General features: G+C 37.9%; 3 protein-coding genes across 10 annotated transcripts; 1 reads left to right on the top strand and 2 right to left on the bottom strand.

Annotated features, from left to right (window-relative positions):
- The first annotated feature begins 16718 nt into the window (after window positions 1-16718).
- PER1 (1-cysteine peroxiredoxin 1) lies at window positions 16719-18035 on the top strand. The gene is made up of 4 exons (XM_028212207.2): window positions 16719-16975; window positions 17084-17232; window positions 17368-17538; window positions 17651-18035. Exons 1-4 carry the CDS (start codon window positions 16858-16860, stop codon window positions 17897-17899), a joined length of 687 nt encoding a protein of 228 aa, XP_028068008.1. The 5' UTR covers window positions 16719-16857; the 3' UTR covers window positions 17900-18035.
- Window positions 18036-19412: 1377 nt separating this feature from the next.
- Window positions 19413-43761, bottom strand: LOC114270654 (calmodulin-binding transcription activator 1). 8 transcript variants are annotated; one of them, XM_082877295.1, is made up of 15 exons: window positions 43232-43568; window positions 42197-42316; window positions 41141-41201; window positions 40885-41000; window positions 40355-40443; window positions 39084-39129; window positions 38376-38490; window positions 38196-38312; window positions 36820-36942; window positions 36674-36756; window positions 23578-23949; window positions 22766-23463; window positions 21986-22565; window positions 21196-21504; window positions 19413-19915 (listed from the first exon to the last, which is right to left on the bottom strand). In XM_082877295.1, exons 3-15 carry the CDS (start codon window positions 41145-41147, stop codon window positions 19853-19855), a joined length of 2718 nt encoding a protein of 905 aa, XP_082733421.1. In that variant the 5' UTR covers window positions 41148-41201; window positions 42197-42316; window positions 43232-43568; the 3' UTR covers window positions 19413-19852. The 8 variants fall into 8 exon arrangements, with proteins under 8 accessions (XP_082733421.1, XP_082733417.1, XP_082733419.1 ...); XM_082877291.1 differs by lacking the exon at window positions 41141-41201 and having other exon boundaries at window positions 43232-43761; XM_082877293.1 differs by having other exon boundaries at window positions 36674-36942.
- A 16785-nt stretch (window positions 43762-60546) lies between these two features.
- Window positions 60547-69319, bottom strand: LOC145794939 (uncharacterized). The gene is made up of 3 exons (XM_082877333.1): window positions 69292-69319; window positions 68681-69078; window positions 60547-60669 (listed from the first exon to the last, which is right to left on the bottom strand). The coding sequence occupies exons 1-3, from the start codon at window positions 69317-69319 to the stop codon at window positions 60547-60549; spliced, it is 549 nt and encodes a 182-aa protein (XP_082733459.1).
- Window positions 69320-72089: the final 2770 nt, after the last annotated feature.

The following is a 72089-nucleotide window of genomic DNA, read 5'->3' as shown; positions in this document are numbered from 1 at the left end:
AGAAAGCGTCGGCGACGACTCGTCAAAACTGCTGAGATGGGTCGCCCGAAGCCTGTTGCTCAAGATCTCCTAGCTGACCTTTCCACGGATGTTGACGCTCAACCGACGCAAACCATGCCCCCACCAAAGCCAAAAAGAATCAAAAAAGCTCAGCCCAAGGCCAAAGCTACTGAGGTTGAGGCTGAGGATGCTCTGCCCATCTCTAAACTGGCTGAGAGTAAGAAGACTTCTTCTGCTTCTGCAAAAAGGTCTGCTGAAAACCCACCCTCTAAGTCCACACAGACAAAAAAACCAAGATCGGCCTCAGCTACTACCTCGGGGTCCAAGAAACCGGATGTCCCTTGGGCTCTCAAAATTACTTTGGAAGACAGGCCAATTATGTCCAGTGAAAGTGCCGACGACATAAAAGTCGTCGTTGCCCTCAGCATGGCGTTGCTTCTTCCGGGTGACCTCGAGCGAAATGCTGAGTACAGTGAGTACGAGAATTACGCTCTAATGCTCCAGCACTCCGTTCAAGTAAGTGTTCCTGCTTGGAATTTTCTACTTTCTTTCTGTTTCATACTTAAAATATTTTCTAACACTTCTGTTTTCTTTCAGGCCATTCAGCATGCCCATTCGTTTTCAATGCAAGCTTTTGAAAACAGGACAAAGTTGGTTGATCTGAGGAGAGAGGTTTCTGCCCTTAAAAAGGAAAACAAATCTCTTGAATTAAAGATGAAAAAACTGGAAGACCAGGCTGAGGCTGCCACCAAAGCCCAAACCCTTGCCGAGGAAAAGGCTGAATCTGCCGAGGCTATTAGAAAGGTTGCTGAAACCGAGAAGAGAGAGGCCGAGGACAAAAAGGCCCAGGCGGAAAAGGAACTTCAAGATGCTTTATCTACTAAAGATGCCGAAATCAAGGCGGCTGACGAAAAGGCCTACGCCCAGGATATGGCCGACGTTACTGAGGAGTATAAACTTCAAGTCAGGCAGGCATGCAACAGGGGCTTCTCCCTTGGTTGGATGTCCCTGATAAAGAAACTTGATCTTCCTGCAGACTCACCCGTCCGCAATGCCGATGTTATTCCTCTGCCGTTCCCCCCTCCTCCTCCATCAAGTCAACCTGGAGGAGAATCTGAATCTGAGTCCGAGGATGTCGATGAGGAAGAGGATAAAGCTTTGGTCAGAAAACCAAAGGATGCTGATGGGGCTAAGTCCCCTCCTCAGAATGAGCAAGTCCTTGACTTGACTCAAGATGAAGAAGGTGATGTGGTTATCCCTGAAGCTGTTCCTGACACTGTTCCAGCCGACATCCCTTCCGAGGTTAAGACTGTCGAACAAACTCTTCAGGAAATTGACGCCGAAATAGCGGCAGAGAAGGAGGCCGAGGTTGTATCTGATCTCCAAATCCAACAATCTGGAGGAGAAGACCCTTAGCTTTATGTTCTTCTTTTACTTACTTGTATTTTGTTTTTTCCTTTATCTTTTTCTGAACAATGTAAGCTTTTGCGTGGCCGACGTGCCTCCCAATTTTGTAAATGTTAACTCAGCTTTCCTTTTCTTAACGCTTGAATCTTTCTTTTCTTTGATTGCTTCTGCGTGGTTTCTATACTTAGAATATTTTGCATGATTTACATACTTCTTTTCTTGCTTATGCAATCTTCTCGGGGTTACATATCTCGAGTGTAATAACTACAAGTTTTACTTCGGCAAGATACTGACCTGCAATCTTTTCATAAGTTTCAATAAGTGTAAAACATATACTATTAAATGTCAACTTTGCAAACTTTTTCTTAAGTTTCAATAAGTATTTTCAACAAGTACTTTGCAAACAGTGATCTCGGTCTATCCTACTTGTAAATTGCTACAAATTTCAACAAGTGTTTAAACAATATACTTAGATTTTACCTCAACCTGTAAATTGCTGCAAATTTCAACAGATGATCACATGTTGGCTTAACGTTATCTTGTAAATTGCTACAAATTTCAACAAGTGTTAAGCATCTTCTTTGGTTGGACCAACCTGTAGATTGCTATAAGTGTGCAAACTATAACCTCGGTTTCACTTCGACTTGTAAATTGCTACAAATTTCAACAAGTGAAGAGAAATAGTAATCTCGGCTTAACTTCGACTTGTAAATTGCTACAAATTTCAGCAAGTGAAGATAAGGAATCAGCTTAATTCCAACTTGTAAATTGCTACAAATTTCAACAAGTGAATTAAGAAATAATCTCAGCTTAACTTCGACTTGTAAATTGCTACAAATTTCAACAAGTGAAGATAAGGAATCAGCTTAATTCCAAATTGTAAATTGCTACAAATTTCAACAAGTAGATTAAGGAATAATCTCGGCTTAACTTCGACTTGTAAATTGCTACAAATTTCAACAAGTGAAGATAAGGAATCAGCTTAATTCCAACTTGTAAATTGCTACAAATTTCAACAAGTTAATTAAGGAATAATCTCTGTCTTCCCTCTGCCCCCAATGTGAACCTGAGTTCTACTTGGGTTCTCATTATTCATGTCTCAAAAAACACCAATATGTAATTTTATCAATCATATGTGTTTTAAAGAAAAAGGAAAAAGATTTTATTGATGACATCGGCCAAAAATTCTACACATCTAATGATAGAAGAATTTCAAATTACAAGTATTCCAAGGTCTTGGTAGTGCTTTGCCCTCGTTATCTTTAAGCCGATAAGCTCCATTGCCTAATACCGAAGTAATTCTGTAGGGTCCTTCCCAGTTTGGGCCAAGCTTGCCCTCTCTGGGATCTTTCTTGTTGCCGACGACTTTTCTTAGGACTAGGTCGCCGATTTGAAAATCTCTTGGATTGACTTTCTTGTTGTAAGCTCTAGCAAGCTGTTGCTGGTATACTGCGAGCTGAATTGCAGCTTTCTCTCTTCGTTCTTCCAAAAGATCCAGATTTCGGGCTAAGATTATATCATTGGTGCCATTCTCTACTCCCTGGGATGCCGATCTCCAATGGGATGACTGCTTCTGTGCCATAAGCCATGGCAAAGGGGGATTCCCCTGTTGATCTCCTCGGCGTAGTCTGATATGCCCAAAGTACGTTGGGCAATTCGTCTACCCACTTTTCTTTTGCTGTCTGCAGCCTCTTCTTTATTCCATCCAAGATTACTTTGTTGGATGCTTCTGCTTACCCATTACTTTGGGGAAAACTTGGTGTTGAAAAGTAATTCTTGATCTTGAATTTCGCACAAAAGTTCTTGATGAGTTTGCTGTCAAACTCTGTTCCGTTGTCGGCAACTATTGCTCTTGGAATCCCAAATCTAGTGATGATGTTTCTCCATATAAAGTTCTTGACGTCCACATCTCGAATTTTGGCAAGAGGTTCTGCCTCTATCCATTTTGTAAAGTAATCTGTTGCCACCAGCAAGTATTTTCTCTGCCCAGTTTCCTGGGGAAGTTTCCCAATCAGATCCATGCCCCATTGGGCAAATGGCCAAGGGCTGGACACTGGGTTTAGGTTAGCAGCTGGCTGATGTATCAAAGGTGCAAACTTTTGGCATTGTTCACACTTCTTTACGTAGGCTTCAGCATCCTTCTGTATGTAGGGCCACCAATACTCCTGGGTAATGGCCCTGTGGGCTAATGATCTGCCCTCAGCATGGCTTCCACAAATTCCTTCATGAATTTCATACAGAAAATCTTCAACCTGTAAAGGGTGTACGCACCTTAAAAGTGGTCCAGTGAAGGACCTTCTGTAGAGGTGTCCATCTTCTGTCAGACAGAATCTTGCTGATTTCAGTTTGACTTTGTGTGCCTCCTTACGATCTTCTGGCAGCTTTCCTTCTTTCAGGAATGCAATAATTGCATCCATCTAGCTTGGCCCCATGTCCACACACATTGCTTGTTGCTCTGTGTTCTCTGGTTCTATGCTCGGGCCCGACATATAGTCGATCATAATTGTCCTTGTTTTTCCAGTCTACATTGAACTTGCCAGGTTAGCTAACGCGCCGACGTGGGTGTTGTCATCTCGGCTAACTTGGAGTAGTCGGCAGTTCTGAAATAGGGCTGCCAATCTGATGACCTCTTTTGCATATGCCGACATCCTTTCATCCCTGGCTGCAAATTCACCTGTAGACTGGTTAACAATAAGTTGTGAATCACAAAAAACTATTACCTCATTTGCTTCTGCTGCTGCTGCTGCCAGTTTTAGCCCTGCAATTAATGCTTTGTATTCCGCTTCGTTGTTTGAGGCCTTGAACCCCAAACGGATGGACTGTTCTATTGTTTCTCCATCTGGAGATATTAGCAATGCTCTTGCCCCCGCTCCTTGTCGATTTGAACTTCCATCGACGAACAGTCTGAATGAATCGCCGATGTAGATGCTGCAGGGTCTGAGTTTTTCCTTCATTTGTTCTTTTGCCCTAGGCTGGGATTCTTTTTGCTTGCTGGGACAATGCTCATCCTGGCTCAACGGAGCCTGATGTTCGATGGTTTCGGGTGTGAATTCTGCCACGAAGTCGGCCAAAACTTGGCCTTTAATTGCTGTTCGTGGCCTGAACTCCAGGTCATACTGGCCCAGGGCTACTGCCCATTTTGCTATCCTTCCTGTTAAGTCTCCTTGTTGCGACAAGGACTTCAGTGGGTGCTCTGTTAGGACCACAATCTTGTGCGCCTGAAAGTAATGGTTCAACTTCTTTGAAGCCATTACTAAGGCTAGCATTAATTTCTCCAGTGGTAGATACCTTGTTTCTACATCGGCCAGGGTTTTACTAACATAATAAATAGCCTTTTGCTCCCCTTTTTCTTCTCAGATTAGTACTGCACTTACTGCGTGTTCTGAAACTGCCAAGTATAAAAACAGTTCTTCCCCGGTTCTGGGTTGGAGAGAACCGGAGTTGTAGTCAAGTACTTCTTTAGGTCGGTTAAAGCGGCTTCGCATTCTTCTGTCCACAGAAAGTCTGTGGCTTTTTTCACCAGGTTGAAGAAGGGTTTGTATTTATCTGAGTTTCTGCTGATGAATCTGTTTAGGGCTGCGACCCTTCCAGTAAGCATCTGAACCTGTTTTGCCGACGTTGGGCTCTGCAGCTCTAGGATGGCCTTGATTTGGTCTGGGCTGGCCTCAATGCCCTTTCTCTTTACCAGATACCCTAAAAACTTACCTTATCCAACTCCAAACGCGCACATAGATGCGTTGAGTCGGAGCCGGTATGTTTTGAGTATATCAAAGACCTCTTTTATGTCGGCAAGATGACCCTTAGATTCCTTGGTCTTCACGACCATGTCATCGATGTAGACTTCTACTGTTTTGCCAATCAGGTGTTTGAACATTTTTGTTACTAACCTTTGGTAAGTTGCTCCAGCGTTTTTCAACCCAAAAGGCATTACCTTGTAACAGTACAGGCTTTTAGGGGTGATGAACGCGGTTTTCTCCTCGTCTGGAGGGTACATGGCAATCTGGTGGTACCCCCTGTATGCATCCAGAAAACTTATCCTTTCATGCCCTGAAGTAGCGTCTACGAGCTGGTCAATCTTGGGCAGGGGAAAGCTGTCTTTGGGGTAGGCTTTGTTGAGGCTGGTAAAGTCTACACAAACCCTCCATTTGCCGTTCTTCTTCTTTACCACTACTGTGTTGGATAGCCAAGTTGGGTAGTGAACTTCTCGGATGGCCCTGGCTTCCAGAAGTCTATCTACTTCTTCTTCTACTGCTTCGACGTGTATCAACGTCGGTCTTCTGGCTCGTTAAATCACAGGTTTTGCCGACCTGTCGACATTCAGTCTGTGGCAAGTGACCTCGGGGTCAATTCCAAGCATCTCGTAAGGTGTCCATGCAAACACCTCAATGTTGGCTCTCAAAAAATCTTCCAATTCTCTTTCTTCTTCTTCGGCTAAGCCTGAGCCGAGAAGAAAGAAGCGTTCTTCGTCGCCCTCCTGGACAAGGATTTTCTTTAGTGTTTCTTCACTCTTTTCGGTTAGCTCCTTGTCGACATCTTCTAGGACCTCCATGTCCTCGTCTTCAATCTCTGCCTCTTTTGGATTTCGAATGCTGCAAGTGGTCTTCATTGCTGCCATGGAGCAAGTTTTTGCCTGCAGTTGATCTCCTCTAACTTCTTCAATCCCATGCTCTGTTGGGAATCGTAGTAGTTGATGCAGTGTTGAGGGAACTGCCCCCATTGCATGCAACCATGGCCTTCCCAAGATGATGTTATATGGTGAGGGTGTGTCAATCACCATAAATTCTGTCTTGATCTTTTTAGTACCAGCTTGTACTTCCACGCTTGCTGCGCCCAGTGGCCATGTCGGTGTTCCATTGAAGCCGACCATAGGGTTACTGGATTATTCCAGGTCGTCAGGATGAAGGCCCAGCTCCTTGTAACATCTGACATACATGATGTCACAAGAGCTGCCTTGATCTATCAGGATGCGTTTCACTTGGCATTCCCCAACCTGGAGGGATACAACCAAGGCATCATTATGTGGATGTTGGACCAACTCCAGGTCGGCTTTAGTGAAAGTTATCATCGGTCCTTGGCATTTTTCAGGCCGAGGTCTTTTGTATCCGACCTGGTTCACGTGCTGCAGGTGTTTTACTCTTTGGGTTTCTCCCCAAATGTCGCTTTCGTTCACCTTTGAGTGGATTACATTAACCACCCGTGGTCCTCCTGCCTATGGTTGCTGTGCTGGGGGAGGCGGTGCTGCTGGTGCTTGAGGCAATCTTGCCTGTTCTTCTCTCGTCCTGGCCTCATCAACAAGGTCCCTCAGATGGCCTTGCCTTACTAGGTCTACTAAGTGTGCTTTTAAGGCTCTGCAACCCTGAGTTGGGTGTCCTTCTTCATTATGGTAAGCACAGCGCCTACCAATGTTTCTTCCCATAAATTCCCCTAGTGCTCTTGCCGGTGCCCTGAAATAGGGTTGATTTCGTATTTGGTCCAGGACTTTATGGATAGGGATTCAGAACACCGTCGTCACTGCCTGTTTACCCTTCAATTCTGTTTCTTGTTTGGTCGGCCCGTTGGTACCTCGGCCTCGCTTCGGCGAGCCATTTCCCTTCTCTTGTTTTATCTCTTTGTTTCCCGACGTATCTTCCTTGGCTCTAGCGTACTTCTCGATTCTCGCTATGAGTTCCTCCATGCTTTTTGGCAATGTTTTTGCCAAAGACTTCGGTAGTGGGCAGTCATCTTTCACGCCATTCTTGAAAGACACGACCACCACTTCTTGGTTGCATTCGGGTATTCGATTGAACACCTCGTAGTACCTCTTCGCGTAGGCCCTAAGGCCTTCTTCCTTGGTGATTCTTAAAGCCATCAAGGCGTCGACCCTCAAGGGCTGTAATTTGTTCGTTACAAACCTGGCCACAAACATCTCAGCCAGGCCTTCCCATGTCTTTACGCTTCCCTTCGGCAGTTTATGGAACCAATCAGATGCAATTTCCCCAAATGATGAGGGAAATACTTTGCAGAGCAACGGCTCGTTCCCACTGTATAATGCCATTGAGTTCAGGTATAGTCCAACATGAAAGTTGGGATCTGACTTACCATCATAAATTTGGAACCTTGGCATACTGAATCTCTTTGGTGCTTCAAATTTGTCCAGTTCCACCGAGAACGGTGTTCTCGGCTTAACTGGGGATGTCACCTCGACTTCAACATTCTGCTGCCTCCTTTTGAGGTAATCCCTCAAGTCTTCCTTAGTCCTACCTGGAGCTCGGCTATCTCTGGACTTCAATCTTTTTGGCACACTACTTTCGGCCTCGTGGTGGGCCCGTTTCGATCTTTCTCCATGGGTTGTGTCAAAGCAGAGTGCCTACCCTTGAACATGTCGATGTTCTTTATGCCCTGGATCCTTCATTCGATGTGTCCTTCGGGACTCTTCTTGCCTCGGCTCCTCTCGTCCGATTTCCCTGGAAGGTCGGTGTGAGTGCCTTCCACTCCTGGTATGCTGAGGGGCTTCAAGGATTGCTTTCCTTCCTCCCTTCTGGGTGTTAATTGCCGGCATTGGGGTATCTTGCAGCGGGTATGGTGGCTGCATAACATTGTTTTGCATCATGAAGTTGACCACTGACTGTAGGTCTGCCAACTTGTTTGCCAAGTCTTTTACTTCCTCATCTCTCCGTAGGCATCTATCCCTCCATACCTGAAGGTTATCTTCGTTATAATACTTGCTTTGGTCTGTTCGCTTCGAAGTACCGCCCTCCTGGCCGACGTCTTTCTCTCCGTGACCCTGGTCATGATTTTCTGTACTGTGGTTGTCTCTTCAACGTCAAGATCAATTGGTCTGCCACTCCTAGCAGGAGTGTCGCCCCCAATGTTTTCCCTCTGTCCGTCACTGGTCATCTATTCTTCTAAGATTCCCACAGACGGCGCCAAATTGTGTGGGTGATTTTCTGACCACACTGCCCACCTAGTAATCAGCTGGAGAGCACCGGCAGAATAGATGGCTTCAGTGAACCTGCGACAGAAAGAAAAGGCTCCGACGGTGGCTCTTCCACCCGGGGGCACTCCGACGATCAAGTCAGTATATCTCTCAAAGATAATCAAGTGCTAAACTCACAAGTTTGAGTATAAAACTGCGTACCTTAGACCCACGGGGGTGCCTCTCTTTTATAGTTTACTTAATCGAAGTCCTACTAGAAGCCTGACTTCTATGGACTCCAATTTAGTACTTACTTTGGATTCCTCAAGAAATAAAGATAAACTCCCTAAGAGCTTTATCGTTATCTTAGCAGAAGTCTTCTCTTTTCTCTAGGACTCTTGTCCATATCCAAGTTGAGTTCCCTCTTCATTCTAGAACTCTTGTCCCTTATCCGCTTATCTCGGATTCCGATATCTTCGGAGGCAATCTCGGCCTAGCCGAGATGACCTTGGCCTAACGACCAAGACACATGGCACCTCGGCTGACACGTCGGCGTCACCTTGCCACGTGTTGGTACTCAGAAAATATATCCCCACAATTTTTAAAAGTAACACCCACGTGTCATTTTTATTTAAGATTGAAAGGTAAATTTCATATTTGATATTTATATGAGGTGACACTGCTTTGAGATTCGAATTATGCATTCCTATATTTTTAGTTAATAGTAAGAAATTTGAAATATATATATATATATATATATATATTTGATAAAAAATAACATCCAAATAATATACATTGACGTGTATTTGAGATTCAATTTTTTTTTTTTTTGATAAATAAGAAATTGAAATAATCTACAAGTAGGAGTGTGAAGCAGAGTCGTTGGTTTTATAAAAGGGAAGAGGAACCCGATTTTGTTCTCTCACTAAAACAGCCAACATTGATCATGCGCATGCAATTACACCATTCCTTCTTCTTCTTCTCCAATGGATTCACCCTCCAAGAAATCCTCTCAATTCTTCAAATTTCTTGATTTGAATGCCCCATTCCCATATGAATTGGAATTGGAATTGAATACTCCTCCTCCTCTTAGCTTTCCTTCTTCTTCGTCACCTTCTCTGATCAACAAGAGTCTTCAATCCAATGTGAAGGAAAACAACAAGTCCTGTCATGATCACCCACCATCGGAATTAATGCCGCATTCTAAAGAATTGGCACAGAACAACAACAACAACAACAACATCATCATGACTTGCAAGAACTCTGATGACTAACACCTTCCAGATTTTCAAATTTTAAGGGACAATCCCTTGTAAAAATAAATGGGGGCAAAATTACACCGGAGATCTTTAATTTGTCCTTGTATCTATTTGGTCTCTACAATTTCATTTGTATCAATTTTGATTTTAAAATTTTCATGTTGTATCAATTTAGTTCAATTGATAACACTTCTCTAAAAATTAGATCAAAATCAAGGACCCAAATGGTTCGCTCATTATTCCTAAAGTGATTAAGATGTTAGTGTCCAATTTAAAAATGGTCTATTTTGTTTTGAATTGACCATTTTATCTTTGATTTTTGTCAAAATTCTTAACAAATGTTAACAATTGAATTAAATTGGAACAACAGAAAAAATTGGAGGACAATATCTATACTATTATCTATGTGAACACATGATTTGGTGTCTAATAGTGTGGTGGTTTTTCCTTCTGTCACGTGGCAAATTTTCCTATCCTAAAATAAAAAAATATTATTCAAAGGTGTGAGCAAGATTTAAACCAAAGACCTTAAGTTTCATTAAGAACACTCTTATCATTTAGACAACATATATATTATGATATTAATTTCTTTATTATTTGGTTTTATGCTTATCTGAATTGCACACGTATTGCGTGTGCCACCCACTTGTACACATATATCTATACATATACTAGCATAAAACATGTGCTATTTACAGAAGAGTCAAAATTTTATTTATAAATTAAAAATAATAAAGCCTTTTAAGGTGTATATATATTGCACAATCTTGATTTATATTTCTTTTTGTTTTTTATATTTTATTAAAATATTTAAATTTGAAAGAGAAAAAGAGATGTGATTTAGTTGTGGTGTGAATTTAAGGTAGAGTTAGTAGATTTTGATTATGATAGAGATTTAATGTAGTAATTTTTAGTAGTAAAATATACATCAAAAATAGGCATTATCTTGTTGGGTGGTCTAAATTTTGAACCTTTATGCAATAAGAATTTTTTTTTTCTTTTCTTAAGTGAACATTGGGTGACATGGTAAATAGTCTAATGATTATGATTTTTTTTATATTTATTACATTTTTGATAATCAAATAGTTATGCTTGAGATATAGTCAAATATCTGATCCAATTGATCATGACCACATATACCAATTAATTTATCTAATATTTATAAATTTTTTACCATCTAAACAAATTGGTGTTTTTATTTTTTTATTTTTCTATTTGTAGTAGAATGAGATAAATATTTTAATGTTCAATTTTTTTTTTAAAGTTTAACAAATAGTTATGATTAAGTTACAGTCAAAATGTGTAACCCAATTGGATTATGCCCCATGTTTTCAATTTTAAATTTTTTAATTTAGCCAATAGATATAATTGAATTGTAATGATGTCTAATCCCATTAAATTGTGTTACTTATATCAATAAGATAGTTGTTTTTAATTTTTAAATTTAGCAAACATGATTAAAGGATGATTCAATAGAAACCAAATTGATACTATTAGTTGATTAGTTTTTTCCCATAAGGAGTCTCAAGTGTTTTCCCGAAAGAAAATATGATTAAGAAAAATATCTTAATACAAAACTAATCATTCAATAAAAAGAGTCATAATATCTCATACTTAAGCTAAACAATATAAATAATATCTAACAACTGACTTTCGCCGATCCAAATATATATATATATATATATATAGATATATGAATAATTATTCAAACTAAATATTTATAGTTTTTATACCACACAATTTATTAATAAAGTTCTCACATAAACAATAAAATAGACAAAAGTGAGAATAAAAACAATACAAAATAAATAAATAAATAAATTAAAGGATAGAAAAAACATATATCACTTTAATAATTGCAATCAATCATTGAAATGAAGTTTTAAGATATCATATATAATTAATAATTAGATCAATATAGGCTAAAAATGTAGATGTATAGTAGTAGTTATACAAAATATTATAGGACAACAGATACATTTGAGAAACAAGCATAATATATATATATATATATATATATTATAGTGAGTTAAATGACGTGATTGATAATTGTAATATGCATTAATTATTCAATAAAAATTCTTTTCAAGTACTATCACAAATTACATGCAAAGATCTATAAATCTAGAGCAATTACATGAAAGTTTATAGACCTAAGTAGATTTTATGTAAAACTATTCGGAAATGAGCCGTAACTCGAATCCAATAGCTCGAATTGGCTCGAAAGAGGGAGAGAAGAGAGGAAGAAGAGAGGAGGAAGAACAGAGGAGAAAGAGGGAGAGAGGATCGTCGCTGCTCGCCTCGCCACCGCCACCGCCACCGCCGTCGCCTCGCTGCCGCCGATCGTCGCAACACCAGCGATCGCAGCCTCTGCCCGCCCCCCGGCCCCCGCTTCCAGCCCCAAATGTTGGGCCCCCTCCAGTCCCTCCCCCTCCAGTCTCTCCTCCTTCCTCCTCCTCCCCTCCTCCTCCTCCTCCTCCCTCCCCTGCTTTTGGTTCTGCTTCACCTTCATCTAAAAAACGAGGCCGTTTTTGAATTCGAGCCATTTCAAGCCGCTCGGTTTCGAGCTACCTATCACTGCCGATATAGACCGTATGTAAATTTATATGAATTTGAACATGTTGCTTAAAAAGATCTATCATTAAAATATATAATAGAATAAAGATGAAAAAAATTACATGAAATTTTATGGCTTTAAATAGATTTCAATTAAAAAAATGATTAATGGATTACTTGTAAAACTCTATATATATTAAAACCTTCCCTAGAGAGGAAAAATAAATAAATTATTGGAGTTAGGAGATATAAAATATTAATATCTTAAAGAAATTTTTATGATCACCACTGCGTTCAAAAGAAAAAAAGAGAGGATGTTGTTGGGGGTTTGTTTCCAATGTTTGGTTTTGTTGGTGGATGTTCAAATTTTTATGGAAACTTAATTTAAAGATAATGCATTTTGAAGGTTTAGTGTTTAAATTCAAATTTAATTTTTGGATAAAGATAAGGAGCTAAAGATATCATAAAAAATTTAAATTTAGAAATTTTGGATTGAGATTTTAGATTGACACCCATAAAGATATTATCTGACTTTATTTTTTATTTTTATATATATAACTGTTGGGAATAAAAGTTGTGGGATTTGTGGGTTATTTTTTTTTTTAAAAAAATTTGAATTTACCTGATATAGTGTTAGACATATAAGTTTCTATATACATATCTACACCTAAAACTCTAAGGAAAGATATTATTTGATTTTTTTTTACTATCTTTTATATAACAATTGGGGAAGAGAGTAAATAGTGAGAGGAGAGTTGAAGGGAGGTGCCACATATTTATTTATTAATTTTAAAATTATGAGAATTTAGGAATAAATATTTAGAAGTTTTTGACAAAACAACTACATTTGGTTATTTAGATAGTATATATAGATAGATAGATGTTTTTTAAGCATATATATGTTTATCCATTTATCAGTAGATTCAGCAGAGCATGTGATGGCAAGCATGTCAAGCTGGTTTGTTCAAATTTCACTATAGGTATGATCATTAATATTATATTGATATAACCAATAAATAAATTAGATGAGATAAAATGAAATAATATCAAGATTAATAATAAACCGATCAAAGGAGTTCAATTTTCTTACCATTCAAATCCACTACTAGGGTAGTAGATTTCATTTTCTAATGTGATCATGGATATGCTTTACATATACAAAGATATTTCAAAATTTAAAGATTTTAGTTCAATTTTTTGCAGTGCTAGTCATCTTATCTATACTATCTATTCTATTATTAAAAGGGAACACCAATTTTGGTGTCACGAAGCTTAGCTTAGAATTTTTTTTTTTCTATTTTTCTTAAAATGACCATAACTTCTTAAATAATCTATTATTTTAAACTTATGTCAATTCGTAATTAAGGGTCAAATTGTATATTACTAACTCACTAAATAACTTCCACTAACTCACTAAATAACTTCTACTTTTTCACTTTCCACATTTCACAAACTGCTGTGCAGTTCCATATTTCACCAACTTCTCTCTTCTTTTTTCTTTTAAATTTATAACTATCTGCTGTGTAAATTCTACATTTCACCATCTTCATTCTATTCAAAAACTTTTTCTTTTTCTTTTCTTTTTGGAGAAAGACTATTCAAGTATTTAAGAATTTTTTTCTTTCTTTCTTTTTATTTTTTTAATTTTTTTTTTTTTTTGTGTGAAGGAAAACTATTCAAGAACATTGCAATCTTATAGTTTTGTTCAAAATATATATCTACTGCTCATCTTACGCACTAAGTGTAATATTGTTAATTATAATTTTTATTTTCTTCGTTAAAAAGTTTCATTATGTAATCAGGTTTTTTGGAGAAAAAAAAAAAAGCAAAGTATTAAAAGTTTGCTTGTTTGTTTTCTTAATTTTGCATGTGTGTTGTGCGCGTGTTGTTTAAAATAATCAATGTTCTTAAAACTTTTATTATGTTATCAGGTTCTGTAACTTTTTTTTGGGGGGGTGGGGTGGGGGGTTGGGGTTCTTTAATCTTAAATTTGTGTGTGTTTAAAAAAAAAAAGTATTCTTAAATTTTCCATTATGTTATCAAGTTCTTTGGGAAAAAAAAAAGTGCAGAATAAGAAATAAAATTTATTTATTTATTTTTTGTGCTTTTTGTAAAGAGAGAATTCATTGTTCTTAATTTTTTTTTTTAAAAAACAAACAATTTAAAAATATATATATTTTATTATTGTAAAACGAAAATCCATATGGTACCAAATGCAGCAGAAGGGCGTGAGAGGAGCAATGACTCACAATGTCGTCCAAGATTTTGTCCACTTTCTTTAAAACAAAGCATATTTTTCCCTTTCTTTTTCAATCTCTTATGCATATAATTACCCTATTTAAACCCATTTGCACCATTTTCTTTCTCTCAAATTTTTTTTTAACTGAAACTTTTTTCTCTCTCAATTTTCTTTTTATTTTATGTATTATTTGAGTTCTAGCGTTGGTTTTTTTTTTTTTTAAATGAAACAGTTTTTTCATTTTTTTCTCACAATTCTATAACTAAATCTTTTTTTTCCTCATATTTTATTTTATTTTTTTATTATGATATATCAATTGTGATCAATCAATTCTCCACGTTTTTTTCCGTTCTTTATCTCAACTTTTTTTTGATTGAATTTTTTTTTCTCTTTCTCAAATTATTTTAATTTTATTGATGGATTATTGTAGAGTTCCCCCCCCCCCCCAATATAGAGTTAAGTATGCTTTATTTTCGCCCAGAGTTTCTCTCTCAAATTTTCTTTTTATTTTATTTTATCTTTTTATTATGATATATCAATTATGATGAATCAATTCTTCATTGTTTTGTCCAATTTTTTCTCTCAATTTTTTTTATTGAAACTTTTTTCTTTCTCAATTTCTTTTTATTTTATTTATTTATTATGATATATCAATTGTGATGAATCAATTCTCCACTGTGTTTTCCAATTCTTTCTGTAAATTTTTTTGGACTCATACTCTAAAAAATATAAAAATTAAAAAAGAAAAATAAGATACCTTGGCAAATTATGTACAAATGTAGTTTTAAATTTTATTAAGCAAATAAATTTATAAATTTATGTTGTTTTTTTTTTCTCAAAAACACACACACAAATTTAAGAATAAAGAAAAACCCAAAAAAGAAATTTGTTACCTTTTAATAATAGAATAGACAACAGATAGATAAAGAGGACACCAAAAGTTATTAAAATTAAAAATAGATATATATTTTTTTCATGATCTTTCTCATAACATTATTTGAATTGTTCTTAAAAGAAATTAGAAAACAAAACTTACAAATATACTTGAAGAAAAATTACAATTATTTTGATTTTATAATTTTTTTTTAGTTGCATAAATATGTGCAACATTGTTACAAGGTAATTTACTTATAGGTTTGGATATATAACAAAAGTTATATACTTTATTTTTTGTCAATTCCATCTTATTTTTTGTAGTTTGATATTGTCATATATGTATGTCCATCAAAACAATTTGAACAGAATATTGAACGTGACGTTTGATTTAGACTATGATGATCTATGTCAAAATGTAAGTTTTGAATTTTCGAATTTCCTTTATAAAAAATTTTCACAATATTTACATTTTGGGTCTTTATACATAATAACTCAATTAGAAAACCAAAGTTATTATTATGCACTATTAATTAAAGAACGTATGTGAACAATTTTGGCTCACTTTAAGAATGTAAAATTGTAATTTAATCAATGTACATTATTAGCAAACTAATTTTTACATATATCTTATATATTTTTTGCAGCAATTGCAGGATCTTCAGCCTCATGTTACCAAATTAAGATTTAATATGAATTTTTGTTGTAATTTTTTTTTAGTTAAGATTAGTAAATATTGTATTTTTTTTAAAGATTTGTACATCTTTTAATGTACGTGTATTTTATTTATCAAATACGTTAATATTAAATGTTACTTTGTACATAATTATTCATATGATTTATATGTATATTATTAAAAAAAATAATATCAAAATCATATTATACTTTTCAACGAGTTTGCACACGCATCGCGTGTGCCCGGCCACTAGTTATATATGTGAGTACATGACTTGATGTTTAATAGTGTGGTGGCTTCTCCTTCTGCCACGTGGGAAATTTTCCTATCCTAAAATAAAAAAAATATATTATTTAAATGCGTTAGCAAGATTTGAACCTAAGATCTTGGGTTTCATTAAGAATACTCTTACAAATTTAGACAACATACATATTATAATATTAATTTCTTTATTATTTATTTTTATACTCATTTATCTAACCCACTAATTGATATAATTGAAACTACAAGGAATTACGAATATAATTTATATATATAAAAAATAAAAAATAAAAACTCATGAGGTGGTCGTGTAATTTTTCTTAATTAAATGCAAATATTTAAATTAAAAATTAAAAATTAAAAATCTATAAATTTATATTTAAGGCCCTATATCATCCATTTATTATAAAATAAAATAAAAATAAAGACACGAAAGTTGAAAATGGTAGAGAGATGGGCAAGAATAACCCCAGCCGAATAGATTCACAGGCGTTACGGAAGATTGATTTGTAATTAATCAATAATCACTAACACCAAGTGGCAAGCCCCACTAGCCACGACCCATGCCACGTTCTCAAATGCACACCTCTTTAAATCCTCCCCAAAACCACCCAATCAACTCCATCAAACTCTCTCTCAAACACACACAAAAAGAAAGAAAGAAAGAAAGAAAGAAAAGAGGAAACAAGAAATGCCGGGGCTGACAATCGGAGACACTATTCCAGACCTTGAAGTTGAAACCACACATGGAAAGATGAGGCTCTATGACTATATTGGAGATGGCTGGGTCATTCTCTTCTCTCACCCTGGTATAAAATTTCCACTTGTTTGTTGTTGTTGTTGTGTTATTGTTGGACGCGTTGATTATTATATTATTATATGTGTTTTTGATGTGTGGGGGTTTTTTGGGTGCTCAGGTGATTTCTCCCCGGTCTGCACCACGGAACTTGCTGCGATGGCGGCTTATGCTGATAAGTTTGCTGAGAGAGGAGTGAAGCTTTTGGGCTTGTCTTGTGATGATATGAATTCTCACAAGGAGTGGATCAAGGACATTGAGGCCTACATCGTCAGCTTCAGCTACCCTCTCTCTCTCTCTCTCTCTCTCGTGGCTTTGTTTCATTTCATGGGCATTTTTCCGTGCATTCCTGATTTGTGCTTTTTTTTTTTTTTCTTTTTTGGTTCCCTATGTGGTGTGGTGTAGTGTGGTGTGGGTGTATGCATGCAGAATGGGCAGAAGGTGAAATACCCGATCATAGCAGACCCAAACAGAGAGCTCATAAAGAAACTGAACATGGTAGACCCTGACGAGAAAGACAGTCAAGGAAACCCAGTCCCATCTCGTGCTCTCCACGTCATAGGCCCTGACAAGAAGGTGGTTTTCTTTTCTTTGTTTAATTGCTATTTATTATTTGTTGTTTCTGAATGGTAGTAGTAGTAGTAATAATAATAAGTGGTTGGTTGGGTGGTTGTTTTTTTTGGTATAGATTAAGTTGAGCTTTCTGTACCCAGCAAGCACGGGGCGTAACCTGGATGAAGTGTTGAGGGTGGTGGACTCGCTGCACAAGGCATCAAAGCACAAAGTGGCCACACCAGTGAACTGGAAGCCAGGAGAGCCAGTGGTGATATCATCTCCAAACATGTCCAACGAGGAGGCCAAACAAATGTTCCCTCAGGGTTACGACTCTACTGACCTTCCATCCAAGAAAGATTACCTCCGTTTCACCAATGTCTAGAACACCATCCATCATCATCCCATAACGAAAGTTGATCCATATATGGACGCTTGTAAAATAGTATATAAGTACTGATATGAAGTTTAATGTTCTTTTTTTTTATTTTTTTTATTTTAATAGTAGATCGAAATGTCATATGGAGAGCAGTGTGTGAAATTCTCTCGTGTGGCTAAGAAACATCCCATCTAAATGCTTTTGTAAATATTTCTTTATTATCTTTATGGAACAACATTAAACTATAGCTTGATATGGAATTGGGTGCCCATCAAATCCCCTCTCTTCAATCCCATCAAAGGATTGCAGTTGTAATTTGATCAGGATCAAGGTTAAGGCATAACAACTAGTTTATAGGTTGTAAGAAACTAGCTAATCAAAAGACTAGGTCAATTATCCGGGGTGGCCAATCCCGCAAAAAATGTCGCAACTTTACATGGTTGAATCATCCAAGATTTAAATTTTAAAAGATTTAAATTAGAGGACCCTGAAACCAATCTCTCTCCCCTTCAGCCCAAATATCACAAAGAGCATTCACCGCTGCATTTATCGTATATTTTAGTTAGATTTTTACGTAACACACTACATATAGGTTTCAATATATAAATAATGGAATCAACATTCATCAAATCATTACACCAAGTCCAGAAAAATCTTCTACAATTAACTACAAATCATCACCTAACAACATATAATGGCAAGAATCCTTGTATTGATCAAGGTTAAGGCATAACAACTAGTTTATAGGTTGTAAGAAACTAGCTAATCAAAAGACTAGGTCAATTATCCGGGGTGGCCAATCCCGCAAAAAATGTCGCAACTTTACATGGTTGAATCATCCAAGATTTAAATTTTAAAAGATTTAAATTAGAGGACCCTGAAACCAATCTCTCTCCCCTTCAGCCCAAATATCACAAAGAGCATTCACCGCTGCATTTATCGTATATTTTAGTTAGATTTTTACGTAACACACTACATATAGGTTTCAATATATAAATAATGGAATCAACATTCATCAAATCATTACACCAAGTCCAGAAAAATCTTCTACAATTAACTACAAATCATCACCTAACAACATATAATGGCAAGAATCCTTGTATTGATCAAGGTTAAGGCATAACAACTAGTTTATAGGTTGTAAGAAACTAGCTAATCAAAAGACTAGGTCAATTATCCGGGGTGGCCAATCCCGCAAAAAATGTCGCAACTTTACATGGTTGAATCATCCAAGATTTAAATTTTAAAAGATTTAAATTAGAGGACCCTGAAACCAATCTCTCTCCCCTTCAGCCCAAATATCACAAAGAGCATTCACCGCTGCATTTATCGTATATTTTAGTTAGATTTTTACGTAACACACTACATATAGGTTTCAATATATAAATAATGGAATCAACATTCATCAAATCATTACACCAAGTCCAGAAAAATCTTCTACAATTAACTACAAATCATCACCTAACAACATATAATGGCAAGAATCCTTGTATTACGCAACATTGGAAACCTTCCGAAGTAAATGAAAATGCTGACAATTGGATTTGCCATATATATATATATATATATATATATACCGTTTTACAGATGATAATATACTTCCAAACACAATTTGTTACCACCCAAAAACTATATTAGCATTCCTTACAAATCATAGCCACTTCAACGTTCCCAAATTTATCAAACAACCGCTCCTACTTTCAGCTTACATAATTTAAAATGACAATGACTGCAATTGTACCACCAGAAGAAGAAGAAGAAGAAGAAGAAGAAGAAAACACAAAATGTACATCCCCAGTTTCTCTTTTACATATTGCAGATGACAATACCTCAGAAGTAAGACATGTTAGACAATACTTACAAGTCAATACCCAGCACGATTGATTTTTCTTCCCAGACTGTAACCAAAATCTTTTTTACACATTTTTTTGTCAATCTACTACAAATGCTGAAACATCATCATCTGTCGATTTCTTTCTGTACCTTCAACTTGTCAGATTCACTGGCCACTTCGTTGCTCAACTGTAATCGGTTTAGGATACCAAAAAAAAGTCCAAATTTAAGATCAGCACATGGATTTGAAAAATAATTTACTAGGTTAAAGCGATTGTTGAGGACAACCTAATATCAAGTTAATTGAGAGAGGATAATTCAACGACAAAACCTACATATCTTTTGAGTATATATACCAACAGTCCAACTAAATCGGTATGTCATTGTTCAACCTGAGCCCACAACAACACAACAAGCATTTCTTCCAATTACTAGGGTCTACATAATATGTGCATATGAAGGTATGTGCCAAATATATGCCTTGACATAGTGGTGGAATGAAAATAGGAGGGGTGAAACAGTAAAAACAAAACTACTCTCTCTCTCATCAAAGATTTTGTGCGGTTTCCTCCCTACAAGTGAAAATCAAAGGAACATTCATATTCAATAAAGAAGGACACTTAAACCCACTTGCTTTTTTTTTTTTCTTTAATATGTTTCCTACCCAGTTGCTGTTGCTGGTAGGCCAAGTGTAACTATGGAGTTAGGGGGATGTTCCCCTAAAACTTTCTTAGTAAAAGCGGTTGGGTTTTAGAGTGATAAGAGGGGTATCAGGAGACCTAGGCACATATTTATTTGCAAGAGATAAAAAGAAACAAAAAAAAAAAAATTTGAAGCCCCAAAATGATAAAGGAATCTACATTAAGGTCCTCCCTCTAACAATAAACAAAACAAAATAAAACTCACAGCCCACACAAAGACTTCAATCATCCTTTGTCAGAAATTTCAATCCTGTAGGGTGAGGTATCAAGCTTGTTAAAACAAATATATTGTTAGATAAAAAATTATTTAGGTTATCTTAATATCATCATAAAGCCACATAAGACATCATAGAATGAAAGTTATCTCATGCAGGTACAAGCAACACTGAATTTTCCTAATATTTAACCAGCAGTTTTGTATCCCCAATGATTATTACTTCTTGTAGGAGGTCAAGAAGTCATGTTCTGCGTTAACAACTCCGCTTAGAGAAAGCCTTTCATGATTTTCTGTTGGAAAATATTTCAATCCCATCAGTTTAGTGTGAAGATGAACCCCAATGGTCTCCATTTATTTAAGCAACCATTCCTATTTATTTATTTATTTTAACTTAATTTGTTCTTCCTAAAAAACAGATTTTCCTACCAAAAAAAAGAGAAAAACAAGAAGCAACTCAAAAATTAATGAATATGGCAGCAGGAAAAAATCAACTACAACCATAAGTTTTTTAATGAAACATACCAACTTTTGCAGCTAAGAAGGTAACTTGCCTTAAAATTCTCAAATTTTGTAACCAGCCTCGAGTACTGATCACATGCTTCTGGGTGGCGAACCATGGATTGGACCCTTGCCAGAGCTTTCACAACTCCTGCAACTTTTTGTTTCCGACCAATTCGTAAAAATTCGTACTCATCATTCTTCTTAGTCTCAGGCACCACATTTTCAATTGTATTTTCCCTCCGAAATCCTCGCAAGCCGTGTCCTTTCCGCCTCCAGCGCAGTATTGCCTTTTCAACTATGCCAACAGACCAAATGAATTTTTTATATTGCTTACGGACTTGATGTCCTCTCACATGCGCCTGAAAGCAATCAGCATAGCAAACAAATAAGCACAACACATCAAACTAAACCAACACACATCTGAGACATACTCCATCAGATGTATTATAAAGGGAGGTAACCAATGAAACTCGGCAGTGCAGATTGATATGGTAAATGGATCTGAACCTAACCACAAAATGTAAAAATAGTATTGACAATAGAAATTCATGTAATAGACAGTAGTTTGAAAGAAATGCAAAACAGAAGTTCACAGTAACCACTTCAAAATGGCAAAAGCTCAAATTCAAAAATGGGTTGGAAAAGCACAAACAAACCAGAAATATCAGCTACATTAAATTAAAGCACAGAATTTTTGAATCATATAAAACATGGAACTCTTCGCAATCACATACACAAGTTGTCGAATAGTGCAAGATAAACAAAAAGTATAGGAATCTAATACATCTTGAAAAACTACAATACACAGAAGCACAAAGAAACAATGTGACAGAAATTTACCTGAATTTTCATAATACGGTTCCGTATCTTCAAAAATTCTTTCCTCCCCTTCCAGCCACGGTACTTCTGCTGGATCTTTATAGCAGCAGAATGCAAATAATCATCAAAATGACTCACCTTCTGGACCTTGTTCAGAGAACCAAGTGCAACAAGGTCAAGTGAAGCTTCAGATATGTCATCGCTGCTCTTAGTTAGTTGCCTATGACGGAATGAACGGGCTCTAAAAGCAGCTTGAAGTAGGGCAGCTGCATGAGCAGATTTTCTAACAGCGGCAAGAGACCTTCTCAAGGAATGTTTCTCATCAATTGCCCTATCTGGTGAAAAAATATTTTGAGCTGCACTCTCCATTGCATTTTCTGCTGCCATACCAGCAGCAACACTGTTTGTAGAATTGTCTCTGAGAGTCAACGAAAGAAGATGACTGGTCAGATCTGCTTCTGCCAAATATCCAGCAATTCCCTTGTGGCCTCTACTAGATGCCAAATCAGCAGCAGTTTGTCCGCCAGGAAATGCTGGTGTTGGATCATCTACGGCACCCGCAGCAGCGCCCAATCTAATAAGTGCAACAACTGTTTCCTCTCTGGTTAAAACCCAAAAAAATATAATTAGCAAAGCAAATTAATAACACAATTCAATTAGCAGAAAAAATAGTGCCAACAACCCAATATGCAAAAATACAAACTGTACACAAGTACAACCAAATATGACTTGAGAATGATTCACTGATACTATAAATATCATGCAACTTAGAAATTTAAAAATTCATGATGGTAAGCTGACCTCCCATAGTATGATGCCCAGTGAAGTGCTGTCCTTCCTCGCGCATCTCTGAAATTTGGACTGACACCGGCAGCTACTATCAGGCCCACGGCCCACTCATAACCAAGAGTGGCTGCCAAGTGAATAACACCTTGCCCTTCATTGTCCAGAATATGCGGTCCTTTAACTTCATGTACTTTACAGATTAGCCATTCATAAAGTCTGTTCTTCAGCAAATTCTGAATCAATATATCTGAAGGGCTAACATTATATCCTTCAAACATCATAACAGCATGCTCAATCCTTTTCCAATCATTTTGTATATCAATTTTAAATGAATTCAGATCCTTTTCCAGCTTACATTTATCACATTCAACCATGGAGCAATCAAACCTGTTCTTCCCTGAGCCAGCATATAGCATTTTTGCTAGTTGTATTTGAAAACGCATTTCATCTTCTGGTGCACTTTTAGCATTTGCAGAAGATGCAACTTCTGACAGTTTTTCAAGATATTTAAACTCGCGCACCTCACTGCAGGCCAACCTATTACTGCATGTTATATAGAACGGAACACGCCCAGGAGCATGAAAAGGAACTTGACATCGAATAACACTATCAGTCAGAACTTCAGCAGCAACCTCGATTTCACCAAACATACAGCACCACTTAAGACTACCAGAATGCTTCTTGTCCCCCAGAAATGTACCAGTGATTAAAACCTGAGGAAAAGTAGTCATTATGAACCATCATCATTCAGCATCTATAACTCAAGCATCACGCATTTACATAACATTTTTGAGTTGAATGAAAATCACTTGTTCAAAAATGCGTACCTTTGTTTCAATTCCCGAATAGGCCCAATCTGGAGCAAAATCACAGATACTAAATAGTTGCTCTTGAGAAAGAGAAGGACCCAGTGAATCAATATCCAACTGCATTTGACGCGACAAACTGGATACTTCCTTGTCATCATTTTCTGTATCAAGTGTATTCCAATAATTGCCAGAGTCAGAAGCCATCAAAGAATCGTCACAATCTCCACCCATTTCTTTGTCCATCCATCTACCAAAACTGTCAAGTTTCTTTAGCTCCCCAGCTTCCACATTATTTGCTCCTGCTACTTGAGCATCAACTTTGGGAGTGGAAGTGCCTATTGCCTGAGAACCAGAGTGATTCTGATACTGGGGCTGATTAAAATCATGCTCCTGTGACAATAAAACATAGTATTAGTGTCACCTGGTCTGCCCTTTAAATACAAGATGATGATAGACACACCACATAAATATAGAGCAACCACGGTGGGCCATCTTACTACCTTACACAATAGACAGACTTAAGATAAAGTTCAGGCCCATAGAGCAGACCAGTGAAAGATCAACAAAACAAATGGCCTAGTATAGTTAGCAATTCCATGACACATGCAGTACTGGGCTTCTGCAGAACCTATTTACTGCAGCCAAAAATACAATTCTGAATATTTCCCCCACAACTTCCTGTCTCCTTCCTCCCCTTCTCCCAGCTTGCCCTTCCAAGATCAATAACCTTTTATTGCATGAGATATGTTCTTTGCAACGAGGAAAGTTCATGCATGGTTTTCTTTTTAATTTTAGTGACAATAAATATGCTTTTTTTCATCTTTTTTAGGCCACAGCTAGGTTTCCATTCAAAACCAATGAGCTTGTTTGAATGCTAACTTGTGATGTAATTTGAAAAAACAAGAACAATTTGTCAAGTACTTGGTTCAAATTTCCTGAACTCTGAGGTTTACTGTTTGCTTTTTTATGGATTATTACACTCAAGTCCATAAATGATGAATTATTCATACCAAGTTCATTAAATGTAAAAAATTTCTTCTGAAGTGTTTAGAAAGAAACCTATTTTTAAATTGATCTAAAACACGGGCAAAAAGCATTTTTCACCTTGTCCATCGCTCCACCGCTGCCACCATGTCCTCCTTCCCCCTCCTCCAGCCTGCCCCTCCAAGATCAATTACCTTCTTTTGAATGAGCATATGTTCTTTGCAATGAGATTCAAGCATGGTTTATCTTGACCTCTTCTTTAAAATTTTAAGAAAAAAATTCTCTTGTTGTCTTTTGTATTTGAAGATAGAGGGTATACCAATTGGGCGTGTTCAACAATGATTTGTCATACATGCAGCCAAGGTAATTATCCGAATAAAATAAGAAGAAACAGAAATTTTATTGCCAATAAAAAAGAAACTATTTTGGATTAAGATAATCTAAATAATGGTCTCACGTCTGCTGTTCACAATTCAAAGTTGTCTCTAAGCCACATGTATGTGTGAACTGAGAATAAAAAAAAGGAGAGAGCGAGAGAGGGGCTGTGGTGGTGAAAGGGGAGGAAGGGGGTGGCAGCAATGGTTGCATTGAAAAAATATATATTTTTGCCCATGGTTTTGGCCTATGAAGCACGGATACTTCAAAAAGGGTGATGTATCCGTATCGGATACTTATCGGATACCGATACTCCTCGGATACTCGCGGATACTTCTTAAAAGTATCAGATACTTCTTAATTAATTTTTTATTAATTTTGAAGTATCGGATACTCGAAGTTATATATTACTTACAATATTTTGTTTAGTTCTTTGATAAGAGGAATATAGTGAGAGTTAAAATAATAGAATTTGTCAAATTGATGTATCCTTGTTGTCTCTCTCACTTCTCTCTCGCTTTTTCACTCTCTCACGTTTCTTCTCTCTGCTCTCATTCTTTTTTTGGTGTTGGCATGTAAGGATTATGTTTAATTTGCATTTGCTTTTGCTTTTGCTTTTGCTTTTGCTTTTGGATGTTTTATGAATGTTTGAGCACTTTTAGGTTAATAGGAATCCCTCTCCTTATTTATTAATTTACTTTAAGTTTTATTTTCATGCATATTACATTATTAAAATTATATATAAAAAAAAAAATTATGAATGTATCCCCACTGTACCCGTATCGTACTTTTTCAAATTTTGACATATCGCCATATCCACATCCCCATATCACCATATTCGTATCCGTGCTTCCTAGGCTATCATTGATGACTTAAAAAAGTATATTTGCTGAAATTTTTATTTAAGAATGGTTTTTTGGCTTTAGCTAAGGTCTTGTGATATTCAATGATGAAAGGGAACAAGTTGAACCTATTGACCTTGAAGACTCTTAGTTTTATAGGAATCTTTCTTCTTTATCAAGTTGTCTTTTGTTTTAGGTTTTATTTTTATGCATATTGCATTACTAAAAATTGTTTAAATAATATTTTTTACGAACGTATCCCCGCCGTACCCGTATCCTAGTTTTTCAAATTTTGTCGTATCACTGTATCCGTATCGTATCGTATCGTATCCGTATCCCGTATCCGTATCCATGCTTCCTAGGTTTTGGCTAATTTATAAATAAGTTCCAATGTAAAGACGTCATAAGAAATTCTTACAATTCATAGACTTAGTAATGAGTAGTTTGTCATTATAGAATAATCCCTCCTTTATACACTTCGACTTCCTACATGATAATGTTAAATCAGAATCACCAACATTTTTAAGAATGTCCAGAATTACACACTTCTAACAGCATATTATCACATAATTAAACTTTCACATAATCAGGGGCAAGAAGAAACAATGAAGAAGACGATTATCTAAACATCTTTATTCCAATAAAAACTCCAAAAACATGATTAGTTACACCAAGAAAATTGGATTACATAATATAAATAAGGTCATGCAAACGACAGCTCATTGGGCTGTCAATAAGGGGAATAAAATGTCAAATAAATTAGAATTTTAAGTTATTTTTCTATACAATTTTCAAACGATTCAATGTGCTTTTTGCACGTTCAGATCGAGGCTAATGCAACACTACAGATGGTCATTAGAATTTTCCTATAATTGAAATTTTCATAGATCAGATAGCTGTTCAATTGCCAATTTATTGGCAAGTGTAAAAAAAGCCAAAAAGTCAAAAAGTTACCAAAAAAGTTAAAAAATTATCACTATTCATCAAAAAATATATATAAAAAAATTAATATACAAATATTAAATACAAATCAACTTTTTCTCCCATCAATGTACTAACGTCAGGCCAGCTTCAGTGAAAGGAAAAAAAAAAAAAATTGCATGTGTACATTCACTAAGTTGGATGGTAAAGTTGGGCCCGTTGGGGCCCACCATGGGTCCCTTTTTGATAATCCGAACCGTTGAAGATATAGAACTCATCTAATACTATATGCTTATAAAATTTCACTTCTATCGGATATCGCTGACTACATGATCAAATCAATTTTGTATAAAAATTGGATGTGTTATAGTTAACAATTGACAAAAAAAACTAACACGATCAGATAGTTATCGACTATGAAGCATGGGTACTTCGAAAAACATGCCGTACCCGTACCGGGTACTTACCGGCGTACCGTACCTCGTATGGTACTTCTGCATACGTACCGGGTACCCGAAACACGTACCCAAGTTTTTTCTTCTTAATTTTTGACGTACCCAGACGTACCGAGTATATATTCAAGCCGTACCGTACCTCAATTTTTATTGTATGCTTAGCATGATTTTAAAATTAAACAATGGTTTGTAAGTTGTTTAATATATTAACATTTAATTTTGATTTATACTTTTCCTTTTGGCATTAAATGTTAATTATAGGTTGGACCTTAACAAATTAAACAATTTAATTAATTTTTACATTATTCTAAATTAAAAATAAATATTTTTTTACAAACGTACCAAGCCGTACCCGTACCCTATTTTTTTTGAATTTTACCGTATCGACGTACCCGTATCGTACCAGTACCCATACCCGTACCTGTGCTTCATAGGTTATCGATATCCAATCAACGTGATTTTTTACGAGCATATAGTACTCGACGAGTTCTACACATTGAATGGTTCCGACTAGAAAAACGGGACCCGTGGTAGGCCTCACAGGCCGAACAACACTGTCCAATTAAAGCCCGAAAAGAGGCAATTTTTTTCCATGTATTCACCCAGCCGACTGACTGGTGTACTACACTATCTTCTCCTACATACTTATTTATACAATTTTTTAATACACATTTTTTCATAAAAAGTCAAAAAGTTAACCCAAACATCCATATTTTTTTTCTCAACTTTTTAGTCCAAAAAGACAAAAAGTGCACTTATTTAGGACAACCCAAACAACCCCTTAGAATGAATTCAAGTCAAAAGTGAACATCATAAGTGTACTGAATATTGGAAGGATAAAATTGGAAACATAAAAGATTTGTTCTTATATGAGAAACGATCATGTAAAAGAAGCACTTACTGGCTCTTATCCGAAAAAATAAATAAATAAAAGGACTTATTGATCTCCCCGAAGTTATGTGCCTTGCACTGATCAAGGCAGATGGATCAACTGATGGATCTTTTGGAATTTTTGTATGGTCTGCATTCTGCGAGGTAGGAAGGATTCTTTGTTATGGGATGGGCCAAGATCCAAAGGGGTTTTCTCGGTGTCTTCGTTCTATGGCGTGCTTGCGGGTGGTGATGATGTGGTGTTTCCTTGGAAGTGTATTTGGGGGGTGGGGTCTCCATCCAAGATAGCTTTCTTTGTTTGGATGGCAGCCTTTGGGCGCTTTTGACCATAGACAATTTAATTCGTCGTCGGCATGTTTTGGTTAATTAGTGTTGTTTGTGTTGTGCGGATGTGGAATCAGTGGATCACTTGCTTATTCACTGAACAATTGTGTCTCAACTTTGGATGTTGTTGGTTGCAACTTTTGGCTTGGTGTGGGTGCGACCGGGTTCAATTTTTGATGTGTTGCAAAGTTAGGGAGGGGATAGGGTTGGGAAGAGGTGTCAGAAGGTTTGGATGCTTGCTTCCCATTGTTTATTGTGGTTGGTTTGGTTGGAGCGTAACAGGCGTGTTTTTCAAGGCGTGCTTCATTCAGTCCCTTGATTAGAGAGCCAGCTTCTTATGGTGTTGCATAGTTGGGTTACGGGGTTCGGTTGATCCTGATGTTTTGGCATTTGTAGATTTTGTTGAGAATTTGATTAATTAGTTGTGTTGAAGATTTGATTAGTTAGTTGTCTTGGTCCCTTTGTAGGTTTATTTTTATATTCTTTGCATTGCCTTTATGCTTTTTCAATAAAGTTTGATTATTTATCTCAAAAAAAAAAATTTATTTCTTACCAGCTCTTAAAAGGACAAAGTGAGACTAGTCTGTACTCTTATAACACCCTCTACACTCCAAAAACCTATGAAGCATGGGTGCTTCAAAAAATATGCCGTACCCGTACCGGGTACTTACTTGCGTATGGTATCTAATATGATACTTCTGCATACGTACCGGGTATATGAAACACGTACCTAAATTTTTTCTTCTTAGTTTTTGACGTATCCAAACGTACCTAGTATATACCCAAGCCATACCGTAGCTCAGTCGAAATAATTTTTTCTTCTACTACAGAGATAAAACTCCTTTCATTAAATTTCTTTTTTATTTTTATTTTTAGTTTTATAATTAGAATAATTTTAAAATTAAACTATGATTTGTGAGTTATTTGATATATAGACATTTAAGGGATTGTTTAGGGTGTCATAAATAAGTGCACTTTTTGTCTTTCTTGACTAAAAAGTTGAGGAGAAAAATATGGATATTTTGGTTAACTTTTGACTTTCTATGAAAAAAAAAGTATATTAAAAAATTGTATAAAGAAGTGTGTAGGAGAAAATTAGAAAGGTATGTTGTACAGCCGTACAATCTGAGAGGTTGAATTTATGGTAAGAAATTATTAGCTATTTTTTGGGCATTGCACTGAACAATTTTGTTCGGCCCGTGAGGGCCATCACGGGTCCCATTTTGATAATCTGAATCGTGCAATGTGTAGAACTCGTCGAGTACTATATGCCTATAAAAAATCACGTTGATCGGATATCGATAGCTATCTGATCAGATTTGTTTTTTTTCAATCGTTAATTATAACACCATCTATTTTTTTATACAAAAACTGATTTGATCATGTAGTTATCGATATCCGATCAATGTGATTTTTTACAGACATATAATACTCGACGAGTTCTATACATTAACGGTTCAGATTATCAAAACGAGACACGTGATGGGCCCCTACGGGCCGAACAGCAGTGTGTGAAAAGTGCACCCAAACTGTGTTACTTTTCTTAACAAACGCTACACAGCCATACAATATACATGATTGCTGAGTTGTATGGATGTGTGAAAAATTAATTTTTTATTGGGGAGATGCCAAACTTGGCCTTAATTTTGATTTATACCTTTATTTTTGGCATTAAATGTTAATTATAAGTTGGATCTTAACAAATTAAACCATTTAATTAATTTTTGCATTAATCTAAATTAAAAATAAATATTTTTTTTACAAGCGTACCAAGCCGTACCCGTACCCTTACCCTATTTTTTTTAGATTTTACCGTATTGACGTATCCGTATCGTACCAGTACCAATACTCGTACCCATACCCATGCTTCATAGCCAAAAACAGAAACATCAGATACAAAATAATGGTATCGGGTACGGATGTTAGGTTTGGGTTGCCCAATGGGATTCCAAGTTGCCCAATTTATCAAGTAGTGTCCATTTCTTTTTTATTAGAGGCTCCAGCCTAACTGATTAAATCTCCTCACATAAGGAATGTAGGGACAAAGCTAGGTAGTCAAGGGAAGCACAGCTCTAAGAGGTCAAAAAATAAGGGTTTTGCAGCTCTAAATAAAATTGCGATTTTTGGGGAATTGGATGTAGTCGTGTATTCTGCCACTTCGAGACTCTCTTTCGAAGGTGAGATCACCACCAGCTTTGAGAAAAAATCGCTCCTAAATGCATGATTGGGCAAAGATATGCGTCTTCCAAGTAAACTCCCTAGTTCAAGAACACTGGGACATGGTGAATATTCATTTTTTAAGGAAAAATGTGGTTTTTTTTTTTTTATGTAAAATAGAGCATTAAGCATAGGCACGTCACTCATTTTGAACCAAGAAAACAAAATAACCCACAAGTTTGTTAGGCACGTGTCCAATCAGATATATCAGATACATATTCCTCAAAATTACCCAAGCATTGAGCATCTGAAACAGGTACTTCAAACATTTAAAAGAGTCCATAAATCATAGAAAATCAAATAGTTAGTCAAATGTAGACTAATAAAAAAACATGTAATGTAGCTGTTAAATGTATAGATGAGAAGAAGAAGAAGAAGAAGAAGAAGAAGAAGAAGGAATAGAACAAGAGAAAGCTTCTGTAGATTATTGATTCAAAAACTTAGGGTTTCCCCCTTACACACAACTACTTATACTAATAAGAATAATACATAAAGACCAAACTACCCCTAACACTTAACACTCCCCCTCAAGTTGGTGCAAAGATGTTTCTCATGCCCAACTTGCAACAAATAGAGTGAAAGACTTTACTACTAAGACCCTTAGTAAAAACATCCGCCAGTTGATCTTCAGACTTAACAAAAGGCATACATATCACACCCTTATTCAATTTCTCCTTAATGAAATGTCTGTCAATCTCAATATGCTTAGTCCGGTCATGTTGAACAGGATTGTGTGCAATACTAATAGCAGCCTTGTTGTCGCAATACAAAGTCATGGGACCACTCCAATCAAGCCCTATATCACTCAACAAAGATTGAAGCCACATTAGTTCACATGTTCCATGTGCCATAGCCCTGTATTCAGCTTCAGCACTAGATCTAGAAACGACCCCCTGCTTCTTACTACGCCATGTAACTAGATTTCCCCCTACAAAAGCACAATAACCAGATGTAGAGCGTCGGTCATCTATAGAGCCTGCCCAATCTGCATCTGTGAATGCTTCCAACCTCAAGTGACCATGATTAGAGAACAAAATTCCTTTTCCAGGGGCAGATTTAAGGTACCTCAAAATGCGATAGACTGCATCCAAATGAGGTACACGAGGATCATGCATAAACTGACTCACTATTCCAACTGCATAGGCAATATCTGGACGAGTATGAGAGAGATATATCAGTCTTCCCACAAGTCTTTGGTACCTTTCCTTCTCCACAAGCTCACCAATTCCACTACAAAGATGATGATTAGTCTCAATTGGTGAATCAGTTGGTCTGCAGCCCAACATGCCCGTTTCTTCAAGAAGATCTAGAATGTACTTCCTTTGAGAAATAAAGATGCCTTTGTCAGATCTAGCAACTTCAATCCCAAGGAAGTATCTTAATGGACCAAGTTCTTTTATCTCAAACTCCTTGGCTAACTGCATCTTGAGATGGGTCACCTCCTCCTCATCATTACCTGTCACAACTATGTCATCCACGTATACAATAAGCACTGTTACCTTATGTACATTGCGTTTGACAAACAAGGTGTGATCCGCATTGCTTTGCTGATATCCAAATCCCACCATTGCCTTGAGGAATCTACCAAACCAGGCTCTAGGAGATTGTTTCAAACCGTACAAAGCCTTCTTTAATCTACAAACCTTTCCAACTGTAGACTGAGATGAGAATCCTGGAGGTACATCCATATATACCTCCTCCTCCAAATCCCCATGAAGAAAAGCATTCTTCACATCTAGTTGTTGTAGAGACCATCCCAAATTAGCCGCACATGACAGAATAGTTCGAATGGAATTCATCTTTGCTACCGGGACAAAAGTTTCTTGATAATCTATTCCATATGTTTGGGTAAATCCCTTGGCCACTAGTCTTGCTTTGTACCGTTCAATCGTCCCATCTGCATTGTGCTTAATGGTGAACACCCACTTACATCCGACTGGGTGTTTCCCATTTGGAAGAGACACCAACTCCCATGTGTTATTTTTACTCAAAGCTTGCATCTCTTCTACCATAGCTACCTTCCACTTAGGATCATTGATGGCTTCTTTCCAACCCTGCGGAATACACACAGAAGAAAGGGACGAAACAAAAGCACGATACGTAGAAGACAACGAATCATATGACACAAATTTAGAAATAGGGTGTTGAGTACAAGCTCTAACCCCCTTCTGAGAGCAATAGGAAGACTCAAATCATCCGTAATAGGACCATCAACAACAGGTGAAGAAATGAGATGAGGATCATTACCTGAAGAGTTAGTGGAAACTGGGTGTGGAACTGGCATAGGAGATGATGATTGACTTGGTGGCACAAGAGAAGCCGGCTCTTTCTGACGCCGTGAATAAGTCTTAAGATCAGCTCTGTCCAAACGACCACTGATATCCGACTCCTCATCAACAGAACTCCTAGGCTCCCCCTCACCACAAATAACAGCCCGTTGAGGAGGAGGGAAAAAGGACAACTCATGCTGATATGATGCCGTCTCATCCGCAATCTCATCGATACCACGCTCCCCCTGAGGAGATGGCGGAGGACCAGGAAAAAAAGACTCAGATTCACGGAAGGTGACATCCATACTAACATACAACCTATGAGAGTGAGGGTCATAGCATTTGTAGCCTTTCTGAGTAGCAGAATAACCAAGAAAGACACACCGGACAGCCTTAGGATCAAGCTTCCCACGAGGCCGAGGGTGAAGATGAACAAAACAGACACTACCAAAAACCCGAGGCGGAAGAGAAGAAGTGGGATACGTCACAGGAAGAAGCTCAAGAGGAATTTGGAAGTGGAGGACACTAGAGGGCATACGGTTAATAAGATAAGCCGCGGTAAGAGCCGCATCCCCCCAAAAGGACTTAGGAACGTTCATGGTAAACAAGAGAGAGCGAGCAACCTCAAGTAGATGGCCATTCTTACGTTCAGCAACTCCATTCTGTTCAGGAGTGCCAACACAACTAGTCTGATAAAGAATGCCATGGTCGTCGAGGTATGCCCGGAAAGCGCCATCAACATACTCAGTCCCATTGTCACTCCTAAGAATTTTGATAGTAGCATTGAAGAGATTGGATACCATTTTATGAAAACTTTTGAAGCATGAGAAAACTTCATTTTTTGTGCGAAGTAAATAAAGCCAAGTCACACGGGAATAACAATCAATGAATGTGACAAACCATCGATAACCAGAGGTAGAAACAACAGGGGAAGGACCCCACACATCGGTATGAATAAGCATAAAAGGAAAAGTACTTCTTTTATTAATTGAAGGATAACAAGTACGTTTATGCTTAGCAAGCTCACAAGCATCACAAACAAAGTTATTCCTAGGACAATCACGAACTAATAAAGGAAAAAGTTTCTCTAAAATGCTAAAGGAAGGATGCCCCAAACGGCGATGCCACTGATGAAGGAGACGAAGGGAGGAGCCAGAAGAGCATTGCAGAGCCTGAGAGGACAAAGGTGAGGCAGGCATGGCATCCAGAAAGTACAGACCACTTTGTGCTCTACCACTGCCAATCATTTTCCCCGTAGCTAGTTCCTGAAAGACACAATGAGTCGGAAAAAAGGTTACAGAGCAATTGAGAGCAGTAGTAAGGCTACTAACAGAAAGTAAGTTAGTTGAAAAATTAGGAACATCAAGAACAGATGAAAGCGAAAGTAAAGAGGTGCAACGAACAGAACCCTTGCCGGAGATAGAAGATAAAGTGCCATCAGCCACTCTAACCTTATCTCGCCCAGAACTAGGTGAATAAGAATGGAAAAAACTAGAAGTACCCGTCATGTGATCGGTAGCACCGGAATCAATGATCCAAGGAGACGACGAAGAAACACTGAGGGCACTAGCAGAAATACCTGTGTGAGCAAAGTTGGAAGAGGCAGAAGAGGAAGGAGCTAAGGCAGATGAAGAATCAAGTCGAGCCATCAAACGTCTGAGAGTGTGAAGCTCATCCGGGGAAAGAGAACTAGCATCATTCGAGGCACTAGCAGTAGTCTCAGAAACATGTGCTTGAGGACGAACACCACCACCATGACCACGGCCTCGAGTAGGGCGGCCATGCAACTTCCAACAGTGTTCTTTATCATGTCTATCTTTCCCACAATACTCACACTTCAACCGGTCCCGATCAACCAATGGACCCTTACCACCACCTGGAGGCAGAAAAGGTGGAGTATCACGTGACTTGGGGCCGACAACCATCGCTGACCGATCCAGAACAGGAGCATGCACCATAGCACTGCGACGACTCTCCTCCTGCTGAACCAGGGCATAAGCCTCACGCAATGTAGGAAACGGAGAGCGACCCAACACCTGAACCCGTATCTGATCATACTCCAAATTCAGACCAGCAAGAAAGTCATACACCCGCTCCTTCTCCACAGCCTGCTGAAACATAGTGGCATCCTTGGAGCAAACTGGCTGGAAACTCTGGTAGAAATCTAGCTCTTGCCACAAACCACTCAACTCAGCATAGTAGACTGCCAGAGAGTGATCCTTCTGATCCAAACCCCTAATCGTCTTACGCAATTCATAGGCCTGTGCATCATTCCCTTGTTGAGAATACATTTGAGAGGCAGCTATCCAGATCTTGTGAGCAGTATCCATCAAGAGAAAAGTCCGACTAATGGTAGGCTCCATAGAATTGATGAGCCAGGTCATAACTAAAGCATTCTCAGAAATCCATTGAGCAGATAAAGTACTATCCTCAGTAGGTGGCTGGGAACTACTACCAGTAATATAGCCAGTCAAACGCCGGGCGGCAATCGCAAGACTACAGGAGCGGGACCAAATCAAGTAATTAAGACCATTAAGTTTGACCGGACTAATCTGGAGAGAAGGACTATCACCAAGAGTCAGACCACGACTCAGTCCACTCTCCTCCTTGCCCTTAGAGTCCTGACCCAAGCTGTCAGCCATGAGATGAGAAAAGAGGGTGCAAAAAACACAAGCCGGATATCAAACAAGTTCACAAATCACCCAACCAGCACACCAAACACCTTTTAAGGCTAAAACAGTCCAAAAGAAGCCCAGAACAGAGCAACCAGATCAACTACAAGTCAGAAAACCGAAGCAGAGCATCTAAACAGCGATAAAAATCCAAGATAGGGCCAAAATACATCAAACCAGGGACAACAAACCCCCTTAGGGTTCCAGTCGGCTCCCAAGGATAGGAGAAGAAGGGACAAAACCAGAAAAAAGAGGGTCAAACAGTGATTTTCGAAAAATCACCCAATTTTGACGAAAAATCAAAAAAATTAGAAAATTCAATCAATAATGACCAAACAATCAAAATGAGATTATAGGGTGATTACCCATTAAATTTCGAGCATACTGTAAATTTTTTTTTTTTTTTTTTAATTTTTTTTTTTTTTTTTTTTTTTTCTGGCTGTAACAGACGTACCAGGAACAATATGGGGCTCTAAGGAACAATCTTCAAGGAGGAAGATAGTGCTCTGATACCATGTTAAATGTATAGATGAGAAGAAGAAGAAGAAGAAGAAGAAGAAGAAGAAGAAGAAGAAGGAATAGAACAAGAGAAAGCTTCTGTAGATTATTGATTCAAAAACTTAGGGTTTCCCCCTTACACACAACTACTTATACTAATAAGAATAATACATAAAGACCAAACTACCCCTAACACTTAACAGTAGCTAATACCATAATGGAAATCACACTCCCATTCAGCCTGAATCCTTATTTTCACTATAGCAGTCACCAGTCTTCCTAGATAATACAATAATGGAAATCACACTCCCATTCAGCCTGAATCCTTATTTTCACAATAGCATTCACCAGTCTTCCTAACATTATTACGACTAAACCATCTGACTCTCTAACCACCCCAAATAGATTTACCAAAGTCTATTGAACATTCTCTTCTCTTAGTTAAATGGCCATTCACTCTCCTCTCCCCTCCAACCCAAAAACCAAGAAAAACTTAAAAGGGAAAAATTGAATCTTTGTGCTTATCCATCTCAAAATGTTCATGCAAGCACATGGACCTTTACAAACTTCTCATATTTAATAAAATGTCTACTCAAAACCTTAAAAAAAGGGATCAGATGACCACCAGCACACTTGAAATGCAATGTGGGGTATACACAACATACCTGAGCTGTTCTCTGACCATCAGGAATCAGCCTATCTCCACAGCTTACATCTTGAACTGTGTTATCAGCATCTAATCTGGCATCTGTTAACTTATGAGTCAAGAAATCAGCTGCATTCAGTTGTTCAGAGTCAAGTTTCTGCTCACCCGTACTACTTAAGTTCCCGCGCGAACCACATATATCAGCACAGATGAATGAGCTAGTACCATGATTAAAACCAGCTCCAACAAACCCTGCATCAAGATGAACTCTTGATAACTCCTGAAATCCTGAAAGCAGAAAACCACTCACATCATTTTAAATCCCAGAACCAAAGTTTTAAAATGTGTTATTGAAGCTTGCCTCAAGGTGAGGCTAAGATAAAATGAATAAAGGCTTTAATTTTTATGTGAGACTCCCCAAAGACTTGCACATCATAGTCTATGGTGTGTGTCTCAGGTGCACCTTGTACACTTTTTGCACAGAATCATATGAGGAGTACACATATGGAGAGCTTATCTTGAGTTGTTGTACATTGAAACTTTTTTTTTTTTAATAACTAAATGTCCAAGGCAACTTGCACACACCTCGACTAATCCTAGGATCCAGAAGCTAACGACCAGGTAAACCTCCAAGAAGAAGTGTTTTTTTAACTATATTTCATGGAAAAAATCAAGTAAATGACCAACCAAAAACAAAACCTAAGGCTCAAATGAGAAGAGTGATAACTGAAGCTAAGAATGTTGATTTCACCTTCGAGAAGAAAAGTGGCAACTGAAGCTAACAATGCCTTGAGAAGAAAAGTACTTACACCTTCATATTTAATTTTCACTATTTTACATATTTTATTTACTAATCAATTTGACACACTTACCCCTCACTGTCTTGAAGCTTACGTCTCGCCTCATGTTAAGCATTCATTTGTAAAAACTTTGCCCAGAACTATTTATCATATATTCTATCCCTAGAAGCAAATCAATCCTTTTACTTTTTATGGAACGTATGAAAGCGGCTTGTTCAAATATTTCCCTAAGATCCCATCATCTATAAATTTAACAATAAACTATTATGGTAAATTATCAAATTCAAGCAAATTTTCAAATGAACATATCCCACAAGCCATCTATAACTGTAAGCGAGGGAAACAAAACAGGAAAGGAAGGGGAGAGGAATATAGAATTACAAGGTTCAAGTACACAAGAAAGCCTAAATGAACCAGGATGGGTAAAGCATGGCTGGGGGGCAACATTTGATGAGGAGCACCACACCCACCCCTTTAGCAAGTACTAAAATAAGATCCTTTTTCTTTCCCTTTTTTTTGTCATTTCTAGTATGTTCAATAAAATGACAAAAAAGGCCATTACCTAGCGCTCATTACTATGGAAGGAATAAAAGTGTACGATGACCCAATAACTCCATTTCCAATGCTCATTAATACAGCTTATGGTCCTTATTATAAGAACCAAGTTCAAGATTTCAAGAAAATAAAAATGATAATAATAGTAATAGAGTGGAAAATAAGAGCATTCCAACAGAACTTCACCTGTAGCTTCATTGGCAGGCGCAGAAGCATTTACAGAAACATGAATTGGTTGAGCAAGAGGAGAGGTCCCTGAACTTGATGCATTGGTTGGATCTCCTTCAGGATCCCCATTAAATGCTGAAAAAAAATTTCGTTCATTCCAATTTATCGAATTTGGACTTGATGTATAAGAAGTTTGACCAGTTGGAATAGGGGAGTTTGTTTGTTCTGAGCAAGGTGCTGAACTAACTTCAGGACTTCCAAACTGTGACCCTGGATCTGCATTAAGCAAGCGCGAGCCACCTAATTTGCTGCCCTGTATAGCATGTATCAGAGATAATCAACGTATTGTAGGCAAAAACCAGGAATTCAAGATGAAGTAAACCAGCCATTCCAAACTCAACCAATGAATAACAGAATTTGCAAATCTTTAAATGGCCAATAATAACAACATAACATACATATGTAAGGGGGCTACACAAGCTGCAGAATGGAAGCCTTATGCAACTGCTTCAGTATTGCTCAGTATAAGGAGATATAGAATCATTTAACAATGATTATAACCAAAAGTATTAGCAACTTCCAGAAGTTTGATTGAAACCAAGTAACTGAAATTATAATCGGCTAAATTTTGAGAGATTCTACTTAATAACATCCATCAGTTGCTAGATGAGCATCTTTTGCCATGTGCCGGTTTTTGTTTCTGTTTCTTTATTAAGTTTTTTCTTGTCATAGGTGGGGGAACCAAATGGGTTGGGGTGTAATTAGGTGGATCAAGCTCTGCAGCCATTTAATTAGACAGTTTTGGAAAGAAGAGCCAATTGCTCTATATGGTTTTAAAATTCCAGACAAGACTGAACATTTAGGAACACCTGAAGGCCACATTTAAAAATTGGTGCAGAGAATCACCTCTTTCACTTCTCTGTAGTGCACAAGGACAATGTTCTCTAATTCCCTGAAACAAGGGGAAATGGGGTGAAAGTAAGAATTAATGCAGAAAAATCATTATACCATTACACAAAACTGGAAAAGATTGGAAAGTTAAAATTTATATAATTGCTTAATTATTCATAAGATAGGCTGACAAAGTAAAACTTGCACATTGACAGCAGAATGAACCCCAAAGGGTGAACTTGCAATTGAGATACAGTGCCAACTATGCTTGCTAACCTAAAACCCCAAAGGGTATTGGTCGATGGAACCCCAAAGGGTATTGGTCGATTAAGACAGCAAAACGGTGACCATAGAAGTCGAAATTCCTAAACAAATGTGCAACAACTCACTTGCAGACTCATCTAGTCTCAGAAAAGGATGGCAGTGAAGCATGCAACCTATTCCAGCCTTTGTGGTAAGCGCTAGGTCCCGATGAGTTGGAAGGTGCAACGGTTGTTGCAAACATTGAACACAAGCATGAGTCAGGCAGCCATTGGTGTGAAACTTGGTAGTACCAAATATTCAAAGTTCCCAAGGGATGGCCAACAGAGAACGCGTTCAACGCAAGCTTCAAAGGAAATTGGGTTAAAATTCGTGAACCGATACGTGGCGGATGGCGACAATGTAGGGAGTTAGGAGATGTTGGCAAGTGCTTCATGAAGAGTTATCTTTTTTGTTCAACAACCTTCCACTGGAATGACTCAGCCAGACATAAGGCCTAGCAACTAGAAGAGCACTGCACATCGCACAATGTCCAATGCACCCTTGGCAGCCCTTGAAAATCGTTGAAGTTGACAAGAAAATAATTCCAAATGAAAATTTTCAAACCTATAATTTAAGAAATTGCCACACTAGAGATGTCAAAGTAGACCAGAACAATTTTCCTCATAAGAAGATCAATTTGTTTATCACAGCATATGTTTGTTTTCACTTTTCCTTTTGGAAACTACTTTTCTTCATGTGTGTTTTTGTTGGGGCAGGGGAAAAGGATGGGTGGAAAATTAGGTTTTGAAATACTAACTGATTAATCAGTCATGAGTCAGTCAGCCATGAAGAGACTCATGAAACTCGAGTAATCCTTGATACTGATATCATCCAACACCAATTCAGTATGAGCAGTACCTTCTTTGTGCACAGGCAACCATTTACAACTCAAACTACAATCATGTTGTCACATTAAGAAATGTTTGTTCAAAACTACGTAAAGTTTTCATGGGCATAAACAATATCAAAGCAACAATACTCACCCATCAAGCATCCAATAACTGCGTCGCTGAAAGTTCTCATTATCTTCTCCGTGGGCATAGTAGCAATGAAGGACATCAACACTGCCAGCCTGTAAAAACAGATAGATTAGAAATCATATAATTGTAACTTTTAAGCATACAAATTTATGCTAATATGATTAAAGGAACCTAAGGTCAAACCCAAAAGTTCCTCCCACGTCTGAAATTTACTTGATCATCTGGAATACTTAGCTGCATTGACTGATTGGACAGTTTAAATTGCTACAAATGACACTCTGCAAATAACATGGCCTACTACTCTCAGCTCAATTCAATTTCGATCTACAAAATCTCACTAGAGGGTAGCAATTTCTCAAACATTCAATGAGGGTGCTCGGTAATCATGTACTAAATTTAATCAACTATACAAGCTTGGTGCTGCGTGGAAGACAACTACAATGTTCAGGGTTATACAACTACAACCTTTGACTACAATGTTCAGGGTTATACATAAAAAAGTGAACTTACAACCAATAGAATAGATAGCACACCTTCAACTTTTCATGAGCTTCTTTCACAGTTTTCCCGTCTTTTTTCTTCCTCCAACGATGACCATCTTTTCGAAAATATCGAAGTACTTTTCGATCAAACAAGAACAAAGAACCAGCTGAAAATTAAGAAGAAAAAAAAAAAATTCAAGTGCTGTTAGCAAATATCATTAGAACTGTCACTGCATCACTTCTTAGAAGGAAAAGTAAAAAATTACTGATATTATATCAGAGATTAACAGTACATAAAAGAAATTACCTTCCATAAAAAAATTTGATTAGTAAATAAAACCAGTAGACCTCTGTACACAGGGAGAAAGCTGAAAACCATATGCTATCAACAAAACTCAACTCCTCAAAAGCCCAAAATAATAAGTACGCAACTTCCATGAATTGTTTTGCATGTAAAAGTTAAAGCATGAAATACAACTTGATGCACACAAAAAATAAATAACAACAAACCAAAAATTAATAGATGCAGGATGTGTTCAAAGAATTGAAATAGAACCATAATGAAATTACATCATTCTCCTGCATAGATAGCTGAAATAAACAAGGGAAATGCAATCACGTTTAATAGGAAAGAATCAAGGTGTCAGAAATTACTCAAAAAAAATTATTTTTTTTATTTTTTTTTAAGTAATAGAGATTTAAATTGAAAAAGGTGCCAAGGGGCACCACCACCCAAGAACAAATAAAAAGAACATTAAAAAAATATAAAAAATAAAAAGAAGAAGAATACTTCTATATCAGCTCAAAATGATAAAGTCTGAAAACACCATAAAAGCAACAAAAAAGCCAGCCTATCCAAGACTCTAATCAATAACCCTGGGCAGCCAGCATCAAGCCCCTGTACCTCCCTCTACTCCAACCCCCATTTTGTACATCATAATTAATGGTGACTAAATTCTTTTTAACTCCCTTCCACATATAGCTTTGCTTCCCCCACTCCACGTTGCAACCAAAGTTGCAAACCATCCCTCATGATCTAGTTGATAGAAATAAAAAATAAAAATACTGTTACTTTTGCAGGTAGATTTTTAAAGTTGGTACCATGCATGATACTTTAGAGAAATGCAAAAACAAAGACCCCGTGTTCATCCAAAAATTATCATAAACTTACTCAAATTCACCCTAAAAACCAAAATAAATAAATATGATCAACAATTCAAGTACAGAAGAAAATTTGACAATGTAGATTGTAGAAAGACAACCAGTAAATAACTACAATTGCAATTCCAAATATTAAACATCATACATTGTGCCTATATTAAACTGTTGAGTTGAAGCATGTAAGAATGGTATTGGTGACAACCTGGTGGCCTGATAGGTGGTTCTGGTGTCAAGTGAAACTTTTCGTGGTTCCGAAGAACTTCACAGATTTCAGCAGGACGGAGCCAGCGGTGTTGTGCTTCTTGCAGTATCTGCTCAAGGTCTACAAAAGTCCAAAATTTACATGTTAAAGATCTGAAATACAACAACAACAACAACAAAAAAAACAAAAAACTCAAAGCATTCACAAAATCAACAAAATTATAAATGACAGGAAGACCTATAATCAAGAAACTCAGCACTGTATTTCAAAATCTTGGTCTTCATCCAAACTACAATTTGCAATCTAACGAGCATCAAACCAACCATGCCCAATTCATGCATGCCGACTACTAACTAGTTTTGTACAACCATAGAGAGTTTAGCCGCTAATACGCAATCAAACTTAAGTTCAGAAGTTACAATGTGTTTGGATTGGGTGATTTGGGAAGAAAAGAAAAGAAATCTATTTCTTTTGGTTGGAGTGAAACGAAAAGAAATGCAAAGAAACTCATTTCTGTTCAACCCTCATATTAATCTCTCCAAAAGTGGATAGATTGGGAGAGAAAAGAAATCACCAACAAACCATGAATTTTTCATAACACCAAAACGAAACTGACCCTTTCGATGAAAAGGAAATAAAAATTGAAAATTGACACCTTTTAAGGTTATTTCAATCATATAACATGAGACAATTTCTTTTTCCCTTCCTTTCTCACGAAACTTGTATAATCATTTTTTTTTCTTCTCCGAAGTTTGAAATAGAGTTAAGGAGGCATGGCATGTAATGTAAAAAAGTTTGGCATCATTCCATCAATCCAATCATAGAAAAAAGGGGCATGTCCAACGAAATCAAACAATATATATAGAATTTCAAAAGCAACCATAAAGCCGTAGAAAAAATGAACAAGTATTACAATAGAAGTTAATCTATACACGCAGTCTAAACATATATATATATATATATATATATATGCATGTATGCATATATATAATATATTGGGGGAGGGAAGAGAAGAGGAAAAAAAAAAAAACTTACTTAATGGTTGAATGGGGACATAACGTCTGGTCTCAGCCATCAACGAGCAATACTGTGAGGAATGAAGTAATTTTCATGAAATCGAAGCAGAGAGTGGAGTGATTAGAAATGGATAAAGAAGAGTCGAATCACACAGAGCCAGAAATGCAGAAGGGTATAGTATGTAATGGTGGGGAGACAAGAAGTAGGGGTTGAAGAGGTGAGATTTGATGTTGATGTCGTACAAATCGGAGATTGGAGATTGAGAAAACCCTAACAGCAATGACTGAAGCAAATCAAAAAGAGAGAGAAAATGGGGGGGGGTCTTGTACGAAGAAGAAGAAGGAGAAGAAGAAGCGTAAAGTAGAGTCATTTGGGAAAGATAAAGTCAAGGTTTTGCGGTTGTGTCCACACTAGCACACAGACACAGACAGGCCTTCCTATGCATCCGACGTGGCAAATCTGCCGAAACTTAGCCTGGACACGACTACTTTTTTTTTATTTTTTTTTATTTTTATTTTTTATGTAACGCTAAAACAGTCAAAAAAAAAAAATAATAATAATAATAATAAATAAATAAATAAATAAACAGATCCGAGTCAGACCTCTATTTTAACTATTCTAAAAGCAGCTCTAAATAGGTGGCAGTCAACAAGGAGGCACTCAACAAGGAAAAATGAAGCACATTTGCATATATAGTGCGTGTGTAAAAACAAAATTAGAAATTCCGCTCCAATGTAAAACAGAGGTATTTTAAGATCTATTCCAAATCTATCAGCTATAGATCTCTCCTCCACCGTTCCTTTCATGCACTGTCCGGCGTCTTGTCCTCCTCCATCGTCTGGTGTTCGTTGTCTCCGTCTCCGTCTCCGTCTTCCCTCTCTCGCTCTGAAAGTTTTTGCAGATCTGTCCTCCATTGTCCCTCTCTTTTACCGCCCGATGTCTTCTCCCTCGTATCGTCCGGCTTCTTCTCTCTCTTCGATCTTCGCCTTTTTCTCGCTCTGAAATCATTTCCAAGTCAGTTTCACCTCTATTTTTTGTCCTTCTCTCTCTCTATACTTATACATACATATATATATTTAGATAAATTTCTAAGAATGATGAATTGAAAAAATTATGGTTAATCTATCAGCAAAAGCAAAGGAAATTGATGAAGTTCTAATTAATGTTTAAATAGTGGTGATTGATTCAAAGTTCTAATTAATATTGAATTTTGGATTAAAATTATCGAGAATGATGAATTGATATACATTTATATATATATATATATATATATATATATTTTGTGAATGATGAATTGATAAATTTTTGGTTAATCAATGAGCAAAAGCAAGGGAGATCAATAAAGTTCTGGTTAATGTTCAAATAGTGGTGATTGATTCAAAGTTTTTGTTAATGTTGAATTTTGAATTAAAATTCTGGTTAATTGATAAAGTCTTTTGATTTCAGTTTAAATTTTGAAGGAGCAGAAATGGAGATTGATTCAAATAGTGGTGAGAATCATTTATTAAATGAGAGTGAAGAATTTGAGGAACCTAAGAGGGGTACGTGTTTTAGCTCAAAGCAAGAAGTATACACATTTTATGCCAAATATGCTAAACATATTGAATTTTCTATAGCTTATAAAACACATGTCACAACCCAAACCTGCCCATAAAAGTTTAGGACATGATCGGCTTATAATTAGGCCTCAAATAAAAATCAAAGAATATAATTTATTCGACAAAGGGGCCTAAAGCGAAAGCAATTAAATAATACAACGTCCATCGAGCTGTGCGTATATGCCAGGATCATTACATAACTTCCCTTAACCGGAGAACCGGAGAAGTTCACATGCGCTGTTCAGATATAATTACAGTCCAAGGCAGGTATATGTACAAACAGTTAATAATCCAAAAGTTACATGACCATAAAATGTTCAAAAAATTACAAAAAATATGGCACTAAACTCCATAAGAAACAAAAGACTCCACTTGGGCTTAACTAAAAATTTTCACAAAAAGGCACCTGAAGCTGACTTAGGGCTGGCTTCCAAGCTGACTACCTACAAAACATACATGAATACGGAATGAGACAAGCTCAGCAAATAATTATAATGTACTAAAGCCTACAGACGTGCATGTGCCTTACAAAACATAAATCGTGTACATAACACATGTATGTCCTTTTTATCAATACATTTCAAAACGGTCTCGGGCTCAATCATAATAACAGAACGGCCTCGGGCCCAATATATTATAACAGAAATAAGCCTCATCTCATATCTACATTTCATATTTCAATTCTTGTAGCTCATTCATTCGAATAACATAACTTCAGAGAATCGCGCATTAATGTATCAAAATAAATACAAGTAACTATATCTTTACACTACTATTACTTACAATGATCTGGTCGTGCAGTAGTCCCTTCTGGTGAATGACCTACACATCCCACACATAAATTGATAAGTAATAAATTCCTTTCTTAGCTTCTTTCCTTTTCTTTTCTTTTTTTTCTGTTTCGTTCACTTTTTATTCATTTTTACGTATTTCAGGGGTATAAAATATACAGATTAACAGGTTCAGAAAGTCAAAAGGGATGTTAGAAAGCAACATAATTTTCCCTCTCTTCCCGCATGTGTGGAGGTCCCTTATCGCATGTGCGAAGAGGCATGCCGCACATGCGACCCCGCACGTGCATTTATTTTAGAAGCCAACACTTGTCTCCCATGTTTTCTGCATGTGCGGCTGTGCATCCTGCACGTGTGGTCCTGGGCTTTGTTTGAGCAGTTCGAAATTCAACAATTTCAGCTTTCCAAAGGTATTTTAAGGCTCTAATTCAAGTAGGTTCCATTTCAAAAACATAATATATAAACATAATACACATGAACCTCAAGCTTAATTAGATCATAGCTCATTTTAATTATACATGCACAACGCAAATTGCTACCTTTCTTCCACTTTTTCATCTTCCCATGGTTAATCAAAACAACCATTACTATACATATACAAACATATACATAAATGAGCTCAAAGCATGTGAAACTAAAGATTAGAAGGTAATTTCTCTCAATCTTACTGAAAAACAACTCATAACCCAAGGATCAACCTTTTATTTAACCAAATCCAAAGATTACATGTTCAATTTTATGAAATAAATTCAACCATGGTAGTAACTCATAAACGCTAACTTCTATGGGTTTAAAAACTTCATTCTAAGGCTTGATTCTAATCAATTGAGGAGAGGTCTAGAGATTTGGTGTAGTCCCCATATTTGGAGATGTATTCGGAATAGTGACACAAATTCCTAATTATCATAATTGTATTATTGTTACTATTCCTCAATAAAATAATTTGTTCAAATTTGTTGTAACTCTGTCCTGTTATGTATTATAATGGAATACTGGGCCGCCCCGAATATGATCCATTCTAGTGTCCACTTCTTTCATAGTTTTGATGGGCCTATGTCTAAAGGGCCTATGAAAAAACATTGGCCAAACTATGGGCCTTGTCACGTTAAATGGGCCTCTTCATTTGGGAGACTATAATTGGGCCTCTTAATTTAGTAGACTGTATTTGGGCCCATTTATATTATTGTTGATGATCCAAAACAATAATCACATTGATTAAATATAGCTTAACATTTTATTATTTAATTGTGAAAATGTACATAAATGTTTTCCCACCGCCAATCTTTTACATAATATGAAAGCTCGTCGAGTACAATGGTAAGTGCGAGACAATAATTAACTGTACTAATAATCCCAAAGCTGGATAATTTGTTCGTCATCCTGCGTGCAATAAGCTGGGTAAATATAGTCTCCGTCAGGCGTCTAAGACCTTTGAATGTCAGCCATGTATACATTGTCGCCATGAACGTCCGGACTCCCAACGCTCGCCGGAGGTTGTAGTTGAACAGGCATTCTATCTTGTAGACCCCGTGATTCCCAGATCAGGACATGTCTACCGTTTTGAAACATTGAGTTCTTCAAAGTGCCGTAAAAGACCCCTGATAGCGTTTTTTCTCTCTAGTGGATGTTGTTCGACACATTCGTTCGTGTGGAATATCGAACATCTGCATTGGAAGTGGAATATCTTCCTGCGTTGGGCCTTCTTCTTCTCATTGCGATGCCTCTTCTTGATTGGCTCTAGCGAAGAGGGGCTGATCGATTGTGTAGAATTCTGCGTTTCGGATCGTCCACGCTTGGAGCTCGGCGTGTTCATGTTTATCTAAAAAATCTCTATAACTGGAATCGGCTCCGGGATTGCATAATATAATAAATTTTAGTCGCAATTGGGCCTCTTAACGTGTAGCCCCCATATTTGGATGTTGTGTGGTCGCCAGATCTTTTGTTAATGAACATGAACACAAGATGGGCCTATGTCGACTGCTCTTGCCAACATTTTTACCAATGCGGATGTTCCAGGTCGGGACATGTCTACCGCTAGTAATTTGTTAAATATAAATGAATGTGGGAAATAGGCCAATTGCAGAGTTACTAATCCCAATCGTCGCGAGGAAGATCCTTTTTTATGATAATTACTAATCCTGCCTAATTATCATAATTGTATAATTATCACAATGAGAAGAAGAGGCATCGTAAAAGACCCCTGATAGCGTATTCTCTCTCCAGTGGATGTGGTCCGACACATTCGTTCGTGTGGAATATCGAACATCTGCATTGGAAGTGGAATATCTTCCTGCGTTGGGCCTTTTTCTTCTCATTGCGATGCCTCTTCTTGATTGGCTCTGGCGAAGAGAGGCTGATCTATTGTGTAGAACTCTGCGTTTCGGATCATCCACGCTTGGAGCTCGGCGTGTTCATGTTTATCTAAAAAATCTCTATAACTGGAATCGACTCCGGGATTGTATAATATAATAGTTGGAATCTCGCCCTTTACATCCTTTTCAGTACTAACCTCCGACAAATCGAAATGGAAAAAATGAGGCTCATTGTACGGGCGAAAATCGTCAATCCTCCAAATGGAATCACAAAACGATTTGGATGTGAATCGTTTTTTTTTTTTTGTAATAACTACATTTTCGCTTAAAATAACTTCGGCCGGACACACCAGATCTACTAGATGTTGTCCAACGGTGACTAAAATTTAATTTTGTTCTAGGAGTATATGGACGCCGTTGCGAAAATCGGAACGTAGTCGCCATAATCGATGGTGAAACTCCGACCATTAAATGCATCACATTGATTTTATTTTATAGGCGTAATATGTTGACCGTAACATGGGTCAATGTTAACAGTTATTAATTTGTAAAATAGACGAAATAGTAGATGTTAAAACCGTATACATGTCTAACGTATGGCACGGAATAATTTTACGACCCATAATAACATATGGCAACGGATGCAAAAAGGAGACAACTGGAACTTCATTCTAAGCCTGTTTTCCGCATGTGCGGCTGTGCATCCTGCACGTGCGGTCCTAGGCTTTATTTGAGCAGTTCGAAATTCAACAATTTCAACTTTCCAAAGGTATTTCAAGGCTCTAATTCAAGTAAGTTCCATTTCAAAAACATAATATACAAACATTATACACATGAACCTCAAGCTTAATTAGATCATAGCTCATTTTAATTATACATGCACAACGCAAATTGCTACCTTTCTTCCACTTTTTCATCTTCCCATGGTTAATCAAAACAACCATTACTATACATATACAAACATATACATAAATGAGCTCAAAGCATGTGAAACTAAAGATTAGAAGGTAATTTCTCTCAATCTTACTGAAAACAACTCAAAACCCAAGGATCAACCTTTTATTTAACCAAATCCAAAGATTACATGTTCAATTTCATGAAATAAATTCAACCATGGTAGTAACTCATAAACGCTAACTTCTATGGGTTTAAAAACTTCATTCTAAGGCTTGATTCTAATCAATTGAGGAGAGGTCTAGAGTATTTGAGTTCACCTTGAGCCAATCCTTAACTTATTCTTCAATTTCCTTCAATCCTCCCACTTGGGTTGAGTTTTCTTCCCTTTCTTTCCTTTCTCTTCTTCTTCTCTCTCTCTTTCTTCAGGAGATATGTCTAAGTGCTAACCTAAGGTCATATATGTATCTCTTATATCTATAAGTTTTGAGTTTTGGAATCCAAATAGTTTAATTAAGACTTATGACTAAATTAAATCAATTTAATTCATTACGAATCAAATTTTTAAAAAACTTCATATTATGATCTAAAAATCATGCTAATCATAACTGTAAAGTCAATTTCGGTTTATCACATCTCTAAGGCTTTTAATTTATAGTCCAAAGGTCGTAATTCCAACAGATTTTCTCATAACCGACATATATGATTTCATAATCATATAATTCACACATTAAAACGTGGAATTTCATGTCAAACATATAAACACGCATATAATCACACATCTAATGAGAGATTTAAGTATATGAAAGGGTCGGGTTATTACACTCTTCCCTTCTTAAAGAAGTTGGGTCCTTCAAACTTATTTTACCTCAAGTTGAGAATAATTTCGGATACCATTGTTTCATTTCCTCTTCTTTCTCATACGTGGCTTCCTTCCCGTAGTGTTTTTGCCATTCAACTTTTACCATCGGAATTGTTTTATTTCACAATTGTTTCATTTGACGATCCAGAATTTGAATTGGTTTCTCCTTATAGATCAAATTGTTATCCAAAGTAAGTTCATGGTAATCTATAATATGGGATGGATCTTGGAGGTAACCTTGTAACATGGACATATGAAAAACGTTATGTACTTGTCCCATACTCGGTGGAAAAGCAATTTGATAAGCTACCGGACCCACTCTTTCCAAAATTTGAAATAGACCTACATACCGGGGTGCTAATTTACCTTTCTTGCCAAATCTTGTGTGTCCTTTCATCAGAGTGACTTTCATAAAACATAATTGCGCACCTCAAATTCCAAATCCCTTCATTAATGATCCGTGTAACTCTTTTGACTGCTTTGAGCAGTTTTTAATCTTTCTCGAATGACTTTGATTTTCTCCATCGTCATTTGTACAATTTCAGGCCCAAACAATGATCTATCACTAACTTCAGCCCAACACACTGGGGAGCGGCATTTTCTTCCATACAAAGCTTCATATGGTGCCATCCCTATGCTTGAGTGAAAACTATTGTTGTATGCAAACTTTGCCAATGGTAGGTACGTTTCCCAACTTCCTTGGAAATCTAAGGCACACATCCGAAGCATATCCTTCAACGTTTGTATTATTCTTTCTGATGGGCCATCTGTTTGAGGGTGGAATGTCGTACTGAATTTCAACTCTACTTCCATGGCATTCTGTAAACTCTACTAAAATCTAGATACAAATTTCGGATCTCTAACGGATACAATTGAAATTGAGACACTATGGGCTTGTTTGGTTTGTATTTGAGAAACATGTTTTGAGATAAAAAATATGAAAATTTGTTTGGTTTGATTTTTTTTCAAAAGATGTTTTGGAAAATTAGTTTGAAAGAGAGTTTTGGAAAAAGTGATTGATTTGATGTGTATGAAAGAGAGATTTGTTTGGAAAACTTGTAAACCAAACAAGTTTTGAAAAAAAAAATTGGGAATATTTGTTTGGTTTGATTACTTTTGAAAACTTATTTGTAGAGAATTTTTTCAAAAATTTTTTGAGAAACAAAAACCAAACAAGGCCTATGTAGCTGGATAATTTCATTCATATATATAGGAGCAAGTTTATCCGCATTATATTGAGTTTTCACAGACAAAAAATGGGCAGATCTAGTTAATCTATCACAATAACCCATATGGAATTCATACATCGGGGTGTTCGGGGCAAACCCACAATAAAATCCATCGTCAAATGTTCCCAATTCCACTCCGGAATTGGGAGAGGTTGAAGTAAACCCTCCGATTTTTGGTGCTCCGCTTTACTTGTTGACATTGCAAACATTTCGAAACAAATTCTGCAATTTCTTTCTTCATGCTTGGCCACCAAAAATTTTGCTTCAAACCTTGGTACATTTTTGTATTACCGGGATGTACGAAAAATTTAGACACATGCGCTTCCTCCATAATTCTTCTTTTGATTTCTGAAACATTTGGGACACACAATCTGTCTTTAAACTTCAACACCGAATTTTCAAGAATGAACCCGGGCCTTGGCTTTGTTTCCATCTCGACATAAATTTTCTTTAAAAACTTATCTCCCACTTGCCGTTGCTTGATTTCTTCAATAAGAGCCGATTGTACTGACATTGCTGCTAATACCATTTCTTGACCATGTAACACAAGTTCTATATCCATTCTTTCCAAATCAAGTAACAACTTTTGCTGTCCAGTGAGCAAACTTGCCAAAGTCCCTATAGCTTTTCGGCTAAGAGCATCCGCAACTGTATTAACTTTGCCGTGGTGGTAATAGATTTGCAAGTTGTAATCTTTGATAAGCTCTAACCACTGTCTTTGTCTCATATTTAACTCCTTTTGGGTAAAGGAATACAATAAGATTTTATGGTACATGTAAATGTGACAACCCTCACCTCTGATTAGTGCTAAACTGTGATTGAGCATGATAAGCAATTGATTAAGCTGAAATTCTGAACTGATTGCATGAGTATGTTGCTTAATTGCATTTCTATCTGTTTGTCATTAAATGATCTATTAATGTTTTGATTTCGAATTGCGAATTGAAAGCCTTATCGGCGACCGATTTAGAAATTGGTTAGTGTTATATGCTAATTAGGATTTATGTGATTTTATGGTAGCTTTAATTAAAATTTGATTTGGAACGATTAAATTAGATTAAATAATGTTAAAACACATTAGTTTGAGTTATTTGCATTTTTGCCACTAGTGGGCATTTTAGGCCATTAATTGATTTTATATCATTTTATTGCATCATCTCATCCATTTCCTCAAGACCAAAATTGAGAGAGAGAGGGAGATTAGGAGGAAACTTGAGTTCATCTAGATTTTGACTTGGAATTAGAAGGATTGAAGGATAATTGCAAAATTGAGCTAGCCTGTAACACGTCCGCGAGAGACCCCGTTACAATTCGGACTCGATTTGTGTCACGGTTCTTAATCTGAACCAAAGAGTCCAAATCCGGCAAATCGTTTTGAGAAACAAATTTTTGAAAAGAAGTGCCAAACATGGATTGCTTTGCCAGATACAGAGTCACCACCTAAATATTTTTTAAGGGGGAATTTAGGAAACCCTGACTCGGTGCCAGAGGCTACGTGTCCGTCATCACCAAAGTTGCCTCGGCTCGGGAGCTAGGGTACGATTGGGGAAGGTCAGCTATGAGCACCCCCTCTCGCCCGATCCGAAGATCGGCCTCTACTAACCGTGATATCCGTTTTTGAAGACATTATGTGTTCTTATCCTGATTATTAGCCTAGAATTACTATGTTATGCGCACCGCACAAAAGTATAGACTAGATTGCCTAATTTGGGAATAAGCATTGCATATCCGTTTGTTTTGGAAAAATGTTTTGGAATTTGCCACTCGCAAGTAGGCTAAAACATGGATTTCAATGAGTTATTCCAACTCAGACAATCCAACCTTCACCCACAGGCATTCAAGCAGTTATATCACATAAGCAGCTAGCCTCATGGTAATCATGCTATCATGGCAACACTCACACGCATGCAAGGATGCTAAAACATAAATACTTACATCGTACTCCATGCCAAAACAAAGAACTTGTTAGCAATCAATGCATGATCCAAGTCCATGTTTAAATGTCTAATGCGACGCATACGGGATGTCACTAGAGTAGGCTCAGCTAGTCTATGAATGACATGTGAAAATGCACAAGTAGCATGTATTCAAGTTAGATTTGAAATACTAATGCAGTTAGCGTGATGCGCCGAGCCCGGTGCATGCAATACTGATGAATGATGCACGCATGCATAGCATAAGGTGTGCTAAATTAAACATGGCCTATTACTAACCATCAAAGCAAGTAAGTAAAAGGGAGAAAGAAGTGGGGGTTGGGAGACATGCGCACACTCACCCACACTTATTACAAATTCGCCCTCGCTCGGAGGGACCAAAAGAATAATACAATTCGAATAATGAATTAACTATCCTAGCTAATTAATTATTACAGACCCACTAAATTAATTAAACAAATTAATTAATTTAAGAAAGCAAGAAAAAAAAGGGCCTCGGGAAGAGGGCTCAATGCACACATGCTCGGGTCTTGCTCGGAAGTCCACTGCCATGCATAGGCTGCCTCTGTTTTCCCTGCTCTGCTTCTCTAAAGACTACCAAAGTTTCAGAATTGCTTCCCTGGACATTGGGAGACACCACCGGCTGAGGAGAATCATCATTGGCTGTGATTTGGTGTCGATCGGCCAAAAATGAATCCATCGGCCACAGATTGGTTGTCGGTCTGTGCAGTCGATCAGCAAAAAATTCCTGCAGAATCTGTTTGACAGCAGCAGAGGACAGAGCTATGCATGGCAATGCAATTCAAGCAATGTATACACCAACCATATCCCTTATCATGTTTATGACTCAAAGAGACATGGTCCTTGGTTCTCGGACTATCAATCGCGCATTTCAATGCATGATGGCCCAAGAGACCAAGTTATGCATGTTGATTTCAAATGCAATGCAAACCAACAAACAAAGGCCCAACTCCCATCACTAAATCAATGAACAAGGCATGCATGCTAGATGGAGTGCAACCTAGGCATGTAAACTAGCATGCAACATGGGCATACAAGGCATTTATACAAGTATGCAAGCAAATATGCAAGATAAGCATGCAAACAAGCAAAGGATGGACTTAAGCACGGTTTAGGCAGCCCTTACTAGGCCTAAAACAGTGGCCAAGGTGCTCAAAAATGAAGGACTAATAGGCCCACAAACATTCATGCAGATGATCTCCAACACTTTAAGCATTAAAGAGCAATTCTCAAGCACACTCAAGAGGATGCAAACATGGACATATAGCATGCATTAAGCTCTAAAATCATGTTATAAGATGATGCCAAATCAATTTAAACAAGACAAGCAAAACATGCCACAATGGCCTAAGTGCTTAAGACAAGCCAAGGAGGCTTAAACCAAGGTCAAGTCCACCAAACCTCACAAGGCTAAGGGGACTTAAAACAAGTCAAATGCAGGCTTAAACAAAGCCAATGGTGTACTTAGATGGCACCTAAGTGGTCTAAAAGTGCAAGCATACTCCAAGGCCTAAACAAGGGGCATAAGGTAACAACCTTTAAACACATTGAAGGGGGATTAAATGCAAGCAAATAGGCATGCCACAAGGACTGAAATAACATGACAAGTGGTTCCAAACCACTGAAATGATGTAAGGATGGCATGCGAGAGGGGTCAATGCTCAAGGTATACAAGAGAGTTTGCATGGTAGCTATACAAAGCAAAGCATGGATGACTCAAATGACCAAAAACAGTCCCTTAGCATACTAAAACAAGCATAAAAGCTTTACAAAGCTAGGCCAAAACACATGAGCATGGTAGTCTAAATGCTAGGCACATGTTGAGGCAAATCATGGCATTACAAGGCATGTATGCTAAGAAAGCATGGTGTACCAAAACCAACTTAAAACAATGCTATTTCATGGCAAAATAAGCATAAATAACAGCTAAGGCATGGTCAACAAGAGCCTAAGCTAGGTGCTCCCTTAAGAGGCAAAAATGGTCATTTTTAGGGACAACAAGGAGAGGGGGCGGCCCTCTCCTTCTTGGGACCTCAAGACGTCATCCTTACCACTGAAATCCCTAAAGATTTCAGTGGTGAGGAGGTCCAAACACCAAAGTCCCGGAGCTCACACAAAATAGCACAAAACAAGGGCCAAACAAGGCTTAAGAGGGGTCAAACAACCCCAAAGCTTAAAAAACTCTTAACAAACTATTTAGAGGCCTTAAAAAAAGAACTTTTATGTATTATATGCAAAGCCAAAAAAAAGTTGCAAGATAGGTAAAAGTGGTGTGCAAAAATGGGGTAAAAAGGGCTAGTTTCTTACCTTTGAAGTCCTCCTTCACAAATGATGATCTTGTTGCCTCCTTGAGCTCAAATCCAGTCAAGAACACCAAGAACAACCCTCTGGTCCCTCAACAACCAAGAGAAGGTGTAACACTATGTGTTTGTGTGCAATAGTATGGACAAACACACACTAGACACACACAAGAGGGAGATATAGAGATAGGAAATATGTATCAACCCTAACCCTAATCTAGAACTCCCTCTGAAATTTTTGTAACCCTAATGCCAAGAGAGGAGCCCTCTTCTTATGGGCAACTCCCTCTTGTAAGGCTTCCAAAACAAGCCATCAAAGAGGGAAATCCCTCCATACACGTGTATGGAGGGGAGCAGAGTGGGTGCCAGCTATCACAGCTGGCACAAAATATCTACCAAAAGTAGATGAACATTGATCGGCCATTCAAAATTGCCATTTTGGCAAAATAAAGGGCCGACCGGCAACAAAGAGTGCCGACCGGCAATATACATTGCCGATGGCATAAAATCACTGGCCGGTGGCCTCAAGCCATGGCCGGTGATGTGTGGGGATGCCTCACAAGGCATTCCCTGCCCCTCCAAGGCAAAACACAAGTATTTGGTGCAAAAACCAGACACAACACGGTCGAGTCGAGAGATCCTGAGGCAAGGCGCGCAACCGAGACCTCCGGGAACTCAAGACGAACACAAACAAGGGTAATCACCAAGTGTTCCAATGGTGACGTCCAAGTCTTGAGGACGGTCAAAAATGGGGGGTCTACACACACTTGGAGTTCAAGACCTAAGGTAGGGAATCCGTTCTTTTAATTATGAATTTGAGTTATTTCTTGCATGGTTCATGGGAATATTGGAGATTAGAGCCAAGATATGGCTTAAAGAGTTAAATTGAGAATTAATTCATGCATGCATGTACATATTCTTGAATTTTAAGGTTGTTTTCATGGGAATTTCTTCATGCATGTTCACATCTTGGTAGGGGTCCATGAATTGATCATGTTCTTGAGCTCAAACTTGCATTTGATCTTGTTTTGGAACATTAGAGCTCATGGGAACTCATGCATGTATGATTTTGCATTGTTTTTCATGTCTACATTTAATTTGGTGTGCAATTGGCTTACTTTTGGGCCTTGATTTTATCAAATGATCTTCAAAACATGTTGTATTATGAGTTTCCAAGTGTTTTCCAGCAAATTGGCCCAAAAGGTTGAGTTTTGATGTGTTGAATTCTTGGTTTGAGCTTTGAAGGCAAATCTGGAAAACCCAGAATTTGGCTTCCTCGCTCGAACGAAGGATTCCACGCTCGAGCGAGCACCTTTGTTTTCTGAATTTCGTTCGAGCGACGGAATGTTGGCTCGAGCGTAGATTGCAAGCTCTCAAGTTTTTGTGCACGTAGATGCACGCTCGAGCAACGAGACCCACGCTCGAGCGAAGAGCTGAGTCTCACGCTCGAGCGAGCATCGAGCAGGGATTTTCAACATCCAGTATTTTTGTATTTTTACAGATCGCTCCAGCGAAGGAGTTTATGCTCGAGCGACCCCTCTATTTTGGCAAGCTCGCTCGAGCAAAGAAAGCCACGCTCGAGCGAGACCCCTATTTTCATCAAATTTTGAAAAGTGTTTTAAAGTACATCTTTGCATCCTCATTCTATCCTAGGCATTCCTAGACCATGTTTAAGGCATCTTAATGAGGATAATGTCATAGAACCATACCAAGTCAAGTTAAGGGGCTAAGCCATTAATCCCAAGAGTGTAACTTAGTGTGTGTGTTCGTTCTGCAACTGTGTAGGGTTGGCACCCGAGGACGCTGACTAGCCTGTCTGTAGCCCAGTACTCTGTGAGTAACAATGTTGTAAAGATACGTTCAATTATAACTATTTCTGAACGATTGATTATATTGCCTTCTGAAATGACATTGTTTACCGAATGAATGTTTGTCCTGTTTGTAAATTGTATTCGTAGCATCCTTAGCAACTTACTGTTACTGTATTGTTACTGCTACTATTACAGAGATCTCTGTCAGTTCCAATGTTGGGACCACTACTGTTTACTGTTTGATGGCCATCAACTGACTGTTCAGTCTGTCAAGACCTACTGTACTGTTTTGCTATTGGATGTACCATATATGACTATTATGGTTTCTAAATAACTTTTATGGCATGAAATATGAGCCACTGATTGAATAACTGATTTACTGATACAATTGACTATTTTAATTACTGAAAAAACATTCATTCTTAACCCCTTTACGCATATGTTATTCACTGGGCTTTAGCTTACTGTTTATATTTATATGTAGGTGTCCAGGCACCAGACCGAAGCTAAGAGCATCAAGTTAAACTCCCGTTTTGTCAAGCCAACCTTTGTGCCTCACTTCGAGGTTCCAAGTCTATTCAAGCTAAGGCTGCTCTGGGGTGTCTCAGTTCCACCCTTCTGTCTCTGTTTTGTAATAAGTGTTTTAGACTTGACTGTACAGTTACGGTGAAAGGATTAGGTCCCTAACCTGGATGTTTGTGTATATGATGGTTGTATATATGTTTCGGTTATGAATGTGGCTTGTTCATAAAAGTCTTTTTGCATTCAGTTTGTCACAGCTCATTGGACATCTTTTTATTATTGTATGGCTTCCACCAGCCCCTTACTCTGTATTACTGTCCTTACTGTTCAGCAGGCCTTTGGTAATCACGGATTATTGGCCGGTTACGATGCTAAACCCATAGGGGCGGGTTTGGGTCGTGACAATAAACCTCACATGTCGTGCCATAAAAATAGTGACGCCATATTTTCAGAGCAAAAACTACTGCAGCTAGCTCTAAGTCGTGTGTAAGATAATTCTTTTCCTGTGGCTTGAGTTGGCGAGAAGCATATGCGATGACCCTTCCATGTTGCATGAGTACACAACCCAATCCTTTGTAAGAAGCGTTGTTGTAAATCAAAAACCCCTCGGTATCAGATGGTAAGGCAAGAATTGGTGTTGTAGTTAACCTTGTCTTTTACTCCTTAAAGGCAATTTCCCTTTGTTCTGTCCACTCAAACGTAGCCCCTTTTTGGGTCAATTGGGTTAGTGTTGTTGCAATCTTGGAGAAGTCTTGTACAAATCTCCAGTAGTACCCTGCTAAGCCCAAGAAACTTCGTACCTCTCTTACATTCGTAGGAGATGGCCAATTCACAATGGCTTCTATCCTGTGTGGGTCAGCAGAAACACCTTCTTTATTAATTATGTGCCCCAAAAACACCACTTCATGTAGCCAAAACTCGCACTTCTTCAATTTTGCATATAGCCTCTTATCTCGAAGTGTCTACAGAATTATCCATAAATGATTCTCATGTGCTTCTGTGTTTATCGAATAAATGAGAATGTCATCAATAAACACAACTACGAAGTCATCTAGGTACGGCTTAAAAACGCAGTTCATTAAATCCATGAAGGCCACCGGTGCATTAGTAACCCCAAACGACATAACCAAAAATTCATAATGCATATCGGGTGTGGAAAACAGTCTTATCAATGTCTTCGGCTTTCACTTTGAACTGATGGTATCTAGATCGCAAATCTATTTTCAAAAAGACTTGTGCACCTTGAAGTTGATCGAATAGATCATCAATCCTAGGCAAGGGATACTTGTTCTTCACAGTTACCTTATTGAGCTCCCGGTAGTCAACACATAACCAGAGTGTCCTATCTTTCTTCTTAACAAAAAGAACCGATGCGTCCCAAGGAGAAGTGCTTGGACGAATGAATCCTTTATCAAGCAATTCTTGTAGTTGTATCTTCAACTCTTTCATTTCAGCTGGTGACATTCTATAAGGGGCTTTTGAAATTGGTTGGGTTCTCGGTAGTATATCAATTACAAATTCAATCTCACGGGCCACTAACTCTCTTGGCAACTCCTCTGGAAAAATGTCCGAAAATTCACGCACCACCGGAATGTTATCAACACACACCTCTGCTGGTTGTCCATTCAAAATGCTAATAAATACCCTCGGCAACCCTTTTGTAATAGCTTACATGCTTTCATGGCGGAGATTAAGTACAGTGGTGGAATCTCCCCATGTCCCATAATCATAAATTCGGATTACCATAGGGGTTGAATGGTGACTTGTTTAGACATACACTCAATAGTCACATGATATTTACTTAGCAAATCCATTCCCAAAATTATATCAAAATAAGCCATGTCAAGTGGCAACAAATCAACAGATAACTAAACATCCCCAATAACGATCTCACTAGCAGGATAAATGAATGTACTCAACATGGAGGCCCCCGATGGTGAAGAAACACATAGCACATAATGTAATGATTCCTTAGGTCTATTCAATTTCCTAGCAAAGGTTTTCGATACAAAAGAATGGGTAGAACCCAAATTAAATAATACATGAGCAAAGTGACCATTGATAGGAAATGTACTTGACACCACAGCCTTAGTATTCTGCATATCACCGGGAATAAGAGCAAATACTCTCCCCTGCCTAACATTGTCTCTGGTATTGGTGGATATTACAGCAGTCTTTGTAGTTGGAGCTGGAGTTGAGCTAGCTAAACTTGTAGTAGTTCTATTCCCATTTTGCCGGTCCATCTGAGGGCAATCTCTTGCTAAATGTCCCGTCTTTCCACACTTGAAGCAAGCCCTAATTACCTGATAACAAGTCCCGCGATGCCTCTTCCCACAACTTGGACAAGTTGGTGCTGATTCACGGGGTAGAGGCGGAAGTACTAGAAGTTCCCAAGTTCGGCTTCTTGTTCTGTGACACTATTGATTCCCTTGGTGCTTGTGCATTCTGTCTCTTCCCTCTCCACTCAGAAACCCAATTTTGAGCAGCTATATTACCTTCAGCCACTATCACCCTTTCCAACACATTGACATATGTAGGCAATTTCAACACATTAATCTTATCCAGAATTGAGTTCTGGAGTCCTCCTTCAAACTTTCTTGCTTTCTTGTAGTCCATATCCACCATGTGTGGTGCGTAACGGGCTAACTCTGAAAATTATGCTTCATACTCTGCTACTGTCTTGTTTCCTTGCTTCAACGTCTCAAATTCTGTCACTTTCTTATCCCGCATGCACTGTGGGAAATACTTATCATAAAAGAGCTCCAAAAATTGAGCCCAAGTCAAACCTTGATGTTCATTTTGAGTGAGCATCCACCATCTCTGTGCTTCGTCTTCAAGGGTAAAAGCTGCAAGCTGTATCTTTTGTGCTTCTGTGCACGGAAAGACTTCAAATAACTTCTATATACCTAATACCCACGCCTCAGGTTTCATTGGCTCAATGCCTCCTTGAACGATGACGGTTTCATCTTCTTAAATTCTTTTGTCAATGCAAATTGGTCCTCAGCTTGATGGTCTTGCACTACTGGTGGTGGTACAAGCACTGGTGGCGGTGGTGGTTGTTACTGTTGCTGCTCTTGTTGCTGTCTCATAGTTTCTGCCATGTCCGCAATCATCATTTCCAACCAATCCAGTTGTGCAGAGGTAGAGTATTTCATATCATCCATTCTTGTCCTCTCCATGATCTACATATCAAAGGATTATAATACACACAAGAAGTGTAACAATCCGACCCATAGTTAACGTTTATCCATGTTTAATTGTATCTAAAAAGAAATTAAAGTGAAATTTTGCATCATATATTGCATTATATGTGTTTATATTTGTTTAACGTAGAAAGATCTGTTCATGTTTCTGTTTCGGATTGCGAATTGAAGGCCTTATTGGCATCCGATTCAGAAATTGACTTGATTTATGTGTTAATTAGAATTTTTAGAATTTCAAGGTAGATTTAATTGAAATTTGGTTTGGAACGATTAAATTAAAATAATTTAATGTCTACTTTATTAACTTGATCAATAAATAATTACACTTATGCCCAAGCCTATATAAGGCCATCCTTACCTCTTCTTACACATTTTTGACACCCTCATTCCCTCATCTTTGAGCTCAACATGGGAGAGAGTGAGAGACTAAAGAACTTGGGGCCAAACTTGAAGTAGAGAAGGCCATTGCTAGGAGATTTGGAGAATTACTCAAGATTTTGATTAAGTGAAGCTCAATTAAGTAGCCTAGGTAAGAGCTCAACTTTACAAGCTTGGGTTGAGTCATTTAGTACATGAATACAAATGAAATAGATGAATTCATATGGGAATTGAGCTAGAATTGAAGAAAGCTAAGTCATTCCATACATGCATACATGTTTCATAGCATTTTAAAGTTGTTGTCAAAGCTTTTCTCACATGCATGTTGTAATTCTAGCATGGTTTGAAGAATTCATAACACTTCTCACCATTAGACCTCATTTGATCATGTTTTGGAAACTAAGAACTCAAGTCAATATATGCATGACAAGTTCATATCATGTCCTTGAAGTTTCAAGTTGAATTTTGGCCAATTTACTTACTTTTGGACCTTGATTTTGCTAAATAATCCTTAATTCTTCATGTTTTGTAAGTTTGTAAGTGTTTTCTCAAGTTTTGAGGTCAAGAGCTATGTTTTGATTAGGCTGAATTCGAGTTTGAACCAAGGAGAGCAATCTGGAAATCCCAGATTTTGCCTCTCCGCTCGAGCGACGGATTCTATGCTCGAGTGGCGACTCTGTGATCTTACATTTCCACTCGAGCGACTAGAAGCCCGCTCGAGCGTGAAATGCATACTTCCAGAAGTTTATATGTTTTGCAGATCGCTCGAGCGACAAAAGTCACGCTCGAGCGAAGGTCCGAGTCTCACGCTCGAGCGAGGATCAAGCGTCCATTGAGCGTGAAAATCAAGCAACCAGTACTTTTGTCAAAGTTTGCAGACCGCTAGAGTGAAGGAAGTTACGCTCGAGCGTGGACCCTGTTTTCAGCAAGTTTTGAAAAATGTCTTCAAGTACATTTTTTTGCATTCTCATGCCATTCTAGGCATTCCTAGGCCAAGATTAAAACACTATACTGAGGATAAAGGCTAGAAACACACTAAGGACAAATGAAATAAGTTATCTACAATTCGAGTGTGTGTTTCAATGTATGTATCTGTCATGTTATGTAGGTCATGCGCCTCAAGTTAAGTGAATTACCTACTCTACTCGTCTATTTGGAGCCACTGGTTATCTGCGAGTAATAACTCTGTAAAGTTATGTTTGACTTTAATTATTTTTTGATGATATGAAATGATCAGTTTTTCGAAATGCTATATTTTGTATGAATGAATGATTGTCCAATTTTCTTTGAAATGTAATTGTGGTATCCTTAGTAGAGGCCCTCGTCCAGGGGACATAAATACTATGGCTTATGGTCATAAGGACCTATCCCGAGAGATAATACCGTGGCCTAGGCCCTCGCTCGTGGGAAACAATACCGTGGCACAGGCCTTCGCTCGGGAGAAACAATATTGTGGCTGATGTATGAGATATGTTACCCGGTACCGAAGGTTCCTTTTGGAACTTGATATGGTTGACCAAAAAGACATGTTTATGCTAATAGACGTACTACACATGATTTGAATATGAATAAGACTATGACTCTGTTTCTGCTATAAACCTGATTATGATTATGATTTGCTACAAGATTTGAAATTTGTTCTGGGCATCATTCATTAAAATCTTTACTCTATTATTATTCACTGGGCTTCCACTCACTATTTATATTATGTATATAAGTAATCAGGCACGTGACCAGACCTAAAGTTGAGGATCTGGCATCTCTGTTTTGTCAGCCAACCGTTGTGCCTCAAAGGAGGTTCTCTGATGTGATCAACTCAAGTATAAGTGGCAATAGTAAAGACCTTATATTTTTGTTTGTAATGCGAACAAGTCTTTTGTTTTGTGTAAAAAAGCCATTTTCCTTTTTGGGCTACAACTGTATCAAATGTGATGAAGACCAATGCATCATGATGTCACATATATGAATATATTATATATAAGGTTTCAAATTTATGTCCTATGTATATTTGCACGACTCTATGGACTATTCATATTTGGTATATTTGCTTCCGCAGCCCCCAATTAAATATTATTCTGTTAAGAAGCCTTTGGTAATCCAAGGATTACTGGCCGGTTACGACGTTAAACCTATAGGGGCGGGTTTGGGTCGTGGCAAGAAGAGACACAAGTGTATATAGGCAATGATCATTTGTCATCTTTCATACGATATTCACAACATAGAAAACATTATGCATACAACCTAAGTCTTTTCTAGACTTCTTATAGCCCATTGGACACGTGTGTGAGATGTTCACTCGTGCTCTGATACCAACTGTCACGACCCAAACCTGTTCTTAAAAGTTCAGGACATGGCCGGCTTGTAATTGCGCCTCAAATCAAAATCAAATAATATAGTTTATTCAACAAAGGGGCCTAAAGCGAAAGCAAGTAAATAATACAACGTCCATCGAGCTGTGCGTATATGACAGGATCATTACATAACTTCCCTTAACCGGAGAACCGGAGAAGTTCACATGCGCTGTTCAGATATAATTACAGTCCAAGACAGGTATATGTACAAACGGTTAATAACCCAAAAATTACATGACCATAAAATGTTCAATAAATTACAAAAAATATGGCACTAAACTCCATAAAAAACAAACAACTCCACTTGGGCTTAACCAAAAAATTCCACAAAAAGGCGCCTGAAAGTGACCTAAGGCTAGTCTCCAAGCTGACCACCTACAAAACATACATGAATACCGAATGAGCTAGGCACAATGAATAATAATAATGTACTAAAGCATATAGACGAGCGTGTGCCTTGCAAAACGTAAAGCGTGTACGTAACACATGTATGTGTCTTTTTTATCAATACATTTCAAAATGGCCTTGGGCCCAATCATAATAACAGAACGGCCTCGGGTCCAATCACAATAACAAAATGGCCTCGGGCCCAATTGTCACGACCCAAACCCGCCCCTATGGGTTTAGCACCGTAACCGGCCAGTAATCCGTGGATTACCAAAGGCCTCTGCACAGATTATCAAGTAGTAGGGGCTGCGGAAGCAATAATACATAATAGACAAGGACCAATGAGCTGTGACAACGTACATGGGACAGAACATTTCAAAACTTACTATTAAATATATAAACATGCCAATCCAGATTCACAATATTTACAAAATATTTACAGAGGTGAACTTCCTAAGATCTGACTTTACAAACAGTTACAGAGACTAGCATGAAAACAATAGAAAACAGCTATGGCATTAGACTTCGATCGGAACCTCCTCAGGAGGCACAACGGTTGGCTGACAAAAATAGTACAAAAGGCCGTCAACTTTGGCCCTAGTCATGTGCCGGCTCACCTACATACATAATATAAACTGTGAAGGAAAGCCCAATAAATAATAACAGAGTAAAGGGGTTATATGAATGATGTCCAGCACAAGTTAGAATTCAACATTTAAATCAGAGCATAACCAAACTTCGAACAGAAACAGATTCATATAGATTTTCATATTTAGATTTCGTATAAGATCATACGTGGTACACCCATTAGCTATCAGATTAGATTGGTCTAGAGACCCACATACATAGTTGGTACCAACGACCATAAGGGTCCATATCTTGCGCGCAAGTAGCCATGGTATTGTTACCCCTAGGCAAGGGCCACATGCAGATTGGCCGCGGTATTATTACCCCCGAGCGAGGGCCAAATGCAGATTGGCTGCGGTATTGTTACCCCCGGGCGAGGGCCACGTGAACTAAGGGTGCCACAAATACTTTTAAGAAAATTGGACATTCATTCATCATTAGTAAGATAGCATTTCAGAAAACAGATTATACCATACCAGTCAGAAAATACTTAGGTTAAACATAACTTTATAGAGTTATTACTCACAGTGGGCCTTGAAACAGACAGACGGAGCAGACTTGGTCAAACGGTACGTGGCACGTGACCTACACAACACATAACAGATGCACGCTTGAAACGCATGTTCTAATTGTAAAAAACTTATGTCGATAGTTCTTAGTGTGTTTCTAATCTCTTACCCTCACTGTAGAGTCTTAAACATGGCCTAGGAATGCTTAGGATGAAATGAGGATGCAAAGATGCATTTTAAGACACTTTTCAAAATTTTGCTAAAATAGAGGTCCCGCTCGAGCGTGTTCTTCTACGCTCGAGCGGACATGCAGACAAAAGGAATCCGCTTGAGCATGGATTACTCCGCTCGAGCGGACTGCAAGCTACAGTAAAAGTACTGGATGCACGAAATTCACGCTCGATGGGCGCTCGATACCCGCTCAAGCATGGCACATAAGTCCTCGCTCGAGCGTGCATTACCCTGCTCGAGCGGACTGTAAACACATGCAAAGTACTAGATACACGCATTTCCCGCTCGAGCGTTACTTTCCCTCTTCGAGCGTACTGCATGAACTCAGTATGTACGCTCGAGCGTAGAGTTCCCCGCTCCAGCGTGAGTCCAAAATCTAGAATTTCTAGATTTGAACCTCAAGCTCAAAACTCAACTACAATGCATCAAATTCGATCCTTTTGGGCTAATTTTCTGGAAAACTCTTGTAAACTCATAGTATGACATGTTTTGAAGATCAATTTTGTAAAATCAAGCCCAAAGGTAAGTCAATTGAACACAATTTCAATAATACTCAAGAACATGATGTATATGCAACAAGCATGAGCTTAAATGAAGTTAAGGCTCCAAACACAAGATCAAATGGGCCAATCCTTTCAAAAATATGAGGAAATCATGAACTAGAACCATAATATGAACATGCATGTGAAAGTTTTCATGAAAACAACCTCAAAACTCAACAACGTATACATCCATGCAAGAATTCCTACTCAATTCAACATTTAGAACAAAAACTTGACTCTAAACTCTAGTTCATCATGAACCATGCAAGAAGTAACTCAAAATCACAATGGAGAAGATGAATTCTCTACCTTATGTCTTCAATTTCAAGTGTGGAAGCTTAAACATGCAATCCTCCTTCAATTCTCCTAAGTTCTCCAAGCTAATCTCTAGATGAATTCAATTCCTCCCTCACTCTCTCTCTCTCACGGTTTTGTCTTTAAAGTGGCTGAGTAAATGTTGTATGATCAAGTGTAATAAGGTTTCAACATAGTCTTAGGTAGTGGCCCACTCAAGGGCAATTTCGTAAATAATTGGACTAATGTAATTTAACGTTATTTAATCTAATTTAATTGCCCCGAACCGAATTTTAATTAAACCTACCATAAAATTCTATAAATCCTAACTAGCACATAAATCAAGTCAGTTTCTGATTCGGACGCCGATAAGGCTTTCAATTCGCAATTTAAAGTCAAAGACATAAATAGATCATTTTATGGCAAACAGATAAAAACACTTAAATAATGCAATACACGTGCAAATAAATCCCAAATCCTTCCTAATTTACTGTTAAGCATAATTAATCATGAATTAGCATTAATCGGAGGTGGGGGTCATTACAGTCTTCCCCCCTTAAAAGAGTTTGGTCCTCCAAACTCGAATTACCTTAATTCTGAATCAACATTGGGTCCAATGGGAACAATTCCAGATATCTCTTCATCATGTCTTCCTCGGTTTCCCAAGTTGCATAGGTTCCTCCGTGGTTTTGCCAATCAACTTTTACCAATGGTATTTCTTTATTTCTCAACCTTTTGATCCGGCGATTCACAATCTGGATAGGTCTTTCCTCATAAGTGTAGTCATCTTTCAAAAGCACATGTGTCGGTTCAATGATGTGGAGTGGATCTCTCAAATATTCTCGTAGCATCGATACATGAAAGACGTTATGCATATGTTCCATTACTGGAGGCAAGGCTACCCGATACGATACCAGATTGATCTTTTCGAGGACTCAATAAGGTCCAACATATCTTGGCGCCAATCCACAACGGCTTCAATTTTCTGAGGGTCGACAGAAACTCCATCCTTTTTTATTACATGTCCCAAAAATACCACACTGTCAAGCCAGAATTCACACTTGGACAATTTAGCATACAATTTCTTTTCTCTCAAAATCTGCAAGGTGGTTCTTAGATGGTTCTCACGCTCTTCCCTGTCTTTAGAATAAATCAAAATGTCATCAATAAATACAACAATGAAGTCATCCAGATATGATTTAAACCCCATATTCATTAGGTCCATGAAAGCTGCAGGTGCATTGGTCATCCCAAACGGCATTACTAAAAACTCATAATGTCCATATCTAGTTCGGAATGCAGTTTTCTCTATGTCCTCAGCTCTAACCTTTAGTTGATGATACCCGGACCTGAGGTAAATTTTGAAAAACACTTGGGCACCCTGAAGTTGATCAAACAAGTCATCTATTCAGGGTAGAGGGTATTTATTCTTGATAGTCACTTTGTTCAGTTCTCGGTAGTCTATACACAATCTCAAAGATCCATCCTTCTTTTTGACAAACAAAACTGGAGCACCCCAAGGTGAAGTACTTGGACGAATAAATTTCTTATCTAACAGTTCCTATAGTTGGGTTTTCAATTCTTTCAATTTAAAGGTAGACATTCTATAGGGAGTCTTGGAAATAGGTTGTGTCCCCGGAAACACTTCAATAGTGAATTCAATCTCCCTATCAACTAAGTCCCCAGGTAAGTCAGTTGGAAACACATCAGGAAAGTCACAAACAACAAGGATTGTTTCTACAGTAGTACCGTTAGATGATGCAGTCAGTATACAACACAGGTAACCCCTACATCCCTTCCTAAGGAGTTTTATAGCTTTCATAGCCGAAATCAAATACGGGGGAGGAACTACCCCATTTCTAGTAAAAGTAAATTCAGGAATTCCCGGTGGTCTAAACACAACAGTTTTATTTGCACAGTCAATGGTAGCACAGTATTTAGTCAACCAGTCCATCCCCAAAATACAATCAAAATGACTAATATCCAAGGGTAACAAATCCACATATAACACCATATCACCAATAATAATATCACACGCCGGATAAACATGAGTACACATCATAGAATCCCCAGACGGTGTGGATACAGATAACACATATGTCATTTGTTCTAGTGGTCTAGTCAATTTTCGAGAAAAAGCATGCGATACAAAGGAACGTGTAGAACCAGAATCTATCAGTACGCATGCATTTTGAGAACATACAGAGAGTGTACCTGACACCACAGTATAGGTGTTGGGTACGTCACCAAGCACTAAGGCGAACACTCTCCCTTGCCTTAATGTTTCATTATTTGCATTCCCTCTAACATCGGCCCTTGTATTTGGTCTTGCTGTGGAAACAGACCCGATGGAACTTGTCATAGGACGGTTAACCTCATTGGATCACATCGGGCAATCCCTCACCATGTGGCCAGTCTTGCCACAGCGAAAACACGCACCTGATGCTCGATAACAGGCATCCATGTGCTTCTTTCCGTAGTCGGGGCAGTTTGGATTAGATCCGCTACTTTGGCTAGAGCTACCGGAGGATCCTGTATATTGCCTCTTCGAAATTGACCGGCCTTTCTTGAAAATGAATCCAGTTCTCTTTCTTCTCTATTCTGTTGTTGGTGTTGTAGTTTGTTTCTTAGCCGCTATTGTGGCTTCTACCATCAATGCCCTGTCAAGTACCTCCACATAAGTGGGTAACTTTAGGACACCCACTCGGTCAAATATTTCTAGGTCCAGCCCTCCGTCAAACTTCCGTGCTTTCTTGTAATCAGTATCCACCATATGTGGAGCAAAACGTGCCAACTCAGTGAATTTGGATTCATATTCTGCTACAGCCATTCTTCCCTGTTTAAGTTCTTGGAATTCTGACGCTTTCCGATCCCTGAAATATTGGGGAAAGTACTTGTCGTAGAAGATAACATTAAACTGTGCCCATGTCATATTCCCATTGCCATTTCGGATCAGTAACCACCACCTGCGAGCTTCATCTTTCAGAGTGTAAGTGGCTAGGAGGACTTTCTGAGTTTCGGTACAAGGGAACACTTCATACAACTTCTCAATTTCAAGTAGCCACGTTTCTGCTTTCAAAGGTTCAATTCCACCATAGAACGTTGGCAGTTTCATTTTCATGAATATATGTGTCAGATTGATGATGTCATTATTATCTGTCTCGGCTTGTGTTGGTGGAGGCGGAGGGGGCAAAGGTTGTTGTCTCTGTTGTTGTGTCCAGGCTTCAGTCAATGCTGCTAACATCTGTTCCATTCAGCCCATGCGAGCCTCTGAAGACTCACTTTCACCACTTCCCCTTGCATTCTCCATCTTACTATACAGACATCAAATGATAATAAACACAGGCATAATCTTATTCGTTTCCTTCAATTCATTTGATTCAAATGTACATTCAGTTTTCATATTCAGTTGCATTACCACACACTCACACATACAGATGGAATGCCCTAACTCTTACTAGGACATCCTAAGCTCATACGGACCTGTGTGTGCGGTAGAACACGTGCTCTGATACCACTCTGTCACGACCCAAACCCGCTTCTATGGGTTTAGTACCGTAACCGGCCAGTAATCCGTGGATTACCAAAGGCCTCTAAACAGATTATCAAGTAGTAAGGGGCTGCGGAAGCAATAATACAAAATAGACAAGGTCCAATGAGCTGTGACAACGTACATGGGACGGAACATTTCAAAACTTACTATTAGATATATAAACATGCCAGTCCAAATACACAATATTTACAAAATATTTACAGAGGTGAACTTCCCAAGATCTGACTTTACAAACAATTACAGAGACTAGCATGAAAACAAAAGAAAACAGCCATGGCATTAGACTTCGATCGGAACCTCCTTAGGAGGCACAACGGTTGGCTGACAAAAACAGTACAAAAGGCCGTCAACTCTGGCCCTAGTCATGTGCCGGCTCACCTACATACATAATATAAACTGTGAGCGAAAGCCCAGTAAATAATAACAGAGTAAAGGGGTTATATGAATGATGTCCAGCACAAGTTAGAATTCAGCATTTAAATCAGAGCATAACCAAACTTCGAACAGAAATAGATTCATATACATTTTCATATTCAGATTTCGCATAAGATCATACGTGGTACACCCATTAGCTATCAGATCAGATTGGTCCAGAGACCCACATACATAGTTGGTACCAACGACCATAAGGGTCCATATCTTGCGCGCAAGTAGCCATGGTATTGTTACCTCCAGGCAAGGGCCATGTGCAGATTGGCCGCGGTATTGTTACCCCCGGGCGAGAGCCACGTGAACTAAGGGTGCCACAAATACTTTTAAGAAAATTGGACATTCATTCATCATTAGTAAGATAGCATTTCAGAAAACAGATTATACCATACCAGTCAGAAAATACTTAGGTTAAACATAACTTTACAGAGTTATTACTCACAGTGGGACTTGAAACAGACAGACAGAGCAGACTTGGTCAAACGGTACGTGGCACGTGACCTACACAACACATAACAAATGCACACTTGAAACACACGTTCTAATTGTAAAAAACTTATGTCGATAGTTCTTAGTGTGTTTCTAATCTCTTACCTTCACTATAGAGTCTTAAACATGGCTTAGGAATGCCTAGGATGAAATGAGGATGCAAAGATGCATTTTATGACACTTTTCAAAATTTTGCTGAAACAGGGGTCCCGCTTGAGCTTGTTCTTCTACGCTCGAGCGGACATGTAGACAAAAGGAATCCGCTCGAGCGTGGATTACACCGCTCGAGCGTGGATTACTCCGCTCGAGCGGACTGCAAGCTACAGTAAAAGTACTGGATGCACGAAATTCACGCTCGATGGGCGCTCGATACCCGCTTGAGCGTGACACACAAGTCCTCGCTCGAGCGTGCATTACCCCGCTCGAGCGGACTGTAAACACATGCAAAGTACTAGATACACGCATTTCCCGCTCGAGCGTCACTTTTCCCGCTCGAGCGTACTGCATGAACTCAGTATGTACGCTCGAGCATGGAGTTCCCCGCTCCAGCGCGAGTCCAAATTCTGGAATTTTCGGATTTGAACCTCAAGCTTAAAACTCAACTACAATGCATCAAATTTGATCCTTTTAGGCTAATTTTCTGGAAAACTCTTGCAAACTCATAGTATGACATGTTTTGAAGATCAATTTTGTAAAATCAAGCCCAAAGGTAAGTCAATTGAACACAATTTCAACAATACTCAAGAACATGATGTATATGCAACAAGCATGAGCTTAAATGAAGTTAAGGCTCCAAACACAAGATCAAATGGGCCAATCCTTTAAAAAACATGAGGAAATCATGAACTAGAACCATAATATGAACATGCATGTGGAAGTTTTCATGAAAACAACCTCAAAACTCAACAATGTATACATCCATGCAAGAATTCCTACTCAATTCAACATTTAGAACCAAAACTTGACTCTAAACTTTAGTTCATCATGAACCATGCAAGAAGTAACTCAAAATCACAATGGAGAAGATGAATTCTCTACCTTATGTCTTCAATTTCAAGTGTGGGAACATGCAATCCTCCTTCAATTCTCCTAAGTTCTCCAAGCTAATCTCTAGATGAATTCAATTCCTCCCTCACTCCCTCTCTCTCACGGTTTTGTCTTCAAAGTGGTTGAGGAAATGTTGTATGATCAAGTGTAATAAGCCCTCAACATAGTCTTAGGTAGTGGCCCCCTCAAGGGCAATTTCGTAAATAATTAGACTAATGTAATTTAACGTTATTTAATCTAATTTAATCGCTCCGAACTGAATTTTAATTAAACCTACCATAAAATTCTATAAATCCTAACTAGCACATAAATCAAGTCAGTTTCTGATTCAGACGCCGATAAGGCTTTCAATTCGCAAATTAAAGTCAAAGACATGAACAGATCATTTTATGGCAAGCAGATAGAAACACTTAAATAAGGTAATACACATGCAAATAAATCCCAAATCCTTCCTAATTTACTATTAAGCATAATTAATCATGAATTAGCATTAATCGGAGGTCGGGGTCATTACACCAATAATAACAGAATGACCTCGGGCCCAATATATTATACCATAAAT

This window comes from Camellia sinensis, chromosome 7 (genome assembly GCF_055761805.1).
Source record: "Camellia sinensis isolate YWXY chromosome 7, ASM5576180v1, whole genome shotgun sequence".
Classification (NCBI taxonomy): Eukaryota; Viridiplantae; Streptophyta; class Magnoliopsida; order Ericales; family Theaceae; genus Camellia; species Camellia sinensis.
Note: the sequence above shows the minus strand (reverse complement) of the source record. Positions and strands in the feature narration are given on the sequence as shown.

Excerpts from the sequence above, each read along its gene's own strand:
- LOC145794939 (XM_082877333.1), bottom strand. The coding sequence starts at position 69,319 with ATGGAGAATGCAAGGGGAAGTGGTGAAA. Across the intron at positions 69,079-69,291 it reads TGCAAGGGGAAGTGGTGAAA|AAACGTGGCTACTTGAAATT; the intron begins GTGAGTCTTCAG and ends CTTTGAAAGCAG. Across the intron at positions 60,670-68,680 it reads AGTTACCCACTTATGTGGAG|ATCATGGAGAGGACAAGAAT; the intron begins GTACTTGACAGG and ends TTTGATATGTAG.
- LOC114270654 (XM_082877288.1), bottom strand. The coding sequence starts at position 43,271 with ATGGCTGAGACCAGACGTTATGTCCCCATTCAACCATTAA. Across the intron at positions 40,444-40,884 it reads AAGCTCATGAAAAGTTGAAG|GCTGGCAGTGTTGATGTCCT; the intron begins GTGTGCTATCTA and ends CTGTTTTTACAG. Across the intron at positions 19,916-21,195 it reads CAAAATTTGAGAATTTTAAG|TTGAGCAACGAAGTGGCCAG; the intron begins GCAAGTTACCTT and ends AACCGATTACAG.
- PER1 (XM_028212207.2), top strand. The coding sequence starts at position 16,858 with ATGCCGGGGCTGACAATCGGAGACACTATTCCAGACCTTGAAGTTGAA. Across the intron at positions 17,233-17,367 it reads AGGACATTGAGGCCTACATC|TGTGGTGTGGGTGTATGCAT; the intron begins GTCAGCTTCAGC and ends GGTGTGGTGTAG. Across the intron at positions 17,539-17,650 it reads TCATAGGCCCTGACAAGAAG|ATTAAGTTGAGCTTTCTGTA; the intron begins GTGGTTTTCTTT and ends TTTTTGGTATAG.